The sequence below is a fragment of the Pecten maximus genome, chromosome 11, assembly GCF_902652985.1.
Source record: "Pecten maximus chromosome 11, xPecMax1.1, whole genome shotgun sequence".
Lineage (NCBI taxonomy): Eukaryota > Metazoa > Mollusca > Bivalvia > Pectinida > Pectinidae > Pecten > Pecten maximus.
The window spans coordinates 13,374,809-13,446,897 of record NC_047025.1 but is presented as its reverse complement, the minus strand read 5'-3'; positions in this window follow the sequence as shown (position 1 = coordinate 13,446,897).

Genomic DNA, 72,089 nt, shown 5'->3' with positions numbered 1-72,089 from the left:
GGGGATCATCTCAGGATCATTTCTGGTAAGTTTCAGCCCAACAGCACTGGTGGAACTTGAGAAGAAGTTTAAAATAAATTTTTGAAGGTGGCTGCTATGGCGGCCATCTTGGATTTCAGACCGACCCGAAAAATAACAACACTTGGTCGGGATCATATCAGGATCATTTCAGGCAAGTTTCAGCTCAATAGCACTGGTGGCGGCTATGGCGGCCATCTTGGATTTCGGACCGACCCAAAAAATAACAACACTTGGTCGGGATCATCTCCGGAACATTTCTGGTAAGTTTCAGCCCAACAGCACTGATGGAACTTGAGAAGAAGTTTAAAATGTGTTTTTCATGATGGTGGTTATGGCGGCAATCTTGGATTTCGGATCGGCCCGAAAAATAACAACACTTGGTCAGGATCATATCAGGATCATTTCTGGTAAGTTTCAGCCCAACAGCACTGGTGGAACTTGAGAAGAAGTTTAAAATGTGTTTTTCCAGATGGTGGCTATGGCGGCCATCTTGGATTTCGGATCGGCCCGAAAAATAACAACACTTGGTCAGGATCATATCAAGATCATTTCTGGCAAGTTTCAGCCCAACAGCACAGGCGACGACGGACGAAGCACGATGGCTATAGGTCATCCTGACCCTTCGGGTCAGATGACCTAAAAATACTGACTGGCTTTCAAGTAAAAAAGTGATTTTTTGGTAGGAATGAAGAATTTTTAGGACTTAGAACTTGGAGAACTTGTGTTAATTACCATGCGAGTTAAACTGTCGTATTTGATTTATGTAAACTAAAGATTCCAACATTTACTATTTGGCAAAAAATCATATTTTCCAATAAGTTTAATTTTGATGACCTAACCTTTGAATTTAAACTAATGAAGGAATGACCCTTTCAATGAAGTAAACCAAACCAAATTTATTACTATGTTTATGAACACATGTACAGTGTACATGGTTTAAATCTTATAAACAACTGCTGTTAATTCCTTAAGCCTGGAAGATTATAGAATTTCTATAATTATTTTGTAATTAATCATAATTACAAAAGGAAGGAGAGTAATTGTCTATGGTGTTGACTCATAGCAGGTTTAATTTTTAGTGGAGACATGACGAGAGAATGCATGTACTTACAATCAAAATTAATTAACTCGAACTAGGATAACTCAAAAACACTGATTATAAATTAAAGTATCTCACTGGTCCAAGTCAAAATCTTTATTTTTATAGTAATAAATATATATCGGATAATTCAAACTCTGACAACTCGAAAAACTCTGATATAAAGAACTAAATTTAAAGCACCACCCAGATATTACAGAATTGACAGAACATTATATACTAATGTAATCCCAAAGTTGATTCATATTTTATTTTGAAAGGCGCAAAATGTTAACTGTTATGTGAATTTCTTTTAAAGTTCTCTAAACAGATAATCAAATCATATGTTATAAGAACATGTCCTCGGTCCAATGCGGTTTTGCCCAAAAATGGGTTGAAGTTACTGAATAACAGTTCAAAATATTATATTCCATTCCCAATATATGGTAGAATCAAATATTACACATGGATAGAAGGATCTTCAATTCAAGTCCTTTAAAGTTGATATAATTTCATGCGCCTTGGGTCTGTATTTTTAAGGTGAGGGGACCCGGGTTATTAGTTTACTCTGCAGTAATTAGGGAAAATACAAAAACAAATTATATTGAATATTGCTATTGGAAGTATCAGAATGGGATATCTGTGCAATAGTATGCATACACATATATTGGCACTATGACTAATCCACAGTGGCCTGAGCAGTGGGACCAAAAAGCGTAAAATTGATGAAACTTCTAAACTTCCAGATATGTAGAAATCAAACATTCTTCATGGATGAAAGAGACTTAAGGTACTTTTCAAAATTTTTAGTGTTTTTTTTTTACCACAGGGTGTCCTGTTACCCCTATAGGGATGGATTAAAAATAATTATTTAATTCATATACAGAAATCACACTTTTTGGCCTTATTTAATTTGTTCAATTAATTTATTAAATAAAAGCGAGTTTACAACCATCACTATTTAATAGCAGCGGCATCAATATTTGTATAAAGTCCACTTTTGACAGTGTTATTGAGTTGCATGCTGTCTGATTGAATTGAAACTGGTGAGGGTACTGATACAATCATACTATTGTACATGCATCTATACTGTACATGCACCTATCCATCATTTAGAGAAAGTTTTTTCCAGGTTCACCTATATTTGGGTAAAATACTAACAGTGAATTTTGTGAAGTTATGTTAAGATTCACTTTAAGCTGTGTTATAAAAGCAATATCAATTTAATTGAAACTTTGTGACTGACTATTACACTGAACCTGCAACCATAATAAATGTTTTTACAGATTCACATATTTTGGCCTGAAAACTGAATTTTGAGAATTTTCATTAAAGTTCAATTTTCACTCTATCTCATTGAATTGAATCTTGGTAAGGTTACTGTTACTATCATGCTGAACACTGGGTTACCGATATTACTTAATTACTTGAACACTAATCCATAAATTGAAGGATGTTATTGACAAAGCGGGGAAAGATAAGACAGATAATTCTGCATAATTCTTGTTATATAAGGCCTTTTAATGACTTATCATGACCTTGTGATTTCAGGTTTCCCCCACGAGAGGGGGTTAATTTCTTAAATCATACTATAAAATATTAGCCTAGAGTATATATACTGCAGTAGACATAGAGGATATTTTTATGTATATCATGCCGCAACAGAAAAAAAATATGATATAATGGATTTATGTGGGTTTTAAAAGATAACTTTTAGCAAATTTCATAACTCTGCTAATATAATAAAAAAAGACATATATTACATAAACATATACGTCTGCAAGTGGCAATTAGATTAGCTGTGCTATATAAATGTCTCTGCATCTTTAAGGAGATACAGAGTTTTGTTTTCGTATTATTTAACGTCCTATCAACAGCTATTGCCATTTAAGGACGACTGCCCTGTGTGCGAGATACATGCTTACGGTGAGTGTGTGTGTGTGTATTGGATGCTTCGGTATGTTCGTGATCGTCTCCTTGCGATATCGCGAATCTGATGCCGATTTTATAGTGCTACAAACATTAACATACTACTGGAGACATCCAGCAGGCCATTCCATCCGGTCGCATTATGCTGAAAACCGACAACCGGTCGTCCAACTCCCAAATGTTGAGCGCTAAGTAGGAGTGGAAATAACTATTTTCACTCCGATATGGTTTGGTTTGGTTTGGTTTATTTTGTTTAACGTCCTATTAACAGCTAAGGTCATTTAAGGACGGCCTCCCGTGCGTGCGACATGCATGTGTGTGGTGGGTGCGTATGTGTGTTATGGGAGGCTGTGGTATGTTCGTGTTAAGTCTCCTTGTGATAGGCCGGAACTTTTGCCGATTTAAAGTGCTACCTCACTGAAGCATACTGCCGAAGACACCCAGCATCACACCCCACCCGGTCACATTATACTGACAACGGGCCAACCAGTCGTCCCACTCCAAATATGCTGAGCGCTAAGCAGGAGTAGCAACTACCATTTTTTAAGACTCTGGTTTGTCTCGGCCAGGGGACAGAACCAAAAGCCTTCCTCACAGGGGCGAACGCTCAACTAAAAGCCAAAAGTGAGGCAATGTCAAGGGAGACGTTAGGAAGAAGAAAGTTGTTAAGAAGAGAAAAGATAAGATCCCAAATTTAGTCGCCTCTTACGATCATGCAATGGGGGCAGCAGATACAATTCTTAAGGAGACTGGACCCAAGGCAAACAAAGCGAGTAACATTATTGAGAAGTACACTACAGTTTTTTTAACAAATATTTCATAGATGGACATAACTGCCAGTTGGTAATAAGGTACCTACCTGTGATTACGGCGTTAGGAATGCAAACAAAGGCAACCATCAATGCCTGAAACTAAAATGATATTTCTTATTAATATTAATTAACACTCATATTGATAATAACAAAATGATGGATTATTACAGTAAGCTACACAAATGAATTAAATGCATACGAAATGTATATATACTAATTGGGCGGCCCTTATAGGGCAACATAATGCATATACAAAAGGAGTTGACAGTCAAAGAGGAATCAATAAAGACCTTAAGTGTGGCAATTGGGGTAGCAATATGTTGGTCTCTTCAACGTTGGGAATGATTGAAATGGCGGCTAAACTCCAAATTGTGTTGTGGATTGGTATACCTTGGTTAAATCCCTCATAGCCTCTCCACCCGACAAAACACCTCACATTTAGACGTCTCTAAATCTTTCAAGAATATACTGAACGTCTTATTTATCGATTTATCATGCCCTAGAGTAAGTAGACATCTGCTAAAATAGCTTCATCCCCACAGAGGGGAGACAGGGGAACAGGGAGACTCTTTTTACGAAATTCAGTGACAGATAGTAGGCATTCCTGCTGCACGGGTTCCAAAGTGATGAATGGAAATAATGAAAAAAATCTTAATAATAATTTTAAAAAAAAATGAAATTGGGTGTCCATTTCTTCTCTGGTCGGTCTAAAACAATTAAACACTTTTTTTTTTTTAAATTTTCGCCTTGTTAAGGAAATTCCGAAATATTCGGAATATTAGGAGTGATCCAACACTGAACACAGGTATCAAAAACAAAGACCTCATAAATGTTTTTTATTATTGTTTTCATAGGAGAACGACATTTTTGCGTGGTTATATCGCAAAACTGACGTGTCTCTATTACAAAAATTACAATTAGGATTGTTAGATAATCCTACTTTATACGCATAGGAGTTGGTTGTTAGAATAAAGTGGTTAACCTTGAACTGTAGCCTTTGGAGTTTAGAATTTTGAGTTGTCTAAAAAGGACTACTGTATATTTTTCCCCGTTTCTCTTTATTATAGTCAAAAATATTCCCCCATTTTTGCAGACCAAACATGTTAATATTATTTCGAAAGAAAAAAGGGGAAAGTTCTGCGACCCCTATTTTCTTCAGGATTAACTCAAGGTTAAGAGGAATACTCGGGAAATCAGTTTTATACTTGTAGATACAAAAGGTCTCAAGTATTTCATAATACTTTGAATTACTCCATGATAATGTAAATAATTTGCCATTGTACCAAACACAGTACAAAATTGATTGAAATTATAAAAAGAAAATGTAGTACAAAATTCATTAAAATTGTAAAAAGAGAATGTTGTATTGTCTTTTATTAAATTAAACATTTAAAATACTAACTCCGGTATTATACCATTTTTGTTAAATATTGGTTGGTTATTTGCGACAATATTTTACCATTAATATTTCTAACAAGATCTTTAACTCGTAAGATGATATCAAGCCTGAAAAAAAAACAACATTTTCCTAGTAAGTATATTTACAATCATTTTAATCTATGTAAAGATAATCATTCCCGCTTTTAGAAAAGCTGAATATCTTCACTTTTTTTTTTTTTACCGAACTCCTAGTCCTTTACCTTGTGAGCTAAACATTCTCCTGTTCCATCCTATCTTCTTTATATCTCTTAACATGAACCATTTTGAAGGAGAGAGTTTTTTTTTGTTTTTTTTTGTTTTTTATAAAAAAAAAGATCGCCGGGATTCGGTAAAGCTATGAACAGATGATTGAACTGTGAGATAAGAAAGGATTTGATTGTGATAATTTTTCCAAAATGAGTAAGAGATATATGGCTCCAACACTTGAAAAAAGATTTGAGTTTAACAAGTTTTTTTTATCATAGTTCAGATTAGCTATTTTACGGTCTACATGGAATTCTAATCCTAAGTTTTAAGTTCGGTAAAAGTACATCCTAACTATTTTTCTTTCTTACTATCTATACAATCTGTTTTATTCAAGTTGATTTTAAGACCTGAAATTTGTTTACATGCTTTTAATTCTCCATTGCTTACATGAGAGAGCATTCATTCCGCCTTATCTAGAGTATGGGAAGTATCATCTGCATATCCTGAAAGAAGGATTGGTTAATTATCAACATTAATGCCTTTCATACTTCTGTTATTTCTTATTTAATGACTTAATCTTCTGCACAGAGTACAAATTAATATGGTGCGACTGGGTAACCTTGACGACAACCACGTTTAATCTAAAAAGAAAGTAGATAGATCCTCCCTGATTTATAGCAGAGCATGCTTATCTATGTAAAACTTTTCCCCATTTCCTCATATTATTTCCTGATTAAAAAACTAAGAACTTCAACAAATTTCCATGAAACAGAATCAAAAGCTTTTTCAAATTCTTATCATCAGTATTTTGCCAGGAATAATAATTTCTTATGTATTTTCACTTATTTAACGGGTTTTACGTCCACTAATGCCGCCTTGCGACCTTTCACCTATGTATCGTCCTGATATAAATCCTGTTGGTTCGGGGTATATTAATTTTCCCTGAAAATGTTTTATTCTATTAGCTTTACATGCTTACGCTAATTCTCAATAAAGTGTTAGACAAATATGTAATAATACCTTCCCTCTGAGTAACAGATAACTATTAATTCATAAATCCATAATTGATAGACCTAAAAACAAAATTCCCCAAATCTTTCCGAAAACATTTAAATTTTTTATAATGAACATATCGGACCCTATACTACTAATAGCTCTTCTAAATTTGTATCAATCACCTAATTACCTATATTATATTATTGTTCATAAAACGACTCTAATATTCTCTTAAATATCGTATTGTTCTCCTATCATGTCCCCGTTATTAAGCTGCCATTTTAAAATAATCATTGAAGTGTATTTTTTATTCTCCAAATTGAAAAATAGTTTTAAGATTTTTTCTCTTACAATTTCCCTTTATGTAGTCTTAAAAGAAAAAGAATGATCAGATCTATATCTAGGCTCCATGCTTGTTTCAGAAGTACTCGATATAAGGCTTCCCGAAACTTGTTAATCTTTTTATCTGTTTTATCATAATCCATCTCAGGCTTGAGTATCAAATTGTAATCCCAACATATTCTATACTTTCAGACTTAAACTCAACTTTATATTTCTTCTATGATATTTGAGAAAGCAGGGACGTCGTTATTTGGATCATAAATAGTTAAAACTTTAAATTTCCATATCTAATGCTAAAAGTTCCAAGACCTATCTTTTTTTCTCATTAACACCCTGACTTCAAACTGTTATTTAACAAAATGGCAACTCCCCGGCCTTTTGATCTGAAAAGAATTAAATAAACAAGAGTCACCCCATGTAAATTACACATTTCTCATTTCCCCCTATGAAATCGGTATCATGGGGACAATAAATGTTACAATTATTACTCCTTAAAAATCAAATACATCTTAACAACCATAGTTAGTCCGAGACGGAAACTGTGGATTGTGAATATATCGATTAATCAAAAGCGTAAAAGTATTAAACAAAATTATTAAGTTGTTTCTTTTTATTTTGTTAACAATAATGGAGTCTTTACGTAGATTCACTGAAACTGTATTATCTTAGCAACGACAGTTGCCGTAGTTACCAACGTCGCAACAAATCCCGACTTTTTCTTCGTATGGTTTTTTAATGATTTGTTTTGATGTAAATACAAGCATTGTTCAATCCCTGTATCATGGTTTTCATATACTGTTAAGTGTTGCTAAATATGAGGTAGTTAATAGGTCATAAATACTACAGTGAATGTGTCTGTGCGACTTTAGATCGAAAGCTCAAGATGGCAGATTTGTTTTATATAAAACTAGATGTGTCGGAGCAATTTCAACGTCTTGACAGTGCCGAAAATGAAGTTTCGAACTTTTTAGTCTAAATGGTGTGTATTGTTTGGTTTGGTTTAGTATTGTTTAATGTCCCTTCAACAGGTAAGGTATCTTTGCATGTCTCCTTGTGATGAGTTGTGACTTGTGACAAGTGCCGACTTTATAGCGTTTCCACACTAAAGTATACCGTCGAAGACACCCAGATATCTCATCCGGTCGCATGATACTGACAACGGACGAGTGTAAAACTAATTACATAGAATAACTGCTTTATAAGTGATATTGTTTCATTGTCATCTTGTTATTTGATTTATTTGACATTTGCCTGATTAATATTTCACATCGTAAAGGTCCCATCTCATTTGTGTTACCTACTGAGACTATTTTATTGCCAATTTCACATTCTAAATTTTATCATGTTTGCTATGTATACAATGAATAAACCATCTTTTCATATATTATATCCTTTGTGAAAAACTCAAAATACATATGGGTCGTGGAGTCTCAATGAAAGATGGGCCAACACCGAGTGTGCAGGTATCGTTAATGTATCATACGATACTATTGCGCTTGTACATGATGACGTTGGGAATGATTAAAATGGCGGCTAAACTCCAAATTTGTGTTGTGGATTGGAATACCTTGGTTAAATCCCTCATAGCCTCTCCACCCGACAAAACACCTCACATTTAGACGACTCTAAATCTTTCAAGAATACACTGAACGTCTTATTTATCGATTTATCATGCCCTAGAGTAAGTAGACATCTGCTAAAATAGCTTCATCCCCACAGAGGGGAGAGAGGGGAACAGGGCGACTCTTTTTACGAAATTCAGTGACAGATAGTAGGCATTCCTGCTGCATGGGTTCCAAAGTGATGAATGGAAATAATGAAAAAAAGCTTAATAATAATTTTAAAAAAAAATGAAATTGGGTGTCCATTTCTTCTCTGGTCGGTCTAAAACAATTAAACACTTTTTTTTTTTTTTATTTTCGCCTTGTTAAGGAAATTCCGAAATATTCGGAATATTAGGAGTGATCCAACACTGAACACAGGTATCAAAAACAAAGACCTCATAAATGTTTTTTATTATTGTTTTCATAGGAGAACGACATTTTTGCGTGGTTATATCGCAAAACTGACGTGTCTCTATTACAAAAATTACAATTAGGATTGTTAGATAATCCTACTTTATACGCATAGGAGTTGGTTGTTAGAATAAAGTGGTTAACCTTGAACTGTAGCCTTTGGAGTTTAGAATTTTGAGTTGTCTAAAAAGGTCTACTGTATATTTTTTCCGTTTCTCTTTATTATAGTCAAAAATATTCCCCCATTTTTGCAGACCAAACATGTTAATATTATTTCGAAAGAAAAAAGGGGAAAGTTCTGCGACCCCTATTTTCTTCAGGATTAACTCAAGGTTAAGAGGAATACTCTGGAATTCAGTTTTATACTTGTAGATGCAAAAGGTCTCAAGTATTTCGAAATACTTTGAATTACTCCATGATAATGTAAATAATTTGTCATTTTACCAAACACAGTACAAAATTGATTGAAATTATAAAAGAAAATGTAGTACGAAACTAATTAAAATTGTAAAAAGAGAATGTTGTATTGTCTTTTATTAAATTAAACATTCATAATACTAACTCCGGTATTATACCATTTTCGTTAAATATTGGTTGGTTATTTGCGACAATATTTTACAATTAATATTTCTAACAAGATCTTTAACTCGTTAGATGATATCAAGTCTGAAAAAAAACCATTTTCCTAGTAAGTATATTAACAATCATTTTAATCTATGTGAAGATAATCATTCCCCCTTTTAGAAAAGCTGGATATCTTCAAATTTTTTTACCGAACTCCTTGCCATTTACCTTATGAGCTAAAAATTCTCCTGTTCCATCCTATCTTCTATATATCTTTTAACATGAACCATTTTGAAGGAGAGAGTTTTTTTTGTTTTGTTTTTTTTTGCATCGGGATTCGGTAAAGCTATGAACAGATGATTGAACTGTGAGATAAGAAAGGATTTGATTGTGATAATTTTTCCAAAATGAGTAAGAGATATATGGCTCCAACACTTGATAAAAGATTTGAGTTTAACAAGTTTTTTTTATCATAGTTCAGATTAGCTATTTTACGGTCTACATGGAGTTCTTATCCTAAGTTTTAAGTTCGGTAAAAGTACATCCTAACTATTTTTTTTTCTTACTATCTATACAATATGTTTTATCCAAGTTGGTTTTAAGACCTGACATTTGTTTACATGCTTTTAATTTTCCATTGTTTACATGAGAGAGCATTCATTCTGCCTTATCTAGTGTATGGGAAGTATCATCTGCATATCCTGAAAGAAGGATTGGTTAATTATCAACATTAATGCCTTTCATACTTCTGTTATTTCTTATTTTAATGACTTAATCTTCTGCACAGAGTACAAATTAATATGGTGCGACTGGGTAACATTGACGACAACCACGTTTAATCTAAAAAGAAAGTAGATAGATCCTTCCTGATTTATAGCAGAGCATGCTTATCTATGTAAAACTTTTCCCTATTTCCTCATATTATTTCCTGATTAAAAAACTAAGAACTTCAATAAATTTCCATGAAAAAGAATCAGAAGCTTTTTCAAATTCTTATCAGTATTTTGCCAGGAATAATAATTTCTTATGTATTTTCACTTATTTAACGGGTTTTACGTCCACTATTGCCGCCTTGCGGCCTTTCACCTATGTATCGTCCTGATATAAATCCTGTTGGTTCGGGGTATATTAATTTTCCCTGAAAATGTTTTATTCTATTAGCTTTATATCCTGACGCAAATTCTTAATAAAGTGTTAGACAAATATGTAATAATACCTTCCCTCTGAGTAACAGATAACTATTAATTCATAAATCCATAATTGATAGACCTAAAAACAAAATTCCCCAAATCTTTCCGAAAACATTTAATTTTTTTATAATGAACATATCGGACCCTGGATTTTATTATTGTTCATACATTTCAGAGTGTCAGAGGCCTCGTTAAGTGTTTCATTCCCTTCTATACTACTAATAGCTCTTCTAAATTTGTATCAACCACCTAATTACCTATATTATATTATTGTTCATAAAACGACTCTAATATTCTCTTAAATATCGTATTGTTCTCCTATCTTGTCCTCATTATTAAGCTGCCATTTTAAAATAATCATTGAAGTGTATTTTTTATTCTCCAAATTGAAAAATAGTTTTAAGATTTTTTCTCTTTCTTCAATACAATTTCCCTTTATGTAGTCTTAAAAGAAAAAGAATGATCAGATCTATATCTAGGCTCCATGCTTGTTTCAGAAGTACTCGATATAAGGCTTCCCGAAACTAAGAAAAAGTCTAAACGAGCCTGTTTCACAGGGTTGCTCCGTTCACATGTATACCTTCTAGGGTAAAAATGCTGCTCTCTAAAGACATCAATCAAATAAAATAAAATTCCAAAATCTCTAGTATTTTTCCCTGGCCTTAGAATTGTTAATCTTTTTATCTGTTTTATCTTAATCCAACTCAGGCTTGAGTATCAAATTGTAATCCCAACATATTCTATACTTTTCAGACTTAAACTCAACTTAATATTTCTTCCATAATATTTGAGAAAGCAGGGACGTCGTTATTTGGATCATAAATAGTTAAAACTTTAATTTCCATATCTAATGCTAAAAGTTCCAAGACCTATTTTTTTTTCTCATTTAACACCCTGACTTCAAACTGTTATTTAACAAAATGGCAACTCCCCGGCCTTTTGATCTGAAAAGAATTAAATAAACAAGAGTCACCCCATGCAAATTACACATTTCTCATTTTCCCCTATGAAATGGGTATCATGGGGACAATAAATGTTACAATTATTACTCCTTAAAAATCAAATACATCTTAACAACCATAGTTAGTCCGAGACGGAAACTGTGGATTGTGAATTTATCGATTAATCAAAAGCGTAAAAGCATTAAACAAAATTATTAAGTTGTTTCTTTTTATTTTGTTAACAATAATGGAGTCTTTACGTAGATTCACTGAAACTGTATTATCTTAGCAACGACAGTTGCCGTAGTTACCAACGTCGCAACAAATCCCGACTTTTTCTTCGTATGGTTTTTTAATGATTTGTTATGATGTAAATACATGCATTGTTCAATCCCTGTATCATGGTTTTCATATACTGTTAAGTGTTGCTAAATATGAGGTAGTTAATAGGCCATAAATACTATAGTGAATGTGTCTGTGCGACTTTAGATCGAAAGCTCAAGACAGCAGATTTGTTTTATATAAAACTAGATGTGTCGGAGCAATTTCAACGTCTTGACAGTGCCGAAAATGAAGTTTCGAACTTTTTAGTCTAAATGGTGTGTATTGTTTGGTTTGGTTTAGTATTGTTTAATGTCCCTTCAACAGGTAAGGTATCTTTGTGTGTCTCCTTGTGATGAGTTATGACTTGTGACAAGTGCCGACTTTATAGCGTTTCCACACTAAAGTATACCGTCGAAGACACCCAGATATCTCATCCGGTCGCATGATACTGACAACGGACGAGTGTAAAACTAATTACATAGAATAACTGATTTATCAGTCATATTGTTTCATTGTCATCTCGTATTTGATTTATTTGACATTTGCCTGATTAATATTTCACATCGTAAAGGTCCCATCTCATTTGTGTTACCTACTGAGACTATTTTATTGCCAATTTCACATTCTAAATTTTATCATGTTTGCTATGTATACAATGAATAAGCCATCGATTCATATATTATATCCTTTGTGAAAAAAGCCATCCCTACCAAGGGTGTTGATATGCTAAACTAATTAAAATATCACCAAGGTGTGTATTGAGTTTATGTCTGTGAAGACGATGTATTACACACTCCTTGTTTCATCGGATGCGGGGGAGATGTCAGCTTATTTACATTTTACTTTTGCACAATATATACAATGTACATTGTATGTTAATACACATTTATGTGACTCGGAATAACAACGTAAAAAAATCCATCAACGAGATCACTAACGTGTCTTAAGATATATAGACAAGCATTTTCAATGAGCATTAAATGAACAATCTGAATACATGATTCATGTGCCGGCGGGTTCACAAGAAATGTATGTCACAACTTGAGAAATTTTCCAAAACAGGTACACTAGAAATTCCTGTTCAAATTAGAGGTATCTTACATCTAAAACCTTTTAAGTGATAGGGTTTATACACCTCCCTTTCTATATTTTAATATTAAGTGATAGAGTTTATACAATATTAAATGAGTTTATACACCTCCTTTTATATATTTTGATATTTGTTGAGACATATTTCTATTTTCCTAACTTCCCTTCTGATATAATGAGGAGACATCGATGGACCAAACAATGGCATGATGCAGGTTAATATTGAATAAACACATGCTTTTCGTATCGTTATACTTCTCCATTATCCCAGCGATAGGACTAGACTAGAAAACAATGAGTCTTAAATTCAGTGGAAATGTTCAAGTCCGCGACGAGACGCGAGAAAGTATCAAGGTTATATCAGAAGAAATATCTTTACTTAGAGAGAAAAGAAGAGATGAGATGGAGTTGTCTATTAAGAAAAAAGTCAAATCATTCAGGAAGGTCCGTTCAAGATATGATAAGGTTCTAAACAAAGATTACGTAAACTGAATTGATGAATCTACAAGTCAAGATGTATTTTTTTTGTAATGTACCAGGTGACTATGGATGTAGCGGAAAATTCATTGAAATATGTCATACAGGTATATATTAGCACATCTGTCACTTTATGGTAATGAGTTTGTTTTTATTGGTCTTATTTGATGATGATGACAGAGTACACCTCGTAGTTGTCATAGAAACTTTACACATACATAATTCATGTATATTGGTATACATGTATTAAAGGTCGCCCTCAAAGATATAATTATATGTGCATTATTTATGATTGTCCCTCTGAAGTTGTGATCACGCAGGCCGATGCCCCAACTAATTAATTAGATAATTAATTGATCAATCAGATAAGTACCAAGTGTATTGATAAGGCGTTAATAAGAGCATAATATCACAGAGAATAAATTAATACTTTCCATTGAGGACAGAGTAATAAATATTGTAGATCGAACTATAAAAAGACACACAAGATATTAACAACTTTTAATACAAATTGGGAGTTAGATACAGTAGAGCCAAACATTAATTAACTACATCATAAAGGTGTTTGTCGTTCAAGTTATCGTCAGAGGTACTACGGTCTTAAAATGATATTATCATTATATTAACGACCCATCAACACTAAATAGATTGTTAGAGCTAATAAATGGTGAGCAAAATGTTTTTAAACAACATGAAACAAACTATGTCAAATGTTGGTACACCACGTAAATACTAAAATAGGCCCAGACAGCCTGCATCACTCACCTAAATTTTTCAGTAATTATAGCATAATATTCTATGTTATACTTCAAATATTTCCCTACTTTTGAACTGCCTCTCCCAACAATTGTTCAAACTACAAATTTCATCAAAAATCATTCAAGCATTCACAAATATTAGGGAATTTAAAGGATTTACCTCAATTTCGCATATTTGACACCGACCTCCGGCCCCGCCGTTTAGACGTCGTTAGATTTCATTTGCTTAATAATGCCCCTGGTCAAATTTCATCAAAATTCGTTTAGTACTAGTATTGATTTAAAGGAGATGTTGATGGACAACGGACGCTGCGCCATGGCATAAGCTTACCAGCTGTTCGGGTGAGCTAATAAAAAGATAAATGTGGCTATTGTTAGTCAGATCTTGTGGTAAAGACCAACGGGTTTCAGATAGTTAAAATGTCTTTAGGAGGCTATGAAGAAGAAAGTATTCTCTAAGTAGCCTCAAAATATCCGAGCCTCTATTGAAATAAGTTTACATGTGGCATAGATGTCATTTTAGCACAGCTCTCTCAATATAATTATTTGATAAACTTAGAAATTTAGCAATAAACTGACCGAGAAACGCACTGATCGCGCCTGTCAATGTCATTGATCTATACATGTTGACGTATACTACTTCTTGTTTGAGTCAGAAATAAAAATGCCCCAAAAGAAATAGGTCGAGTGTCTCAACTAGATAATGATTCTTCCTTTAAACACGAAACATTACGGTGAATTGTGGCTTGTTTCATCCTTATCTCTGCCCTGCAGATAGGGCGTAAGAATGGTACCTGCTGCCCCCATTGCAAGATCGTAAGAGGCGACTAAATTTGGGATCTTATCTTTTCTCTTTCTGAACAACTTTCTTCTTCCTAATGTCTCCCTTGACAATGCCTCACTTTTGGCAATTAGTTGAGCGTTCGCCGCCGTGAGGAAGGCTTTGGGTTCTGTTCCGTAGCCGAGACATACCAGAGTCTTTAAAAATGGTATTTGCTGCTCCTACTTAGCGCTCAGCATATTAGGAGTGGGACGACTGGTTCGCCCGTTGTCAGTATAATGAAACCGGGTGGGATGTGCTTCTGGGTGTCTTCGGCAGTATGCTTCAGTGAGGTAGCACTATAAATCGGCAAAAGTTCCGGCCTATCACCGCAGCCTCCCAAAACACACGTACGCACTCGCCACACGCATGCATGTCGCACGCACGGGAGGCCGTCCTTAAATGACCTTAGCTGTTAATAGGACGTTAAACAAAATAAACCAAACCAAACCAATCATCATTATCTTGAAATAATCACGTTTTTTTTCCCTAAAAAACCCACGTTTTTTCCGAAAAGTCTAGCTATTGGGAAAATTAGCATGGATAAGCATAGTTTTTCTTATCTTTTTATTATTATTTTGTTCACAAATTAAAAGGTGGCACAAAGATTATTTTCAATATTCATGACAACCGGATCATTATTTCCTGGACGTGCTGTGATTTAACCGTTTATTATAATCATCTCCAGTAGGCTATGCAGTCTAATGAAACGTCTTCCACTATTCTAGATTATGGATATTGTACATTTAGGATTTGTGATGGAATATGCATATATTTGAGGGAAGCAAAACTAATCAAATAGAGGAAGGCAATTGATATTACATGTATATTCATTTTAACGGCCCACAGACATAGGAAAAGGTCATTAAGGGAACTAAATGTTCAGCTCAGTGTTCGAAATCTGAAATCTAACTTTCAAGTTTTCCAAGGGAGGTGGTTACTTTATATTCATTTGAAAAAGATCTTCAATACATCATCTAGAAAGAGGAAAAATCGTAAAAAGATTTTAATCGTTTTTCGAGGAAACGTTTCAAATTTTGCATGCATTTTTTTCAAGTTTTGATAATAAAAAAGAAATCCTGTAGTGATCAAACACCATTTAGTTTTGACTTTGACGAGTATGTTGGGTACACAAAGCAATATTTGTTTCTTTAATTTTCCATGTATGCATAATTCTTGATTTAATTTTTCCATATATGTTATGCAATACACAAATATCAGGTAAATCTACAGGTGAAGAGGACAGCTTTTACAAAACATTATATTATTGACTTCTGTAAAACAATAAATAATTAACTTCTGTTGAAAAATTTGTTGGGTGTTCAGAAAGCACCGCATAAATGGTTGATGAAGTAGATTAAAAAGAACATAAGAGTCAGCAAACACAAGTGGCAATTGTTAGCTAAATCTTGTTGAATTGCCAAACACTTTTCTGGTAATCTAAAGTTCTGTTTATGCTGACAGTCACAAGTAGTGATCTGAGAACGGTTATGTTTTGGTAAAAAAATATCGTGTTGGTTGCAGGTCAGTGCAGTCCAATAAACTGTGTTTGATCGGTATTGGTTTGTCGCATGCTAATTTCTAAGGCTGATGAGTCATCCCGCTTCAAATGATAAGGATTATAGAATAAACCACTCAGAGACAGGCGTGGACCACATTTCTGTAGCTTCTTCCCAATAACAAGAAACGCAAATAAAATATTTATATTGTCCTACATTTTTATCACCCAGAGACAGACAAACTACTGGGTTTTTTTTGCCCAGTAAATATGCATATGAATCATATTCAGCAAACTAGTATAGGTTGATGTTACATCATAAAATATTTACATTCTGTGTTGCATTTGTCTATATGTCGTTAGTAAACCTAATTGTATTCATGAGAGTGTATACTACAATTTACAGTGATTCGGTCAGTGGAGGAATATTACAGCTCCAGGTGTTGTAGGTTCAACAATGGCCGCCATGGCCAGTTACTTAGCGGCCTAGAGATCTTTCGAATGCTAGCATTTATTAACAGAAGCCACAACAAAAAATAAAGCAATATCACAAGTTATGAGAGTATAATTTTATAATACTAAAAATGTAGTCAACACGAAATTACTATAAGCGCCATTCTTGATCTATACGAAATTATCAAATTGTCAATGTCGTCACACTCACAGGGGCTCGTTTCCAAATTTTCAGAAATAAAAGACAAGACAACATTAAAAGTCAAGTATTTATATAAAAAAATCTTGTAAAAAAAATCGGGAGTATCGACAGTTTCCGGTTGTGTATGTATATGCCTACTGGATTTTAGTTTTGTGATTATTCACTGATAGCAAAGGCCTACCTTACAAAATCGAGCCCCTGTGAAGTTGAAAATCGTCTGCTAAGTTAGCGACATTGATGTGACCGGTTAGACTGGAATCTGTTTCGAACGAAATATCCTTGGAATCGTTTTCAACTACTATCAAGACAACTTTCATTAAGAATTAAGAGCCGTTATTCTTCTGAAAATAACGTAAATCCATTCAATACCAGAAACATAAGTGTTTCCGAGGAATCGAGTCTGTCCTGTGCAATGCCCGTTCAACGCCGCATCACTTCTAAATGTTAATCGTACATCATTGCGCATAAAAACGGTTTCGGTTTTAAACATTCAGAAATTATGTAATTATGAACAATTTGACGATACCTACACACGTATATGAAATATAAAATAAAGCCAAATTTGTGCAAAAACCACTTTGTGTTTGCTATTAATAACGTCATGACGTCCTAACGGGCGACATTCTATTTATCTGTCACCCAAATTGTATTCATATCGACTGTATACTACCATTTGGTAACAGTTCAATGCTTATATTTACATTCATAAAGATTTTTTATTTACTGTAGGTTATGACGCGTTTAAATTTGCCGCTTACCCTATCACTGACGTCATCAAGTTCAAATACCGGAACAGCGAAATTTCCATATAGTCCCTCTGATTCCAGTATTGGTCTTATATACTGCAAAATTGAGACCAGGACAAAATCCCCGATTCCTCAATGAAGCTGCAGTTGGATATTTTTTCTTTTCTTTTTTGTGTGATTGATTGATGAAGCTTAACGGCCAGTCGACAGCCTTGATTGTTTTAAGCCCAATAGTATTGATCCGGGGTATAGGGTTTGGGGTTAAAATTATATGATAAAAAGGACGTTAACATAGTGCAGATAAAATGTTAAGATAAAAACGGGAAATACATTGGAAGTTGTCAATAGATAGATATGGTTACATTTTCGTAAAAAGATCAATTGTATGACCTGTATGCCTGCCCCCTCCCCCAGGCCTCAAATGAAGGGGCCCAATGGGGGAAATATAGCAAATTCTTTATTCTTTAAAGCTCTTTTAAAAAAAAAAAAGAAACTCTTTTTCTTCTGTAGAAATGAAATGAAGGGGGACCAATTGTGTATACATGTTTGGCCTGGTCGCTATGACCTGCGGGATGCTCCCAATAGGGAAGATATATCAAATTCCTTGAAAATATCCATTCTTCTGTAGAAGTCTCGAGTATTTTGATCTGATCATTGCAATATCCTGGTGAGCGAAACTGGCCCTCTAGGTCTCTTGTCTATTCATTTCATTTTTTCCATTGGTTTCTCAAAAGTCCTCGTGTGACTAAAGCTGTTGAAGAAAGGTTAAGCACAATAAAACTAACTACGCATCAAACCTTAAAATTCCCATGCGGCGTGCCCTTGTTTCTAACATATTAATACATTTTTATGAAAGAAAAAACTCATTCCTAGTAAATTCACTGAGCAATTGATTATTAACAGAGTACACATACATAATGCATATTAAAACTGACGAATAGTTGATGTTTTGAGTTCACCAGGGCCAAACAAATATACAGTTTAGAGTCGTCCTAAGAATACATGGCGTCCACTTTGCTCGCGACAAGACACAGTGCAACAGTGAGATACGGTTCAGAGTCCTAAAAAACACAAGGTCAACGCTTCCCACTACCTCTTAAGTGTTACATCACTGCTGACGCTGAGCCGGAGCATAGTATGGTCCGGAACTGGTTCATTACTATCATTTGTTATTAAAAAGGGTTGACAAGTCGTTTTTATCTTTCTCGGTACAGATTTAAATATTTGTTATAGAATTGACAACGCTACTGGATGTTTGTTATTTCAGCGACCAAGAGGAATGCAACAATCCATATGTGCAACGAGTAAAACGGCTTACAACTGACATGAACTTTAGTGGTATATATCGATAACAAAAGGAAAATATATGTAAAGGTTATTATTTCTAGTTGATTTCTGTTTCTATGTCTCCATAGTCACGTGTAAGCTGATTACATTCAGTGTCTATATTGTCTAGATTTGATAGCAATGCATAATACATTTTCCCTATTTAAGTCTCCCTGCCGTCGCTAATAGTGCCATATCAGCGGCATTCTGGCTTCTATCTACAGAAAAAATAATTCTATGGATATATTCAGTAATTGCTTCATAACAATGCAAGCGAAGTTGATTGCTATTTTAGCCGCTTTCAATTCCATGAATTTAATTAAAATCTTTTTAAAAGATAGCAATGCATCACAGCATACAATACCTAAGGGTCGCTTTTCTACTTGACAATACCAGTCCGGTAGTGTACAGTTGACATGGTTCCCGAATCATCAAGGTATATCCGCTTAATTTATTCGGCGTGTCATTTTAAGAATAATGTAAAAGCGTTATACGTATTGTTCCTATTATGAAGGTCTTAAAGTCAATACACAAACAGTAGTGAGGGAAGAAGAAAAGATACCAAGTGTTGTAATGGGAGCATTAGATTTATTTTGGTCACTCCAATGTCATCTTTATAGAAGTCACGGAAAGAAGAAAATTTCCGATTCTTCAGGGAGCAATTTTAGTTGCATTCTAATATCAACACCATGGGAAATAGTGGGCCTTAATCGGATAAGGTTTGGTCTTTTCAGTATTCCGCATGGACGATATGAGCGAAAAACCGACCCTACAGGAGATGTTTTGTTACTTCGTTCTGAGCTTAACTTTCTTCTGTTACTTTCACCTGTTTTTATATACCCCTGCTTGAGCAGGCAAGCAAGCACAAAACGGCTCATTTTGATACCAATAATGGGATTCAGTTTGCCCCTTCCTCTTAAACCAATATTCCTCACGGTTTCGAGATCGGTCTGTTCAAGATATAAAGTACAAATAAAGCATACCTCAAAATGAACTGATGAAACTACGGGTGCCTTGTACAATGTGCAAGGTGACTCTGAATGTGGATGTGGGAAATTAAGTAAACTATGACATAAAGGTCAATATTAGCACATCTGTAACACTTATTGGTGTTAAGTTTAGTTTTATCGGTCACTTTGGTGAACATCATGACATAGTACATGTACGCCTCGTAGTTGTCATAGAAATATTACGCATACTTATACATGTATACCAATATATTACCGGTCGCCCTCAAAGACACATATGTTATTAATGACTGTCCTGAAATGACTCCTAAAGTTGTGACGGCATAGGCCGATTCCCCGACTAGTTAATTAGACAATTAATAATAACTAACAATATGCCCATGGGCCTTAATTATTGGTGATTGTGTACTTCATTGAATATCAAATAGAAAGAGGCCCTATGGGCCTAAATCGCTGATTGGCATGGAGGTTTTAGTTTGGAGTCCTGTAGTCTTAAAAGGAGGTCAAGGTTATTCACTTGAACATACTTGGTAGCCCTTCACCCCAGAATACTACATATCTAATATCAACTCCCTGGCACTCTTGGTTATCGAGAAGAATTTGTTTAAACATTTCAGTCTATTCAACCCCTGTGACATTGAATGTAGGTCAAGGTCATTTATTTTAACAAACTTTGTAGCCCTTTGCCCCAGCATGCTACAGGACCAATATTAAGTCCCTGGGCCGCTCATTTATTGAAAAGCTGTTGAAAGATTTTAGCCTATTTGACCCAAGTGACTTTCAAGGTACGTCAAGGCCATCCATTTAAACTAACTTGGTAGCCATTCACCAATGCATGCTACAGGCCTAATATCAAGTCCCTGGCACTCTTGGTTATTGAGAAGTCAATTAAACATTTCATCCTATTTGATCCCTTTGATCCTGAATGAAGGTCAAGGTCATTCATTCGAACAAACTTGGTAGCCCTTCACGCCAGCATGCTACAGGCCTGATATCAAGTCCCTTGCACTCTTGGTTATTGAGAAGTCAATTAAACATTTCAGACTATTTGACCTCTTTAGAGAAGAAGTCCTTTGAAGATTTTAGCCTATTTGACCCTGGTGACCTTGAACGTCGTTCAAGGTCAATCATTTGAACAAACTTGGTAGTCCTTCATCCCAGCAGGCTTCAGACTCAATATTAGGTCTCTAGGCCTCTTGGCAATTGAGAAGATGTTTTAAATATTTTAGCCTATTTGACCTGTGACCCTGAATGTTAGTTAAGGTTATTCATTACAACAAACTTTGTAGCCCTTTATCCCAGCATGCTACATGCCCAATATCAACTCCCTGGGCCTCTTGGTTATTGAGAAGTTATTTAAAAGATTTTAGCCTATTTGACCCATGTGACCTTGGTTATTCTTCGGGTCCGATGACCTAAAAAGCCTTTAATGATAAATTTACTTTATACCTAGCTCTTTGATAAGGGTTAATAAGAGCATAATATCACAGAGAATAAATTAATACCTTTTATTGAGGACAGAGTAATAAATATTGTATATCAAAATACAAAAGACACACAGGATATTTTAACACCTTTTAATATACAAATTGAGAGTTACTCGTAAGATACAGTAGAGCCAAAAAATGGATTAAACTGCATCCTGTAGGTGTTCCGTCGTTCAAGGTATCGTCAGTGATGCTATGGTCTTAAACTGTCATTGATTATTATATTCCTAACGGCCAATCAACGCTTAACAGGTTATCATGGCTAATTAATGGTAAGGGGAAACGTTTTAAACGAAACAACATGAAACAAAATAGGTAAAAAAAAAATGTTGGTACACACACGTAAATTCTATAAAAAGATAAACGTAGCTATTATTAGCCATATCTTATGGTAAAGACAAACAGTTTTCAGAGTTGGTTTGGTTGGTTTATTTTGTTTAACGTCCTATTAACAGCTAAGGTCATTTAAGGACGGCCTCCCGTGCGTGCGACATGCATGCGTGTGGTGAGTGCGTATGTGTGTGTTCGCGTTTCAAATAAAATTGCCACCAATAATAACATTCTTACTTGTAGATGTTAACATCTAACAACATCCCATATGGGGCCACGTTCTGATGTTCATATAACGTAATGAGAATGACCATCTTGATTTTAATTAGATTGGGACGTGGTAGGTCTGTACACCGAAAAAAATGACCCCGGTTCCATGTTCAACGTTGAACTTACTGACCCATTTCCATCTCATTTGCTGAAAATGACACCGGCTCCATATTCAACGTTGAAAATGGACCCCATAACATACTGACCCATTTTCATATTATATTTTTTAAAATGACCCTGGTTCCATATTCAACGTTGAAAATGGACCCTACAACATACTGACCCATTTCCATACCATTTGCCGAAATTGACGCCGGGTCCATATTCAACGTTGAAAATGGACCCTACAACATACTAACCCATTTTCATATTGTTAGTTAAGAATGTACCAGGTTCCATATTCAACGTTGAAAATGGACCCCACAACACTGACCCATTTCCATACTTTTTGTTTTTAAATGACCCCGGTTCCATATTCAACGTTGAAATGGACCCCACAACATACTGACCAATTTTCATATTGTTAGTTAAGAATGTACCAGGTTCCATATTCAACGTTGAAAATGGATCCCATTTCCATATTATTTGCCGAAAATGACCCCGGCTCCATATTCAACGTTGAAAATGGACCCCACAACATACTTACCCATTTCCATATTATTAGTTAAGAATGTCCCCGGTTCCATATTCAACGTTGAAAATGGACCCATTACAAACCGACTCATTTTCATATTATTTTTTTATTAAAAAATGACCCCGGTTCCATATTCAACGTTGAAAATGGACCCCACAACATAGTGACCAAATTCCATACTTTTTTTTTTTATAAATGACCCCGATTCAATATCCAACGTTGAAAATGGACCCCCACGACATACTGACCCATTTCCATTTTTATTTCTTAAAACCGACCCCGGTTACATATTCAACGTTGAAAATGGACCCCACAACATACTGACCCATTTTCATATTGTTAGATAAGAATGTACCAGGTTCCATATTCAACGTTGAAAATGGACCCATTACAAACCGACTCATTTTCATATTATTTTTTTATTAAAAAATGACCCCGGTTCCATATTCAACGTTGAAAATGGACCCCACAACATACTGACCCAATTCCATACTTTTTTTTATAAATGACCCCGATTCACTATCCAACGTTGAAAATGGACCCCCACGACATACTGACCCATTTCCATTTTTATTTCTTAAAACCGACCCCGGTTACATATTCAACGTTGAAAATGGACCCCACAACATACTGACCCATTTTCATATTGTTAGATAAGAATGTACCAGGTTCCATATTCAACGTTGAAAATGGACCCCACAACATACTGACCCATTTCCATACATTTTTTTGTAAATGACCCATTTCCATACATTTTTTTATAAATGACCCCGGTTCCATATTCAACGTTGAAAATGGACCCCACGACATACTGACCCATTCCCATGTCAGGGGCAAAGGTTAAATTGTTATCAATGTCTATCAATATCGTGTACACGTCATATGAATATCTTGTAACAGTCTTAAGTTATTTCAAAGGTTATTATATGGGTCACCAAGGGTCAAAGGTCAAATTATTAACCAATGTCCTTCAATATCGTTTATACATTGTATCATGTAAGCATCTCTTATCGCAATGTCTTTGACAATGTAAACTGGTACCGAGATCCAATACTTTTATGTGGTTCACTATTCAACGGGGTCCATTTTCAACGGGTATGTAAAGAACATGTGATATTTGGTTCCGTTTTCCACGGCATCCCGGTTCCATTTTCAACGTTGAAAATTGAACTGGGTTCCATTTTCCACGGGGGTCCATTTTCAACGTTACACCGGAACTTTTGTGGATTTATAGTGCTACCTCATTGACCCATACTGCACAGGCGAAGATAACCTTGTCTCGTGGTTCTTTCCAATAACAAGAAAAGCAAATACACTATATATACGGTTTGTGGGGAAGACATTCATGATATGGTATACCATGAAGGTCTTTGTGGCGGTTTTTATGTCAACCCAACTAAGGCTAGCATAGGTTCTTGTATGTTTTTATCTACATTTTGATATTGATTGTAATTGCCATTATTGTATGGGTGCAACTACTTTGCAATCATAAAAAATTATTTCATGTTAGAAGCCACTAGGTGGCTTTCTTAGTTATGAGTTATTCTTGATATATGTGGAGAGGCATAAATGCTAGCTAAGCAATTAGCTTATTTTATGCTCGTAACTCATATCAAGATCTTTTCTTTAATTCTTTTTCGTGTCTTTATTTTGTAAAATAATTTAATGGTACATGACTCTTTAATTATGCCAATATTTCTAGGTTATATTTATGGGAACATGTATCCTTAATACTGGTTGTTACTAATTTTTCATTGGCTGCTGATGACGGAATTCAATATCTGACTTCTGATTGGTTGAATTGGCCTGAGGGGACGCATCCCTTTTCTCCCTTCAGCAGCCATATTGGATTTATTAGATCGCGCATAAATACTGGCAAAGTTTTTTCAACCCACCCTCTTCCTCCCCTTGTTTGGGGTTACAATAAATAAGTGGTAATAGATTGTCATATTGATAATTGATATGATGAGAATGTTGTAGTTTTTTATGTGTTGATTATATTCGTGTAGTGGGTGCCATATTGGCGACATGTATTTTTCCTTTAATGTTGTTTAATGTTTTTGTACAAGTTAATATAAATTTTTCAAATGTACACCCTACTTTCAGTTCAGTCCACGGTTTTCCAGAGTTTTTATATATGGTCTTTTTATCTCTGGTTTTTAACCCAGGACTGGATCTTTATGTCATATTTTGTGGCGGTTTTCAACCCTACTAAGGCTAGCATGGCGGCGGTTTTTATGTCAACCCCACTAAGGCTAGCATAGGTTCTTGTATGTTTTTATCTACATTTTGATATTGATTGTAATTGCCATTATTGTATGGGTGCAACTACTTTGCAATCATAAAAAAATATTTCATGTTAGAAGCCACTAGGTGGCTTTCTTAGTAATAAATTTAAATGTCACCCTGGTGGGTGGCCATTTCAACTTCATATACTTGTCTGAGTTATTCTTGATATATTTGGAGGGGCATAAATACGGTTATACATTTTGTCACCCGTAGAACACAAACTACTGGCGTCTTTCCCAGTAATTATGCAGATGAGTAAAATACAGCAAACTAATATAGATTTATGTTACATCATAAAATAGACATCAAATCATGCCGAGGTCTTTAACAGCAGACAAAAATTATGTCTGTATGCTTTTGAATACTCTGAACAACTTACTATGAGAAACTGTTCAGGCATTAAAACATCAAATTTAAAGGGTTCGAAAGGTAAGTGCAAAAAACATTCTGTCAAAACTCAAAATCAGAATAGAGTTCTACTGATACATCTTAATATTGAAAATATATGAATGTAACATTTTGATGGAATTTCCAATGTAAAATTTCAGACAGAAATTACTATATTAGCAAAAATCATTGTCATACCTGAAAAGAAAGAAATACCGAGATGATGTTCCAATAACGGTGATGGGTCAATTTTGATTCCAGTATTGTTTCTCTATACAGTGTAATTGATACCAGGACAATATTCCCGATTTCCCAAGGATCCCGCATGCAATAGACTTTACAATAAAACAAAGCTACAGTTGAATGTTTCAGCCTTAATCTCCTGAGGTTTCCAATGTTCCCTTAACAGTAAATATTTACAGAAGCATCCCCCACCTCCACCCCCTCCCAATATCCTGCAGGGAGATGCACAATTGGCGTTTCTTACGACATGTATCTTCCCCCAGTTCTAGTAATCTTTTGTCATATAAAACCTCTGAGATTTTTTTATTGATTTTTTTTTCCGATTGATTGATCGATTTTGTTAAAAGTAAATCAAGTGCGATGTCGTGTAAAGACAACTTGCTCCCTGCGGGGTTTACTATTCGTGTCAGTAGACCATTGCTGCTGCAAGTGGATATTTAGCCCCAAGTTGCGATACTTTGGATCATTATGTTATCATGTCACCCCTGACTTTTCCAATTTTATCAGTGTTTTTATTTCCTTCCTTGGTGTGCTGTCATCCGCCCTCGTGTGACTCCAGCCGTTGCAAAAACGTGAAGCCCCATAAAAGTCAGCTTATTCCTAGTTGCATTGAAATCCACTAACCAATGAATTATTAACGATGTTCACCTACAGAATTCTGTTAAAAATCTTATACGCAGCTAAAAATATTCCTTGTTACAGACTATTATATTCCATATTTAATGGACTAAATCACCAGTGAATAGTTGATGTTTTGAGTTCACAAGGGTCCAACAAATATGTTAAGTTTGGTTTAGTTGGAGAAAGGACTTAAAGTCGTACAAGAATGACGTCCACTCTGCCTATGACCTCATTAACAAATCACAGTACAGCGATAAGAGATATGATTCAGAGTCAAAAGAATACACTAGGTCAGGGGCTGCAATGGTCGAGTGGTTAAGGCCGAAAGTTTAGCACTAGCCATCCACCTCTTGCTTGCAAGTTCGAAACCCACGTTGGTCAGTTGCATGTTACTGACTGTAGGCAGGTGCCTTTCTCCCGGTACCTCGGCTTTCATCGATCTCAAAAATCTGTCACGTCCTAAATGACCCTGACTGTTAATAGGTTTGGTTTGGTTTTGTTTATTTTGTTTAACGTCCTATTAACAGCTAAGGTCATTTAAAGACGGCCTCCCATGCATGCGTGTGGTGAGTGCGTATGTGTGTTTTGGGAGGCTGCGGTAAGTTCGTGTCCTTGTGATGGGCCGGAAGTTTTGCCGATTTATAGTGCTACCTCACAGAAGCATACTGCCGAAGGCACCCAGCCGGACACCCGGTCACATTATACTGACAACGGGCGAATCAGTCGTCCCACTCTTAATATGCTGAGCGCTAAGCAGGAGTAGCAACTACCATTTTAGCTCACCTGGACCGAAGGTCCGGTGAGCTTATGCCATGGCGCGGCGTCCGTCGTCCGTCTGTTGTCCGTCCGTCAACATTTGCTTTAAATCACTACTTGTCATAAAATACTCAGTGGATTTTAACCAAATTTGGTCAGAAAGATCCTTGAGGGAAGAGGAACAGATTTTGCATTAATGACGAATCTGACCCCCGTGGGGCCAGAGGGGCAGGGTCAAATAGGGGAAATAGAGGTAATTTCTTTTAATCGCTACAAGTCATAAAGTTATGAATAGATTTGAACCTAATTTGGTCAGAAACATCCTTGGGGGAAGGGGAACAGATTTTGCATAAATGGTGACTCTGACCCCCAAGGGGCCAAAGGGGCGGGGCCCAATAGGGGAAATACAGGTAATTCCTTTTAATCGCTACTAGTCATAAAGTTATGAATGGATTTGAACCTAATTTGGTCAGAAACATCCTTGGGGGAAGGGGAACAGATTTTGCTTAAATGGTGAATCTGAACCCCGAGGGGCCAAAGGGGCGGGGCCCAATAGGGGAAATAGAGGTAATTCCTTTAAATCGCTACTAGTCATAAGTTATGAATGGATTTGAACCCAATGTGGTCAGAAACATCCTTGGGGGAAGGGGAACAGATTTTGCATAAATGGTGACTCTGACCCCCGAGGGGCCAAAGGGGCAGGGCCCAATGGGAAATAAAGGTTATTCCTTTAAATCGCTACTTGTCATCAAGTTATTAATGGATTTGAACCTAATTTGGTCAGAAACATCCTTTGGGGAAGGGGAACAGATTTTGCATAAATGGTGACTCTGGCCCCCGAGGGGCTAAAGGGGCGGGGCCCAATAGTGGAAATAGAGGTAATTCCTTTAAATCGCTACTAGTCATAAAGTTATGAATGGATTTGAACCCAATGTGGTCAGAAACATCCTTGGGGGAAGGGGAACAGATTTTGCATAAATGGTGACTCTGGCCCCCGAAGGGCCAAAGGGGCGGGGCCCAATAGGGGAAATAGAGGTAATGCCTTTAAATCACTACTAGTCATAAAGTTATGAATGGATTAAAACCCAATTTGGTCAGAAACATCCTTGGGGGAAGGGGAACAGATTTTGCATAAATGGTGACTCTGGCCCCCAAGGGACCAAAGGGGCGGGGCCCAATAGGGGAAATAGAGGTAATGCCTTTAAATCACTACTAGTCATAAAGTTATGAATGGATTAAAACCCAATTTGGTCAGAAACATCCTTGGGGGAAGAGGAACAGATTTTGCATAAATGGTGACTCTGACCCCCAAGGGACCAAAGGGGCGGGGCCCAAAAGGGGAAATAAATGTAGTTCATTTAAATCGCTACTAGTCATAAAGTGATGAATGCATGTTCTAAAAACAATTCTTGAGGTCTTTCAGACCTTAAATAATCTGGACTTCATTAATCTTTAAAGCAGTTGGGATCCCCCTTTCTATAACCATATATAGCATTGTTTGAGATTTACAAATAAAACGAATTGAACATGAACATTACTTTGACATTTGTTCTAATCCAACCAGGTGAGCGATACAGGCCCCATGGGCCTCTTGTTAATGACTCTGGTATGTCTCGGCCAGTGGACAAGCCCAAAGCCTTCCTCACAGGGGCGAACGCTCAACTGAAGACAATTGTCTAGGGAGACATTAGGAAGAAGAAAGTTGTTCAGAAAGAAGAGAAGATACCAAATTTAGTCGCATCTTACGATCATGCAATGGGGGCAGCAGGTACAATTCTTAGCCCTACCTGCAGGGCAGATAAAGTAGACAAAATATTTGATCAAGGTGTCTCCAAAAGTAGATAAAACCAATTATCATAACATGCTTCTTTGAATCAGTAAGTTAACACCATATTGAAAGTGCTATGAAAAACCATATTGACCCGAATTATGTCTTAACGTTTACTTATAACACATGAGCAAATAAATAATCCTAAGACTCTCAAACTTGTATTCTTTTCGTTGAAAAGTTTTGAAAACATTGCCTATTTCTATACTTCAATAGTTAGGTGTCGGCCGATTACATCCAGTGCCTATATTGTCCAGATTTTATAACAATGCAGCATACATTTTCCGTATTTTACGTCTCCCTTCTGTCGTTAATAGTACCAAAACAGCGTCATTGTTGATTCGTTTAACAGAAAAATAATTCTATTGATATATCCAATAATTGCTTCCTATCAATGAAGGCGAAAATAATTGCTTTGCCATTTATGCTGTTTTCGCTTCAATGGATTTAATAAAGATCTTTGTTATAAGAGAGCCATACATCATAGCATACAATACCTAGGAGGCTGTTTTACTCCTTTACAGTACCAGTTTGGTGGTGTATAGTTGATATGGTTCCCACATTACAAAAGTGTATCCGCTGATTTTAAGACAAGAGATCCCAGAGGGATCTTGGCGCCCACCATTGAATGATCTTCATAGGTTCCATGTCGGATTGATCTTTTCTCTACTTTTCCCTTCATTTTACTAATCTGTGCGAATTGAGACATCCCTCCAGTACTTTTCAAACAAGGGAATCCAAGCTATATAAGAAATTTGAGATTTAACGATAATGGCTGTTTGTTTGCCAGGTTGTTTTCAGGACAGACTGGTCCAAAAATGCAATACAAGGGACCAAGGGGAACCTACTTATGAAATTTGAGAAAGATCCCTTCAGTACTTTCTCAGAAATAGTGATAACAAACTTAAATTGTCAAAATCCAAGATGGCTGCCTGTCAGCCATGTTGTTTTCTGATTGGTCTCAAAACGCAATATGCATAACTAGGCACCAAGGGGAACCTACATATGAAATTTGAGAAAGATCCCGTTAGTACTTTCTCAGAAATAGCGATAACAAACTTCAATGGTCAAAATCCAAGATGGCTGCCTGTCGGCCATGTTGTTTTCCAATCGGTCCCAAAATGCTAGGCACCAAGGGGAACCTACATATGAAATTTGAGAAAGATCTCTTCAGTATTTTCTGAGAAATAGCGATAACAAACTTCAATTGTCAATATCCAAGATGGCTACCTGTCAGCCATGTTGTTTTCTGATTGGTCTCAAAATGCAGTATGCATAACAAGGCACTGAGGGGAACGTATGTATGAAATTTGAGAAAGATCCCTTCGTTATTTTCTGAGAAATAGCGATAACAAACTTCAATTGTCAAAATCCAAGATGGCTGCCTGTCGGCCAGGTTGTTTTCCGATTGGTCTCAAAATGCAATATGCATAACTAGGCACCTGGGGGAACCTACATATGAAATTTCAGGAAGATCCCTTCATTAGTTTCTTAGTAATAGTGATAACCAGTTTCAATTTTCGAAATCCAAGATGGCTGCCTGTCGGCCATGTTGTTTTCTGATTGGTCTCAAAATGCAATATGCATAACTAGGCACCAAGGGGAACCTACATATGTAATTGGAGAAAGATCCCTTCAGTACTTTCTCAGAAATGGCAATAACAAACTTTAATGGTCAAAATCCAAGACGGCTGCCTGTCGGCCATGTTGTTTTCCGATTGGTCTCAAAATGCTATATGCATAACTAAGCACCAAGGGAAACCTACATAACAAATATGAAAAAGATCCCTTTAGTACTTTCACAGAAATAGCGATAACAAACTTCAATTGTCAAAATCCAAGATGGCTGCCTGTCGGCCATGTTGTTTTCAGATCGGTCTCAAAATGCAATATGCATAACTAGGCACTTAGGCACTAAGGGGAACCTACATATGAAATTTGAGAAAGATCCCTTCAGTACTTTCTTACAAATAGCGATAACAAACTTCAATGGTCAAAATCCAAGATGGCTGCCCGTCGGCCATGTTGTTTTCCGATCGGTCCCAAAATGCAATATGCATAACTAGGCACCAAGGGAAACCTACATATAAAATTTGAGAAAGATCCCTTCAGTACTTTCTCAGAAATAGCGATAACAAACTTCAATGGTCAAAATCCAAGATGGCTGCCCGTCGGCCATGTTGTTTTCCGATCGGTCCCAAAATGCAATATGCATAACTAGGCACCAAGGGAAACCAACATATGAAATTTGAGAAAGATCCCTTCAGCTCTTTCTCAGAAATAGCGATAACAAACTTCAATGGTCAAAATCCAAGATGGCTGCCTGTCGGCCATGTTGTTTTCCGATCGGTCCCAAAATGCAATATGCATAACTAGGCACCAAGGGGAACCTACATATGAAATTTGAGAAAGATCCCTTCAGTACTTCGTGAGGATTAGCGATAACAAGAATTGTTTACGGACGGACGGACGGAGGGACGGACGGAGGGACGGACGGACGACGGACCACGGACGCAGGGCGATTTGAATAGCCCACCATCTGATGATGGTGGGCTAAAAATATTAAAATATTAGCCCCACTCGTGAAATATATTTGGTATTACTGAAGACACTGTTAGATATCCTCTATGTATTTAAAACAAGAGATCCCAGAGGGATCTTGGCGCCCTGTGACCATTGAATGATCTTTATAGGTTCCATGTCAGATTGATCTTTTCCCTACTTTTCCCTTCCTCTAAGTCTTACTTATCTGTGTAAATTCAGAAACAGCCCTCTAGTACTTTTCAAACAAGGGGAACCTATATACAGAATTTAAGATTTAGCTATAATGGCTGTCTGTCGGCCATGTTGTTTTCGTATTGGTCCCAATATGCAAAACTAGGCACTGAGGGGAACCTACATATGAAATTTGAAAAAGATCCCTTCAGTACTTTCACAGAAATAGCGATAACAAACTTCAATTGTCAAAATCCGAAATGGCTGCCTGTCGGCCATGTTGTTTTCTGATTAGTCTCAAAATGCAATATGCATAACTAGGCACTGAGGGGAACCTACATATGAAATTTGAAAAAGATCCCTTCATCACTTTCTGAGAAATAGCGATAACAAACTTCAATTGTCAAAATCCAAGATGGCTGCCTGTCGGCCATGTTGTTTTCTGATTAGTCTCAAAATGCAATATGCATAACTAGGCACCGACGGGAACATGCATATGAAATTTTAGAAAGATCCATTCATCACTTTCTGAGAAATAGCGATAACAAACTTCAATTGTCAAAATCCAAGATGTCTGCCTGTCAGCCATGTTGTTTTCTGATTGGTCTCAAAATGCAATATGCATAACTAGGCACTGAGGGGAACCTGCATATGAAATTTCAGAAAGATCCCTTCATTACTCTCTGAGAAATAGCAATAACAAATTTTAATTGTCAAAATCCAAGATGGCTGCCTGTCAGCAATGTTGTTTTCCTATTGGTCTCAAAATGCAATATGCATAAGTAGGCATCAAGGGGAACCTACATATGAAATTTGAGAAAGATCCCTTCTGTTCTTTCACAGAAAAAGCGATAACAAATTTCAATTGTCAAAATCCAAGATGGCTGCCTGTTGGCCATGTTGTTTTCCGATTGGTCTCAAAATGCAATATGCATAACTAGGCACTGAGGGGAACCTGCATATGCAATTTCAGAAAGATCCCTTCATTACTTTCACAGAAATAGCGATAACAAACTTTAATTGTCAGAATCCAAGATGGCTGCCTGTCAGCCATGTTGTTTTCTGATTAGTCTCAAAATGCAATATGCATAACCAGGCACAAAGAGGAACCTGCATATGAAATTTGAGAAAGATCCCTTCAGTACTTTCACAGAAATAGCGATAACAAACTTCAATTGTCAAAATCCAAGATGGCTGCCTGTCGGCCATTTTGTTTTCCGATTGGTCCCAAAATGCAATATGAATAACTAGGCACCAAAGGGAACCTACATATAAAATTTGAGAAAGATCCCTTCAGTACTTCCTCAGAAATAGAGATAACAAACTCCAATTGTCAAAATCCAAGATGGCTACCTGTCGGCCATGTTGTTTTCTGATCGGTCCCAAAATGCAATATGCATATCTAGGCACCAAGAGGAACCTACATATGAAATTTGAGAAAGATCCCTTCAATACTTTCTCAGAAATAGAGATAACAAACTTCAATTGTCAAAATCCAAGATGGCTGCCTGTCGGCCATGTTGTTTTCTGATCGGTCCCAAAATGCAATATGCATAACAAGGCACCAAGGGGAACCTACATATGAAATTTGAGAAAGATCCCTTCAATACTTTCTCAGAAATAGAGATAACAAACTTCAATTGACAAAATCAAAGATGGCTGCCTGTTGGCCATGTTGTTTTCCGATTGGTCTCAAAATGCAATATGCACAACTAGGCACCAAGGGGAACCTACATATGAAATTTGAGAAAGATCCCTTCAATACTTTCTGAGAAATAGAGATAACAAACTTCAATTGTCAAAATCCAAGATGGCTGCCTGTCGGCCATGTTGTTTTCCGATCGGTCCCAAAATGCAATATGCACAACTAGGCACCAAGGGGAACCTACATATGAAATTTGAGAAAGATCCCATCAGCACTTTCTCAGAAATAGCGATAACAAGAATTGTTTACGGACGGAGGGACGGACGGACGGACGGACGGACGGACCACGGACCACGGACGCAGGGCGATTTGAATAGCCCACCATCTGATGATGGTGGGCTAAAAATGTAAAAGCGTTATAATTAATATTTCTATTGTGAAGCTGTGTATGCTAATTAACAAAAGCATGGCAATCGCCGAGATTACCAACGTAAAAATAAAAACTTTGGTCTAACACTCAATCGATAAAATGGGGCAAGATATATATTTGTATGGAGACATTTGAAAAGGCACAAGGGGAAACAGAAAAGGGGGTTCCGGAAGGGTAAGCACCTTCTGCTTCATTGACGACATCCGTCACGCAAATCAACTTTCTCAAATGTTAATGAGAACCAATGTAAGAAATGGCTTTATTTTCATATCTATGCTAATTCACAAATGTACCTATACGTATACATTCAATAACAATAGATATAAATGCTTACACTTTCAGCAGAGGTGGATAGACATCCCAACATCTCCATGGATCCCAATAATATATAATATACGTAAACCTTATTCCATATTCTATTCATATCATAAATATTGTGAAAAGGAAATTCCTTAAATTATAATATGTCATGATAATTATGATATAATGATGATTACAGAGACATGTTGCGTTCTGATATTATTAATTGTTTCATTTTACCTAATTTGATATGACCGAACGGAGGTCAGACGCAGACCGAACGTTGGACACTTTTAAACGCTGTTCTATCTGTACCGTATAACCGGCTATTTTCACTTTTTCGCGGGACATTTACGTGATCGCGAGACAGAATTCTAAACAAAGAATCGAGTATTAAATGGTCAAACATCAGGAGCAGGAGCATTATTCGCGAAAATGGATATCCTCTTTGAGCCAGATCGCGAAATTTTAATTCATTTTTTTATCTGAAAATTTCGATGTTTTAAACCGCGAAAATTTTTGGATGTGCGCTATGTAAACAGTTCCGAAAAAAAGTTTTATAATTGTTATGCTGTTGCAAAAAATATTTATTGTAGGTAGTCGTTATAAAACTATAAGAAAATTCGACTTTTTCTATTCGTTAGTTTTTGGATTGGACATAACAGAAACCTTAGTCTTGTCGTTTAGCGCTTAACACTGATGTAAATCACGATGCATCGCTAAGCAAGGGTGGCGAAAAATATAGGATTGTCAGGTCGCAGTAGGTAGGAAATAAAGATATTAAGCGAAGCAATATGATATTTATAGAAAAGGTAACAAATTGACGATGCTTGGATAGGGGTCTTACATTTTATCATCCTATCAATATACTCAATATATATTGATAATTTAAGGGCGGTGTTTGATTAAACTTTCGGGTCATTTGTAGTCAGACGGGTATTAAAATAACGTTTTCAAGCAAACGCAAACTATCATACAAAAGACACATACTTGATTGCCATCCAGTAAGTACATTTTATAAGTTGAAGACATATTGTCATAAATGCATAATGTTTTCCGTTATCTTTTTAAATTTTGTTTTCGTTTGTTTGCCTTGTTTAAACGCCAATTCAACAACCAGGGTCATATAAAGTCAGATGTCAAGGAGACACCTATAGAGGAAAACAAAGCACAGAAAGACACAGCAGAGTGAAAAGAAAGGAAAGATTTAAGATCCCCAAAGACACGGAGGGAAATTCCCCATTCTTCAGTTTGCCCACTTATAGTCTCATTCTACGATCATCAAGCAAGGCAATACACGAATAGTATTTCCCCGCTCCTACACGGGTTTTCTAAAAGCGACAGTGATTGTATAATACATCATAAACACTAAAATTGGATTATAAATATTCATTATCAGGTTTTTGGTTCAACTCATCTACTAACATGCAGGTAAACGTACATGTATAATACATTTGCAATTAAATAAATATGCAAAATTGCAATACAAATCGACCAAGACATCTTTTCAACTTTTGGCTCAAATTGATACGTTTAAATAACTATTTATCAGAGTCTTGAACTATTAACACGCAATCGATGTCAAGTTAATTCACCATATTATATCGGGAAATTTCGATTGTAGCCAGATACAATCACATTGCTAATATCACCAACATACAGAATGTTGTGTTGCGGATAATGCAAATATGAAATTAAAAATACAAGCCAAGTGCGAGTTCCCCAGAGTAGGAAATTAACTGTTGAAATCGTGTATTGACTATATGGTTATTGATTCTTTATCACATATAGCCATAGTCATATAAATTATAAATACCTTACTTAGAGGGAGTTATAGAATTCGTGCTAACATTTGCCGTGTCAACTTCCTGCTGATCAATCTGAATTAATCAATATGTATTGATTTGATAATTCCACTGCCTCGGCATCTTGCACTCGGGGGAGATTGTCATTAAATTATCACAGCTGTTGATAGGAATTTAAACAATACAAACCATAGCCTGATACCACAGCGTGTATCATTATTCTAATGATTAAAACTTACCATTTTACTTCTCTATGTAGCACTCAAAATCGTTTCATTTACGTATTAATGGTTTGGTTTGGTTTATTTTGTTTAACGTCCTATTAACAGCTACGGTCATTTAAGGACGGCCTCCAATGCGTGCGACATGCATGCGTGTGGTGAGTGCGTATGTGTGTTTTGGGAGGCTGCGGAATGTTCGTGTTAAGTCTCCTTGTGATAGGCCGGAACTTTTGCCGATTTATAGTGCTGCCTCACAGAAGCATACTGCCAAAGACACCCAGCAGGACACCCCACCCGGTCACATTATACTGACAACGGGCCAACCAGTCGTACCATTCCAAATATGCTGAGCGCTAAGCAGGAGTAGCAACTACCGTTTTTAAAGACTCTGGTATGTCTCGGCTAGGGGACAGAACCCAAAGCCTTCCTCACAGGGGCGAACGCTCAACTAAAGGGCAAAAGTGAGGCAGTGTCAAGGGAGACATTAGGAAGAAGAAAGTTGTAAAGAAAGAGAAAAGATAAGATCCCAAATTTAGTCGCCTCTTGCGATCATGCAATGAGGGGCAGCAGGTACAATTCTTACACTATTTGGTTTGGTCTGGTCTGGCTTGTATTGTTTAACGTCCTGTCAACAGCTTAGGTCATTTTACGGACGGCCTACCATTTGTGCAAGATGCATGCGTATAGTGTATGCGTTTGTTGTGAGTGGCTGCGGCACGTTCGTGTTTGTCTTCTTGCCGCTTTATAGTGCTATCTCGCAGAAGCATACTGCCAACAAGGGGCTAACCAGTTTTTCCACTCCCAAACATGCTGTGCGCCAAGTAGGAATGGCAACAAGCATTTTTAAAGACTCGCAAGGTATAGAACAAAAACAGTTTCCTTCACAGGGGCGAACGCTCAACTAAAGGCCAAGATAGGAGGTGTGAGACATCAGGCAAAATAAATTTGTCAGAAAGAGGAAAGATAAGTTCCCAATTCAATCGCCTCTTACGATCAATGCAATTCGGGGAGCAGGTGCATTTCCTGCACCCTACCTACACGGCAGGTATTGAGCTGTCATCGGATGCTAGAATCAGTCGATATGTATATAAATACGTGACAGATAAATATAAGGTCGCACCATTTACCTGCCATTAAAATTATATTCACATCGACTGTATATTAGCATCTGGTATCAGATAAATGGTTTGGTTTTATTTGTTTAACGTCCTATCAACAGGTTTGGTTTGGTTTATTAGCTCACCTGGCCCGAAGGGCCGGTGAGCTTATGCCATGGTGCAGCGTCCGTCGTCCGTCAACTTTTTCTTTAAAATGCTACTAGTCCTAAAGTATTGAATGGATTTTCACAAAATTTGGTCAGGAACATCCTTGGGGGAAGGGGAACAGAGTTTGTATACATTTTTACTCTGAACCCCCAGGGGCCTGAGGGGCGGGGCCAAATAGGGGAAATAGGGTTACTCCTTTAAATCGCTACTAGTCATAAAGTTATGAATGAATTTGAACTAGATTTAGTCAGGAATATTCTTGGCAGAAGGGGAACAGAGTTTGTATACATTTTTACTCTGAACCCCCAGGGGCCTGAGGGGCGGGGCCAAATAGGGGAAATAGAGTTATTCCTTTAAATCGCTACTAGTCATAAAGTTATGAATGAATTTGAACCAAATTTGGTCAGTAACATCCTTGGCAGAAAGGAAACAGAGTTTGTATAAATTTTTACTTTGAACCCCCAGGGGCCTGAGGGGCAGGGCCAAATAGGGGAAATAGGGTTAATCCTTTAAATCGTTACTAGTCATAAAGTTATGAATGAATTTGAACCAAATTTGGTCAGTAACATCCTTGGCAGAAAGGAAACAGAGTTTGTATACATTTTTACTTTGAACCCCCAGGGGCCTGAGGGGCAGGGCCAAATAGGGGAAATAGGGTTAATCCTTTAAATCATTACTAGTCATAAAGTTATTAATGAATTTGAACCAGATTTGGTCAGGAACATCCTTGGAGGAAGAGGAACAGAGTTTGTTTAAATCTTTATTCTCAACCCCCAGGGGCCTGAGGGGCGGGGGGAAATAGGGTCACTCCTTTAAATCGCTACTACTCCTGAAGTATTGAATAGCTTTTCACCAAATTTGGTCAGGAACATCCTTGAGGGGAGGGGGAACAGAGTTTATATGAATTTTTACTCTGTACCCCTAGGGGCCTAAGGGGCGGGGCCAAGTAGGGGAAATAGAGATTAGTCTTTTTATTGCTACTAGTCATAAAGTTTTAAATGGACTTAAACCAAATATGGTCAGGAATATTCATTGGAGAAGGGGAACCGAGTTGGTATAATGTTTTACTCTGAATCTCCAGGGGACTGAGGAGTGGGGTCTGATAGGGAAAATAGGGGTTAATCCTTTAAATCGCTATTAATTATTAAGTTACGAATGGATTTTAACTAAATTTGGTCAGGAACATCCAGAGAGGAAGGGGGGGGGGGGGAAAGAGTTTGTATAAATATTGAGGGGCCTGAGGGGCTGGGCCAAATAGGGAAATAGGGGTTACTCCTTTAAATCGTTATTTTCATAAAGTTATGAATGGATTTGAACCAAATTTGGTCTGGAATATCCTTAGGGGAAGGGGGAAATGGAGTTTATATAAATATTGACTCTGACCCCCAAGGGGCCTGAAGGGAGGGGCCAAATAGGGGAAATAGAGATTTGAGTTTTAAATGGATTTGAACCCAATTTGGTCAGAAACATCCCTGGTGATGGGGGAACAGATTTTGCATCAATGGTTACTGTGACCCTCAATCCCATAACTATGTATAGTATCGCTGGGCATTAAGGGATAAACACAATTTTTATGTAAAAATAGGCCAAAGGGTTTTCCCCACCCTAAGGGACTTAGTTTCTTTAAACACCATTATTGTGTAAAAATAATCCATATGGTCTTTCAGAGAGTACATTTTAGTATATGTATTGACAAATTGAACATGTACATTATTTTGACATTTGGTCAAATCCAACCAGGTGAGCGATACAGGCCCCATGGGCCTCTTGTTTTGTTTAACGTCCTATCAACAGGTTTGGTTTGGTTTATTTTGTTTAACGTCCTATTAACAGCTAAGATCATTTAAGAACGGCCTCCTGTGTTTGCGACATGCATGCGTGCGGTGAGTGCGTATGTGTGTTTTCAGATACATGTAAATGCTTTGGGGGATTACCTTCCAATTTTGGTTGATCAAGGGGGCATTTAAGAGAGCAAAACAGATCTTCTGCCCCATTGTAACACTTGGAATCGGAAATATTTTCTTTCCTCCCTACTATTGCCTTCCTGTGCTTTGTTTTCTTACTCCAGATGTCTTCTTGACACCCGCCCTCATATGATCCCTAGCTGTTGCGAGGACGTTAAACCGCTAAAATATTGAAACATACTTAAACAAAAAAACGTAGTGTGAATGACCATCTAGATTTTAATTAGATTGAAGTGTTGTATGTGTGTGGTGAGTTTCTACGCGGTTGGGAATTTGTTTGGTTAGTTTTTGTATCATTTAACGGCTTTTCGATATGAAATTGGGATTTCGTTTTGATAGTACATTTCAGTACTTCTTGGGACCCGAAGTGTGGAAATCTAAAAAGAAGATTGATGTAACAAGTGGACTAATCCGCCAGTATCGCTCACCTGCTTTCGGTGCGATATTGAAGTTGTTCTGTCATTTATTAATATACTAAGGTTTAATACCACTTTATTCAAATGTCAGAGGAGGAGTAGTTGGGGTGGCACAATGGTAACATATTTGGCTTTCAGCTAGGCGGCTGCTGGCAATTCTCTGATCAGACGTGAGACCACGCAAGTTTTCTCGGGGTACACCTGTATCGTCCGACACTACAAATCCTCGCGCGCCTCCATTTGGGCTAACAAGAGTGATTGATTTAATTGTTTCGCAGATGAATAATATTAAAACCACAGCAGGCTAACTATTTTGATTAAAAAGAATGTTGTAACCCATCATTCGAGCATACTATTGGCCGGATATCAGGTTTATATGTCTCTTGGTAATCGAGAAATTGTTATTCTTACTGATTTTAGTATGTTTGAACTATTACCTTGGATGTAGGTCATTTAATTTGCTACATGCTACATGCTTAATATCATGCATCTTAATATATTTGTTTTTAAGAAGAAATAATTCAAATCATTTTAGCCTCTTTGAACCTTGTGACCTTTAATGTAGCACTAGGCCAAGGCCATTTGTATGAACTTCAACTTTAGTAGCTGTTAATAGGACGTTAAACAAATAAAACCAAACAGGCTTAACATCAGGTATCTAGATTCCTTGGTTATTGAGAAGAAGTCTTTTAAATGGTTAAAGCCTATTTGAACGTTGTGACCTTGGATGCAAGTCATTACTTCAGTATGCTACAGACATGATTTGAAGTCTCTGGGCTTCCTGGTTATTGACAAGATGTCGTTTAAACAGTTTTCGCTTATTTGACCAATGTAGCATTGAATGTAAGTCAAGGTCATTTATTTGAACAAATTTAGAAGCACTTTACCGCAGCTTAGTACTGGCTAAATATCAGGACCATTGGCATCTTGGTTTAGCAAACTAGGTACCCCTTCGTCCCTGGCCTTATTAGTTCTGGGGCTTTTGGATATTGAGGAGTTCTTTGAATGAAAAAGCTGACGCCGGACGAACGGAAGGCGCGCCACAGCATCAGCTCATTGCCATTCGGGCTTTGGTTTGGTTTTATATCGTTCAACGCCCTATGACAACCAAGGTCATTGGACAGGTTAGATAAAAATCCTATTCGCCATTGTTAGGGTTTAGGGGTCATCGGTCAAGGTTATATGATGAAAGGCGCCTTTGATACACGACGAGAACAGAATTTCGGTCCTATATATTCAATGGAAAATCGGCCAAAGATACCAAAACACAAACCAATACTATATGTATTTAATATAAAGCAACAAAAGCTACTATAGATATGTAAACAAAAAGGTAATTCGAGCTCGGGATCAATATCAATGATACAAAAATATTTACCGAGTTAACATTGCAATAATGACTTATTTAATGCAGTTATCGGATTGTATTGTCCTGAAATTTTCTATGACTCATTGAAAGAATGTTCGTAGCATGTAAGCAATGACAAATAGGCTGAGCCAAAGTATTGGTAATTGTGATTCGAATGATTTTTTCATCGAACCATATACAAAATCGGACTTTGGGAATGTTTTATGAAGCAAGGTGTGGACAACACCTTATTATACTTCAGAAATATCACCATCACTCATTTTAAAGGCACGTATTCTCATACTTTCACAAAATATGAAGTTTAATCAAACCCCATTTAAAAATGGAATCGCTTGGTCTTTGACAAATTTGTTCTACAGTAGTTGTGGCTATGAACTTGTTATCCTAAACACACTATCTTGTTTCAGATCATACCTGAGAATATATAACAAAAACTGACCTCATAAAAAAACTAACTCTTTGATTAACTCAAAATGAACAGAGATTCCTGATCTTACAACGAAACCATAACTCTTAACTCGAAATCAACAGCGAATACCGAGTTACAACGAAACCGCTACTGTCGACTAAAAATTAATAGAATACTGACCTTATAGTTAAAACCGTAACTCTTCACTCAGAATAAACAGAGAATACTGACCTTATAGACACCGTGAATATTAACTCTAATATGAAAACAAAACGGGAGCAAAGGAGCAAAAAGGTATTAAACGAAACAAACGTAAATACTATGAAAAGATAAATGTTGATTTAGTTAATCATGTCTTCTGGTAACGGCCAACTACGTTCAGAAATTTTATAATTTTGTATATGGTAACAGGTTTTTTTTTTAAATTTATTGTTCCATACATAAAAAGGTACCGAAGACTCGATTCTTCATAGACCCCACATTTAGTCGTAGTCTACGAAGTTGGATACAGCGGGCCTTAATCTAGGGTTCACAAATGTCCCCGGAACAGAAGACAAACATTAACAGTTACCGATAGATCATATTGTACTTGGAGAAAACCAAGAGGGCATTTTATACCATGCACTAGTTCCATAGAATGATATTGATGTTTTCACAACACCGAGATAATTAAATAATAGTATGTCCCCGAGGATAAAATTACCCAACAAGAAAATAACACTTTATATCCAATTATATATAAGGCGTTACTGCACATATAAAGCAATCCGAGCATTACCATTGTTATTAAAATCTTATTTGCGTTTTACATTTGAAATCAATACTGAGTACTCCACATGGGTATCGGGTGCTGTCGTTTAACTGCAGATACGCGGGAGGGGATATGCGTGCTGTATCTCACTGCATGTCGTAAGTGGCGACTAATTGCCCCCTCCCTTCTGCTGGGTTGGTTTGGTTTGATTTGTGTAACGTCCTATCAACAGCTAAGGCAATTTAAGGACGGCCTCCCGTGCGTGCAATATGCATGCGTGTGGTGGTTGCGTATATGTGTTTTTGGAGGCTGCGGTATATTTGTGTGAAGTCTCCTTCCTTGTGATAGGCCGGAAGTTTTTATAGTACTACCTCACTCACGCATAATGCCGAAGACACAAAGCAGGATACTCCATCCGGCAACATTATACTGACAACGAGCGAACCCTATAGGTGGGGAAGACCCCAGGGCCTATATCTACATGATATTTTTGATCTCCTTATGCCCAACAATACTTTATGTTGTTATAGGTTGGTGATCTAAATCGTTTCTTAGAATATCAAAGAAACTAAGTACGTAGGGGTGGGGAAAGACCCCAGGGTATATTTTGGGGTTGGTCAGAGTTACTATTTATGACAAAAATATGTGTTTCCCTTCCCCAAGGATGTTTTTGACCAAAATTAGTTAAAATATATTGAGTACGTTATAACTAAGTAGCGATTAAAAGGACTTACCGCTATTTCCCCTATAGGGCCCCATCCCCCTAGGGTCAGAGTCTCCGTTTATGCAAAATCTGTTTCCCTTACCCCAAGGATTTTTTCTGGCCAAATTGGCTCAAATTCATCAATAACTTTATTACTAGTAGCGATTTAAAGGCATTACCTCTATTTCCCCTATTGGGCCCCGCCCCTTTGACCCCTTTGGCCCCTTGGGGGTCAGATTCACCATTGATGCTAAATCAGTTCCCGTCCCCCCAATGATGTTTCTGAGTAAATTGCGTTAAAATCCATCAATAACTTATGACTAGTAGAGATTTAAAGAAATTACCTCTATTTCCCCTATTTGACCCCACCCCTCTGACCCAATGGGAGTCAAAATCGTCAATAATGTAAAATCTGTTCCCCCTTCCCCAAAGGATGTTTCTGACAAAATTCGGTTAAAATCCACAACATATTTTATGATTGTAGCGATTAAAAGCAAATGTTGATGGACGACGGAGGGACGGACGCCGCGCCATGGCATAAGCTCATCTGACCTACGGTCCAGGAAGAAATAAAAGTTGTGAGGTGTTGCGACGTTGGTAACTACGGCAGCTGTGGTTGAAAATATAGATAATAAAGATAATATAGTTCCATTGAATCTACGTAAAGACACCAGTACTGTGAACAAATTAAATAAAATAACTCAACATTTTTGTTTTATTGTCTTTCACGTTTTCATTATTAACAATTTCCGTCTCGGATGAACTATGGTTGTCAAGCACAGCGTATATTGACACAGAAGTAGTAGTGACGTGGTCGAAAGTTCTATAGGAGCTATTTCCGCAATATTTAGTTTAGTTTTTGACAAAATACTCACTTTACGTTAGCTTTTTGTATGGAGATCATCGGGTAACAGGAGAAAACGCTAAAATTCTTTTAATCAGCCTTTTTTTAATTGTGCCGTCTAGTTGACATTTCGTAACGTCAAAAAGGGACGACGTCACGATAATGTTACCGATCTCCGTGCTTATAAATCCGCTGAGCCTTTTTTCACTGCGTTTACGCTAATTCATTCGCAGTCAGTTTCCTTAGCTGAAGGGAGATATGTAAATATAGCGTTATTGGGTGGAAAGGGTTTCAAAGATATAGCCAAGAATCTAAAGTCCAGAAAAAATACTGTTTCCCTTATCTGGTTCCGCCCCTCAGGCCCCTAGGGGCTAGACGTGACATTTATACAAAATATTTATTCCTTCATACAAGGATTTTTTTCAGAATAAATTTGGAACGAATCCCTTAAAATCTATATTTCCACATTTCAACTCCTTTTAACATTTTTAATCCCAACCACCATGGATGCTTCGAATCAAATTAAGAAAAAATCCAATCATTGGTTTATGAGCCGTTTGAAGGTTTTGTTGACGTATGGGGGGACGACAGAAGATGGCACATATGACATAAGGTCAGCTGAACTAATAATTGTTTTCTATTAATCCAAGGTCTATACCAAAAACTTCACAAGGAAAAGAACATCAGCGACAAAAAATGGCGGAAAGAGAACTATCATTTAATGCCAACATGACACAATCGAGTTATGTAAAAAAAAAATAACACACATAATCATAGATTAAAATAACAAAAGTGGTACCTGTATCTTCTTAAAAAAGGCTAACAGGTTGATAAAAAAAATCACATACCATTTCCACGTTTCAAATCGAAAAATGAGACTAAATGTCACTCAAAGGCTATGGAATTGCCGTATTGTTTTTCTATATCTTTTCTTTTCTTAAAAAATAGATGAATATAATTATACATTATACACGTACTTACCATTATCGGTGTTGTGATATATACAAGAGCCAAAGAACGATTTTCAACAGTAGATTGCAGTTGTCCTTTAGAACTTGTAAGTAGCCAAGTTTGATACGATAATCCCGAGAGTTTAAACACACCTGATCACCAATTTGAATGATAGCTCAAATAGTTACTGTACCTTTAACTGTAAATTCAGATCAATGTCATTAGAACGCCCTCCGACCACAGCAACAACCATCGACGGTACAGATAGTCTCTTCTGTTTACTTAATAACTCATTTTTCGTCGCCTATAATAGGTTGATCACGACGGCACTATCAATATACATATCAATGTAATCCATAATGTATGACTCTGGGCGACATTATAAGCAGCGAGAAGATAGAAACAACAGCTAAGTAAAAACACTAAAAGAGAAGCTGGATATCAAATGCCAATAAATATGTATCATTAAGTACCCTGTTCCTGTTGCTTCCTTTTGTTCCTGACAATAAGCGTCCTGTTGACTACAGAATAAACACATGAAGCGTGAACATTGTAATCGTCCGATCACTAAGCATTTCATTGGGATCAATAAACACTGAAATAATAATACACTCTGTAGCGAAAGCGACCTAACGTTCAAATCACCTGTTTCATTGTTTGTTTACTGTTCCAGCGCTTAATACAATACCTGGTATGCCAGAAAAAAGTATATTTTTGACTGAAAAGGACATCTTACAGGAACAATTGAAATTTTGCCCGCAAACCAATTTGACCAAAACCAGGTGTTATTTGTAGCAGCCTTAGACACAACCCATGATGTATGTGTTTAAAGAATTTAAAGGTACCATTTGGGAATTGCCAACCAGAGGTGCACGATTGTTGTACGGCAGGACGCACATTAAACTATCAAGAAAATGGGTTTCTTCCCTAGCTTAATTATTGATTTTTGGCAAAATAACAGCTTGTCTAAAAAAGGAGGTAATCTACGTCGATCTGATCTGATGATCGTTGGCTAAGAACAAAAGAAAAATAGTGCTTTGTTTTTGGTTTCGACACTTTTGAGTTTTCAAAGGAATATAATAGAACGGCATTTTCTGCTCCTGCTTAGCGTTTAGCCCGTTATCAGTATAATCTGACCGGGTGAGTTGTCCTGGTGCCTTTGACAGTATGCTTCGGTGAATAAGTATAAAGGTGGCATCAGTTCCGGGCTATCACCAGGAGGCAAAAAAGAACAAACCGAAGCCTCCAAAAACACACACATTCACCACATGCATGCCTCTCGCACACAGGGGGAGACCGTCCTTGAATGACCCTTGCTGTTAAAAGGACGTTAAACAATTCTAAAACAAAAGCTGTTCGTAAGGACATAGGGAGGCGTAGCAAGTGGTGCTCAAGCAGCAAGATTTTCAAGATTGCGTCAGTTTTGATTAAAAACAGTTAAATGTATATGCGACATTTTTGAGAAATGACAATAATTTAACGTTGGTGAAGTTTCCGCTGAAAAGGCCCTGCAGATGTTCGGAACATCCAGTAAACCTTTATCAACAAGACCCAGTAGAACCCACCATTGGTGGCAGAAGGTCTGATTTGGTCTCGCCGGTGCCCCCTAAATAGAATACATGGAAGAAAATCCTCGATTTTTCATGGGATCCACTTTTAGTCACCTTCTAGCACGTTGTGTGAATTGAAGACATTTTGTCCATGAAGTTATAAGGTATTTTTAATTTGAATAGTTTTAGAGTCAGTAGTTCAACATAATATGTATCAATTGTAAATTTTGTGATTTTGTGAAGAATCAGGAATGTCTACGACGGAAGTCTTGATTCCAGTATTAGTTTTACTGGTAATCAAATTGAACTTTTGGGGAAAAAAGTGGTTAACAAACTCGCACGTGAAGTAAACGATACGCAGAAACAATTAGATTAAAAAAACAAAAAAACTACTTGTTAAACCAGGTTTTCATATTATTGTTAATTAGGATTCTTCGTTAGATACATTGGTGATAGGTTTAGAATTGAACAGATTTCAAATATTCTTAATAACATGGATAATTTATGATGAGTATTAGTTCCTTTCCCTTCCCAGGAAACTGAAACTAAAAAAACGTTTGCTCATGTTCATTAAAATTCCATCTTCTATGCTCACCCAATAAGGTACCTGGTTCTTTAAAAATGGTAGTTGCTACTCCTGCTTAGCACTCAGCATATTATGAGTGGGACGACTGGTTCACCCGTTGTCAGTATAATGTGACCGGGTGGGGTGTGCTGCTGGGTGTCTTCGGCAGTATGCTCCAGTGAGGTAGCACTATAAATCGGCAAAAGTCCCGGCCTACCACGAGGAGACTTCACACAAACGTACCGCAGCCTCCCAAAACACATACGCACTCACCACACGCATACATGTCGCACACACGGGAGGCCGTCCTTAAATGACCTTAGCTGTTAATAGGACGTAAATAAACAAAATAAACCAAACCCCCTCCCCAGGGGCAAACGCGAGACCCCAGGGTCATGAAATTAACAATTTTGGTAAAGCACCTTAAGACCCTTCCATGTATGAAGAATGTTTGATTCGACCATATCTGAGAGTAGAGAAGAACATTTTTGAAGTTTAAGTCAATTTGACCCTTTTAGCTCCGCCCCTTAGGCCCCTGGGGGTAGGAGACCACACCATTCACAATTTTGGTTGAAATTTAGCCATAGAAGCTTCCTACCAAATCTCATTGAATTTGGTTTAGTGGTTTTGGAGAAGTCAAAATTTTTAATTGTTTACGGACGCTTTGTCGCAGGTGACCTAGCAAGAGATCCCAGAGGTATCTTCGCGCCCACCATTGAATGATCTTGATAGGTTCCATGTCAGATTGATTTTTTCTTTTTTTTTAACCCTTCCTCTTACTAATCTGTGTAAATTGAGAAACATCCCTCCAGTGCTTTTTAAACAAGGGAAACCTATACAAAATAACTGTATATGAAATTTGAGATTTAGCGATAATGGATGTCTGTCGACAATGTTTTTGAGATTGGTCCAAAAATGCATCACGACGGACCAAGGGGAACTTACATATGAAATTTGAGAAAGATCCTTTCAGTACATTCTGTAAAATAGCAATAACAAACTTCAGTTGTCAAAATCCAAGATGACTGTCTGTTAGCCATGTTATCAGACTAGTCCCAAAATGAAATATGCACAACTAGGGACCAAGGGCAACAGATATATCACATTTTAGAAAGATCCCCTCAGTACTTTCTCAGAAATAGCGATAACAAACTTCAATTGTCAAAATCCAAGATGGCTGCCTGTCGGCCATGTTGTTTTCTGATCGGTCTCAAAATGTAATATGCATAACTAGGCACCAAGGGCAACCTACATATGAAATTTGAGAAAGATCCCTTCAGTACTTACTCAGAAATAGCGATAACAAACTTCAATTGTCAAAATCCAAGATGGCTGCCTGTCGGCCATGTTGTTTTCCGATCAGTCCCAAAATACTATATGCATAACTAGGGACCAAGGGGAACCTACTATGAAATTTGATAAAGATCCCTTTCGCACTTTCTCAGAAATAGTGATAACAAACTTTAATTGTCAAAATCAAAGATGGCTGTCTGTCGGCCATGTCGTTTTCTGATCCGTCCAATATGCATAACTAAGGACCAAGGGCAACCTACATATGAAATTTGAGAAAGATTCCTTCAGTACTTTCTCAACAATAGCGATAACAAACTTCAATTGTCAAAATCCAAGATGGCTGCCTGTCGGCCATGTTGTTTTCCGATCGGTCCCAAAATGGAATATGCATAACTACGGACCAAGGGGAACCTACATATGAAATTTGAGAAAGATCCCCTCAGTACTTTCTCAGAAATAGCGATAACAAACTTCAATTGTCAAAATCCAAGATGGCTGCCAGTCAGCCATGTTGTTTTCCGATCGGTCTCAAAATGAATATGCATAACTAGGCACCAAGGGGAACCTACATATGAAATTTGAGAAAGATCCCCTCAGTACTTTCTCAGAAATAGCGATAACAAACTTCAATTGTCAAAATCCAAGATGGCTGCCAGTCGGCCATGTTGTTTTCTGATCGGTCTCAAAATGAATATGCATAACTAGGCACCAAGGGGAACATACATATGAAATTTGAGAACGATCCCCTCAGTAGTTACTCAGAAATAGCGATAACAAACTTCAATTGTCAAAATCCAAGATGGCTGCCTGTCGGCCATGTTGTTTTTCGATTAGTTTCAAAATCCAATATGCATAACCAGGGACCAAGGGAAACCTACATATGAAATTTGAGAAAGATCCCTTCAGTACTTTCCCAGAAATAGCGATAACAAGAATTGTTTACGGACGGACGGACGGACCACGGAATACGGACGTAAGGCGATTTGAATAGCCCATCATCTGATGATGGTGGGCTAATAAAATGTACATCTATCAATGATCATTTGAGAACAATCTCTAGACGTTGATTGATTTTTTACGTTGCTACGAAAACAAACTGCCATCAGCTATACATGTACACCTAATGGTGAATTACAATGAGGTCAATATTCATATGTAAAGCAAAGATAAGCGTTTTACTTTGACCGATACCACAGGATTACACACATCGTCGTTCGTTTATTTGCATTGCAAACATAATAAATGACATGACACATTAGCACTGTTCAGAAGCTTCTTGCAAACAAACGCAAATCGAAATCCAATTTTATCCAATTATACGACATAATGCAGTTATAGATTTGTACATAGTTACATTATCTACATAAACAAGAGATCCAAGAGGGATCTTGGCGCCCACCATTGAATGATCTTTATAGGTTCTATGTCAGATTGATCTTCTCTCTACTTTTCCCTTCATTTTACTAATCTGTGCAAATTGAGACATCCCTCCAGTACTTTTCAAACAAGGGAATCCCAGCTATATAAGAAATTTGAGATTTAGCGATAATGGCTGTTTGTTTGCCAGGTTGTTTTCAGGACAGACTGGTCCCAAAATGCAATACGGGGGACCAAGGGGAACCTACTTATGAAATTTGAGAAAGATCCCTTCAGTACTTTCTTAGAAATAGCGATAACAAACTTCAATTGTCAAAATCCAAGATGGCTGTCTGTCGGCCATGTTATTTCCAGATTGGTCTCAAAATGCAATATGCATAACTAGGCACCAAGGGGAACCTTCAAATGAAATTTGTCAAAGATCCCTTCAGTACTTTCTGAGAAAAAGTGCTAACAAACTTCAATTGTCAAAATCCAAGATGGCTGCCTGTCGGCCATGTTGTTTTCCGATTGGTCTCAAAACGCAATATGCATAACTAGGCACCAAGGGGAACAAACATATGAATTTTGAGAAAGATCCCTTCAGTACTTTCTCAGAGATAGCGATAACAAGAATTGTTTACGGACGGAAGGACGGACGGACGGACCACGGACGCAGGGCGATTTGAATAGCCCACCATCTGTTGATGGTGGGCTAAAAAGGCAAAAGGCCGAAAATTAGATTACTCAATCTTTTCAATGGGAAAAATTACAAGTTAACATTACACTGATATTCTCATGTCATCACACACGTCCAGGAAGGACAAAACAGCTGCATGGTGTAATTTCTATTCATGAATTGACATCTACTGTACCTATTATTTGATTATAAAATATCGGTGTTATTCAACTATTGTTTTGTATAATCCTATCTGAACCAGTAACTGCGCATTAGCTGACATTCATGGAATGCGATAATGAACAAAACATTTGTTATAGAAGAGACAAATAATGAGCCAAAGTTCAACAACGATCGATACGATAAGTTAAAGCTAACAAATTCGGAAAGTTCGGTATGTTGATACTGACAATCTACCTAGGACAGTTGGCTAACTGAATCACTGCAAATTGTAGTACTAGTATATGGTCTCATATACTATAGCTTAGTTTCAATATCGTTATATAGGCAGATGCTTAAAACAAGCATATTTGGAGTGGGACGACTGGTTCGCCCGTTGTCAGTATAATGTGACCGGGTGGGGTGTGCTGCTGGGTGTCTTCGGCAGTATGCTTCCGTGAGATAGCACTTTAAATCGACAAAAGTTCCGGCCTATCACAAGGAGACTTAACACGAACATACCGCAGCCTCCCAAAACACATATACACACTCATACATGTCGCACGCACGGGAGGCCGTCCTTAAATGACCTTTGCGGTTAATAGGACGTTAAACAAAATCAACCAAACCAAAACAATGTAAATACACTATTATATAATTTTATACGATTGTCTTGGTTTGGTTAACGTCCTATTACCAGCTAAGGTCATTTAGGGTGGCCTCCCGTGCGTGTGGTGAGTGCGTATGTGTGTTTGGCAGGCTGTGGTATGTTTGTGTTAAGTCTCCTTGTGATAGGCCGGAACTTTTGCCGACTTATAGTGCTACCTCACTGAAACATACTGCCGAAGACACCCAGAAGGACACCCCACCCGGTCACACTATACTGATCACGGGCGAACCAGTCGTCTAGCTCCAAATATGCTGAGCGCTAAGCAGGAGTAGCGGGTTTGAGTTTGGGTTATCTTGTTTAACGTCCTATTAACAGCTAAGGTCATTTAAGGACGGCCTCCCGTGCGGGCGACAAGCATGAGTGTGGTGGTTGCGTATGTGTGTTTTGGGAGGCTGCGGTATGTTCGTGCTAAGTCTCCTTGTGATAGGTCGGAATTTTTGCCGATTTATAGTGCTACCTCACTGAAGCATACTGCCGATGACACCCAGCAGCGCACCCTACCCGGTCACATTATACCGACAACGGGCGGACCAGTCCCACTCCAAATATGCTGAGCGCTAAGCAGGAGTACCAACTACCATTTTTAAAGACTCTGGTATGTTTCGGAAAGGGGACAGAACTCAAAGCCTTCCTCACAGGGGCGAACGCTCAACCAAAGGCCCGAAGTGAGGCACTGTCAGGGGGGCATTAGGAAGAAAGTTTTTCAGAAAGAAGAGAAAAGATAAGATCCGATCATGCAATGGGGGCAGCAGGTACAATTCTTATGCCCTACTTGCATGATTGTCAAAGGTGGGGTCAACTCCTATGGAGATTTAAGCATCGCCTGCCCCAATCCCTTTGATTTTTTCACAATATGCAGTTGAGTCGAGTGATTGATGGGGGTACCCTTACAAAATGATTTTCACGGGCGAATATAGATTTTAAAATCTATTATATTAGTTTATAGTGTATAAATTTACGGTTATTGTAATACCAAAAATGTCATATAGACCCTTTCAATAATTTATGCAGACATGCGCACAAACGCCACTGAGTGGGTAATCTCGGTTTCCGCTTCCGCATTCCATCGCCAACATTAGCAACGTTGAATTAGTATGGCTTACCGGGACGGTTTAAACAAGCTCGGCGTTGGTACTTTACGATTATTGGCCGCCGAGAAAAGAAAAAGAAGAGTGAACTGTTATCACAATTGTTAGATACGCAGGCTCCAATATCCGCACTGCCACCAGTTTAACGCCAGACATTCAGCATTCTTGCGGTTTCGCCGAACGTTAAAGAAAATCTGCCCTCCTTTAACCGGGTAACGTACGGATTCGACCTTACAAATCTACCAAAAATCAAATTCAATGACATATATGATTTCATCATTTTGCGCCCAACTGATTCCATTGGTTCCGTTAACAACTTTTAGAGGCTTAGATAGAGCATCCAAACACCATGATGCTGGCGATATTCAAGGCATTTCCGTAGCTCAGGTACGTTATGAAATCACATACTAAATACAGTACACAATACACATCACGAAAATTTAGTTTTTCTTCTTCTAAAACTGAAGCTTAAACCAGTCTATCTATGTCATCAATCCATTCAATTTATTTCAAAATTAGTAAAATGTTGATTTCCACAGTTTTACTTTAAAGGTTTAATACAGTACAGTATGTGTTGTACAAGATTATAGTTTTTCTTTTTCTTCAGATTGACAAATCTATTGTTCATGCCAAGCTTCTATGAAAAAGCATCGTTACCAAATGTATGTATGTGCATCCCTTTCCCCTGAAACGGACAGATTGGAATATGCCTACTGCCAGTGTCCAATTGGGTAGTTATTGTCTTTCTCAATACATACATGGTACTGTTACATATATGGTTGCTAATATAACCCGATTTAACGCTACTATGCATGCATATTTCAATGAAACAGAAGTCTATATTGTAGTAAGACCTTTTCCCAAGCAAGCACTTTTGGTAAGGAAGCATTGTATGAAGTTTGAGTTTGATTGGCCAAAGGGAACTCAAGTTATTGCATGGGAACCAATTTTCTATTAATAGTTTGGTTTGTTTTATTTTGTTTAACGTCCCATCAACAGCTAAGGTCATTTAAGGACGGCCTCCCATGCGTGTGGTTGGGAGGCTGCGGTATGTTCTTGTTAAGTCTCCTTGTGATAGGCCGGAACTTTTGCCGATTTATAGTGCTACCTCAGTGAAGCATACTGCCGATGACACCCAGCAGCACACCCCACCCGGTCACATTATACTGACAACGGGCGAACCAGTCGTTCCACTCCAAATATGCTGAGCGCTAAGCAGGAGTAGCAACTACCATCTTTAAAGACCCCGGTATGTCTCGGCCAGGGGACAGAACCCAAAGCCTTCCTCACAGGGGGGAACGCTCAACTAAAGGCCAAAAGTGAGGCATTGTCAAGGGAGACATTAGGAAGAAAGCTGTTTAGAAAGAATATTCAATGGGGACAGCAGGTACAATTCTTACGCCCTACCTGCAGGGCAGGAAACTGTTGAGATCCCCATCCCATAACCATGTATAGCATAGCTGGACGTTAGGGGATAAACACAATCCTGATGTAAATGTAGGCCTAAGGGTCTTTTACCACCCCAAGGGACTTAGTTTGAAGGGTCTTTCCCCTACTCAAGGGACTTAATTTCCTTTAACACGATCATGTTGTAAAAATAATCCGTGGGGTCTTTTCACACATTAAAGAGTCGACTTCATTTCTGGGTTAGTTGAGATCCCCACACCATAACCATATATAGAATTGTTCGATAGACAAATAAAGCTATTAACGATGAGCGATACATGCCCATGGGCCTCATGTTAATAATATGCAGCAGTAATAACGCACAAATATGCATCCTGCAAAATAATCTATTCTCTCGAGAACTACTGAAGATGTTCATATACACGTACCTGTACATGTATATACATGTATATATAGACAATAAAGTAATCAATATAATACAACTAATAAATGTGATATTCATTATGTATTTTGTTATTGATCAGAAAAAAAACATGGAAGATATCTTACGTAAGTAGATTTATATAACAAAGTCGAAACATTTAAGTATACCAAGAAATGACAGCCTTGTCTGAAACCCAAGGAAAGTCTTAAATGAATGTCTTAAAATGTGCGCCAAGGTAATGTCTGATGCCATAAGTCCTCCACTTATAAACTTGGAACAGGGGGAAATTGTGCATTGGAAATGTTTTACATTCTAAAAAAGTTATTCACCGGTTTTTGTGAATTTTTAAATTTTTTTATTCCAATAAATGTACCACAACTTTCACTTCATGTTATCAAAGTAACAGTTAATTTTACACTGTTAACTGTTACAATTGAATTAGCATGTGAAAATGATTTACCATTTTGTTAGGGTAACCCCTTCACTCAACTTTGTGTTATGCAAGGAGATCCACTACGACTTTCGGTGGTTATAATCACTAATCATTTATGTGGATATGGTTTATTTTCACACCTCTACAAATTATGAAAAAATAAAGAAATTGAAGTGGGGGGATATACATTGACCCCACCCACTTTTGACTTATGGTATGGCGTTGTCCGTCCGCCCGTCGTTAACTCTAGTTTGTTCGGCAACCTACATTTTTCGACCGATCTCTTTCAAACCATGTAAAAAATATAAAAACATAATGCTCATGATGTGAAAACTATGTCTATGAATTTTGTTTCGGCGATTTTTACAAAAGTTATTGCCCTTTTTTTATTTTCCTGATCTTTGTCCGGCAATCCCATACATTTTTCAATAGATCTCTTTGAAAAATGGAAGACATGATCCTGATATGAAGCTTTGTCTCATGCAAACAATTCTAATTAATGTGCTTTTGCAAAAGTTCTTGCATATTGTTCATTACAGTATTCGTGTTTTTTTTAGTCTGGAGTTATTTCGGTTAATGTTCTGAGTTGAGTAATTATTTTGCTAAGTGTCTGAAAATCAAATATTTACTTTGTCGTAAAAAGTATATAAGAATATATGGCATTCGATGGGCGTCTAGTGTTCCGCCATGCGGTGCTCTTGTTAATAATAACCTTTAAGATTGATCAATGGTGTCATTATCGGAAACAGTGGGAGGTAGTTTGGTCTAAATTACAATAACTTGTACATACATCACTCTTGCATATCTGAAATGCATTGAACAACTCTCATTTTGTTTGGGTGTGTGTGCGTAATTATGTGTTCTTCTGTGTGCTGCATTAAGTAATTTCAGTTATTATATATCACATGAAAGATCCTTTTGCAGCTATGCATGTGACCATATCTTTAAAACACATATTTGTCATTAGACATATACTGAGTACAGACGTACTTATAATTGAACATATTTTTAGATATTGATATTGTAAATCAATAATACGTAAGCGGTTGCTAAATATAGTGGTTTGGTTTGGTTTGGTTTATTTTGTTTAACGTCCTATTAACAGCTAAATAACGTGGTTTTTAAACTGACGATGGTAAAGCATTAGGTCTGAATATTAGAATTACACAATCATGTGTTATTTCACAGTGATGTGATTGCTACAAAATATATTTCAGCGTAATGTCGTCCTTTTAGATACACAAGTATGATTCCACCTGTAAGTAAACAATGACTAACAATGTGATCGGTAATGGGCATTTTTTTTATTTGGTTTTAAGCCATGAAGATGCAGGGAAATAATACCCCTGCTGAATCCAATTGCATGTTGACCATAGAAGGCTACTAAAAGTGCGCCACCTGAAAAACCGGGAGTTTTATTCATTGCCATGCAGTTAAGTCTTCTGCTTCTTTGCCCTGCAGGTAGGGCGTTAGAACTGTACCTGCTGTAATTTGGTCAAAATCCAAAACGAACTTTTTGACTAGTAGCGATTTGAAGCAAATGTTGACGGACGACGGACGCCGCGCCATGACATAAGCTCAACGGACCTTTGGCGCAGGTGAGCTAAAAACGAAATAACTGCTGTGACACGTCCTCGTTATAGCTGATGTATTACATACTAGTGTCATTAAATTCTATACCAGAATATATATGATGCATGTACAATTTGCCTATAATGACATTAATAATCATCTCGTGTGTGGGCTGCGTTTATAAATTAAGGTTAGTTACAATATATTAAATAGAAGAATCATTAGCAGTTTTACAAGCGGCAATCCTTAAACACATCTTTGTTATTAATTATATTAGAGTACGTACGTGCTTGTATATTTCCTTTCTTACAAACTTTCTTCTTCCTAATGTCTCCCTTGGCAATGCCTCACTTTTGGCCTTTAGTTGAGCGTTCGCCCCTGTGAGGAAGGCTTTGGGTTTTGCCCCCTGGCAGAGACATGCCAAAGTCTTTAAAATTGGTAGTTGCTACTCCTGCTTAGCGCTCAGCATATTTGGAATGGGACGACTGGTTCGCCCGTTGTCAGTATAATGTGACCGGGTGGGGTGTCCTGCTGGGTGTCTTCGGCATTATACATCAGTGAGGTAGCACTATAAATCGGCAAAAGTTCCGGCCTATCACAAGGAGACTTAACACGAACATACTGCAGCCTCCCAAAACACACATACGCACTCACCACACACATGCATGTTGCACGCGCGGGAGGCCGTCCTTAAATGACCTTAGCTGTTAATAGGACGTTAAGCAAAAAAAAAAAAAAACCAAACCGCCTTAAATGACCTCAGCTGTTAATAGGACGTTAAGCAAAATAAACCAAACCAAACCTTTAAAACTCACAAGTATGTTTCCACATATAAGTAAACGTGAACTGACAATATGCTCGATACTATCACCAATAGACATATTTGTTTTGATTTTCAATAATGTTGAATTGTCGCAAACGTCACATGTTAGTATAATGAAAACAACATCGTTGCAAGTTGCTTTGGGTTTACTAGATTCTATGAAGTTGATATTGGCTGCCTCCTGATTAACAATAAGCTTTACACTAGCGGTAATGACTGGTTAGTCCATTCTCGGAAACGTGTCTGGGTTTGGTGTCAGTATAGCGAGGCGGTATGGCAGTTCAGTTAGGTGACTGTGGTCTTCCCGTATGGAACGCTATAGAGTACTAGTATATGCTTTTATAAATACTTAGGTAGCACACCACAGTAAGACAGCCTGGCCATGGGCATTTTTTTGTTAAGCAAATAACTCCTGTATTATGATATGCATAAAAAATGAAAAAATAAATGTACACTATAATTGGTATATTCAGTATGAAGTAGTACATACAGGCTTCACATTTATTAAAACAAAAATCAATAAATTGGTTCCGGATTTTAAATATCCGGATTTTCCGAACGTGTGTTTACACAGGAAATTTAGTTTTGCCTACAGCGCAAAATGGAAGCCCACAGAAAAGGTAAGATAGCGGAAAAACTTAATTTACAACATATGTCCAAACAAGATTATTTCTGTCTTTGGGATAGAGATATTTAATTTTAAATAGGTTTCAGAAAAAAATTGTGTAGAGAATTGTGCCATTTTGGGTCAAATATCATAATATTTTGCAATTTTTGAGAATTTTTTAAGCTGTTACCATGGTATTCACAGCTCTAAAATTCACAGAAAATATCAGTTCACTTATCCTTCAGAGCTCTATTAAAATTGCAAATGTTGTACAGATTTAAAATATATATACTTTATTAGAGGTTATATGTAAGGTAAACTGGCAATGTTTACATATCTAAAACATGTGCCATATTTTTCAGAATTTGGCATTTTTACTGTACACTGCTACCTTATCATTGCCCTGCAGGTAGGGCGTAAGAATTGTACTTGCTGCCCTCATTCGAGATCGTAAGAGGTGACTAAATTTGGGATCTGATCTTTTCTCTCTTTTTTTTCTTAAAAACTTTCTTTCCGTCTCCATTGACAATGCCTCATGTTTGGCTTCGACCCTGTGTGAAATGCTTTGGTTTCTGTCCTCTGACGAGATATACCAGTGTCTTTAAAAATGGTAGTCTAGTTGCTACAACTGTAAGGAAAATTGGTTTTCTGTTGGAGTTATCTCCCTTTTACATACAATTGTTAAGCGCTGTTTTATCTCATTGATTATCGGATGATTACTAATTAATGGTTGGATTGTATAGATTGAAAATGATTCCTAAATATACCTTGATTGATAAGTAAGATAATATACCATGTAAATGTGTTTGCATATATAGATGATACAAGGTTTTAGAGCGAAATGTGCAATATGCAAATGAATGGTACCACTGGCTCGCCGAATAGCCTGGCACATAAATAGCCAGCTACAAACTGTGATTGGGGGAGAATATGCCGCTGAAAAATGGGCGTGATTCTAATTGAAACTGTTTCAAACACCGGTTGCTACAAAGGCTGAGTAAGTCTTTGGGGGGAGAATATGCCGCTGAAAAGTGGGCGTGATTCTAATTGAAACTGACAGGTTTCAAACCCCGGTAGCTACGAAGGCTGAGTAAGTCTTTGTGGAGAGACTGGGAAGTCTCTCATGTAGCGATTGGTGGTCGCTGAATAAGTGCCCATTAGTCGTGAGGTAGTGTGTTGTTGCGCTGTACGAGGCAGATGCACAAGGTTACAGTGCCGGGAGCACTTGTATTGCTGTAGGAAGCTGGTGCGCAAGTTTAACCACTACCAGGTTCCAGTGTCGGGAGCAATTGTATGGTTGGTGCGCTGAAGGAAGCTGGTGCGTAAGGAAGCCACTGCGAGGTTCCAGTGCCGGGAGCAAGTGCATTGCTGCTGCGCAGGGCTGGATAAGCCAGTGCGCAAGGTAGACACTGGGAGCACTTGCATTACTACTGCGCTTCATAAGCCGGTGCGCTGAGCAAGTGCCGGGAGCACTTGTAATAGGCGTGCTTGATCTGGCATTGCCGGTTCCCGAGGTAGCCGGCGTGCTTGATTAGTCATTGCCGGCGCGCACGACAGCCACGGCTGGTACCAGTGCATGGCGAGAGCACATGCGTTAGGCATTTGTGGGCGTCAGTGCCTACTATAGTTATTTTTGTATGGTAGATTTAGAGGTCCGTGGCAAGCAGCACGACCGTTTTATCTGTTCTTATATGTCACCTATAGATTAATCATTTGTAAATATTGCCGATTATATTCCGATTGTGAGTAGATTGGTCAAGTGCGCTAAAAGCACAGCTTATCCCAGGAGACACTTGGGACGGACCAGGTGCACGTTACACAACTGCTTAGCTCTCAGCACACTAGGAGTTATACGACAGATTCGCCTTTTGTCAGTATAATGTGACCGGTTGTGGTGTCCCGCTGGGTGTCTTCGGCAGTATGCATCAAATATAAATCGGCAATAGTTCCAGCCTAACACAGAAGACTTAACACGAACATACCGCAGCCTCCCAAAACGCCCATACAGTCACCACACGCATGCACATCGCAAACATGGAGCGGCGTGCTTAAATTACCTAATCTGTTGATAGTACGTTAACCAAATAAAAGCAAAGCAAACCAAAGCAAACGGGACTATCACAAGGAAAATTCACAGGAACATGCCGCAGCCCCCCAACACAACTTCACACGAACATGCCGCAGCCTCCCAACACACACATCGCACGTACGGAGGCCGTCCATAACTGTTGATAGGACGTTAAAAAAAATAGAATCGAACAAAACGAAACCACCACGTCATGTTCTCAACCATATATCATCGCGTCACCATATCATGTCACCATATTATGTCATCATGTCGTTATATTATATTATCACGGTATATAAATAGAGGTTACACAACGAGTGGTTGTTGGATATGGAATTTATTTCACACGAGTAAGTTATTTTTTAAAAGTTGCAAAAAACACTCGCTTTCGAGCTTTAGCGAGTGTTTTTTGCAACTTTTAAAAAATAACTTACTCGTGTGAAATAAATTCCATATCCAACAATTTCGAGTCGTGTGACCTGTTTCTACCACAATAATATCGACTTGAATCAAAGTGAAACGTGGCCAAGTATAATTTCGCGTATGCAAATAAAGTGTACCGGTGACGTCCGGGACCCGGTGATATGACGTCATTAGATTATTGATGACGTCAATAACAATTGCAGCTTGGGTCAAAGTTCACCGTGTTAGCCAATCGAAATGCGTGCAGAGTTTATACCACGTGTGGTATAAACAGATTGTTAATCAACAGCTGTGATGATTAACTGATGATCTGAGAGTTGAATAACACGGCGTATTGTGGTAGAATCACTTTTATATAATGTCACCACTTATATCACCATGTTGCCGAGTTTTTTATTTTACATTACAGACAAGCGCAAACATCATCCGATCATCAACTGCTAAAGATGAGCATATGCATCGTTAATACGAAATCCACTTCGAGTACACGTGGTGCCTTGCAGGTAGGGCGTAAGAATTGTACCTGCTGCCTCCATTGCATGATTGTAAGATGCGACTAAATTTGGGATCTTATCTTTTCTCTTCTTTCTTAACAACTTCTTCCTAATGTCTCCCTTGACAATGCCTCACTTTTGGCCTTTAGTTGAGCGTTCGCCGCTCTGAGGAAGGCTTTGGGTTCTGTCCCCTGGCCGAGACATACCAGAGTCTTTAAAAATGGTAGTTGCTACTGCTGCTTAGCGCTCAGCATATTTGAAGTTTGACGACTGGTTCTACCCATATCAGTATAATGTGACCGGGTGGGGTGTTGTGATGGGTGTCTTCGGCAGTATGCTTCAGTGAGGTAGCACTATAAATCGGCAAAAGTTCCGGCCTATCACAAGGAGACTTAACACAAACATACCGCAGCCTCCGAAAACACACATTCGCACTCGCCATACGCATGCATGTCGCACGCACGGGAGGCCGTCCTTGAATGACCTTAGCTGTTAATAGGGCGTTAAACAAAATAAACCAAACCAAACCAAAGAGTACAAGTGTGGGCCACTTGATTTATTAGATATTAAGTTGTAACTTGGTGCGTATCTGTAGAGTGAAGGGCTTCATAGTGTTTGTGTCGCCTTTTCAGGAAACAAAGTATAGGGATCGCAGTTTTCTGTATCATTACTAAAGGGAAGTGCGATTGCTTTTTCTGTCTGAAGGTTTGGTTGTATTTGTCTGACGTCCTATTAATAGCTAAGGTCATTGAAGGACGGCCCCCTGTGCGTGCGATATCGAAGATCAAGGTCATTGTTACTTTAATTAAAACTGACGTCCAAATAAAGGTTTCCGTGGGATACCTTGATTTCCCTTGGGCCTAATTGTAATGTCCCGAACAAGATAATATTGGAAAAACAGAAGAACCAGTACTAATAAAGTTAATACAAGTTCCTTCAAGACCCCCTGCACCCCTGATTGTGTTCAGAAATAACAACTCTAAAGGAAATATATGAAGAAAGTATATATGCCAAACCACAACCCGCCCTGCAGGTAGGGCGTAAGAATTGTACCTGCTGCCCCCATCGCATGATCGTAAGAGGCGACTAAATTTGGGATCTTATTTTTTCTCTTCTTTCTTTACAACTTTCTTCTTCCTAATGTCTCCCTTGACCATGCCTCACTTTTGGCCTGTAGTTGAGCGTTCGCCGCTGTGAGGAAGGCTTTGGGTTCTGTCCCCTGGCCGAGACATACCAGAGTCTTTAAAAATGGTAGTTGCTGCTCCTGCTTAGCGCTCAGCATATTAGGAGTTGGACGACTGGTTTGCCCGTTGTCAGTATAATGTGACCGGTTGGGGTGTGCTGCTGGGTGTCTTCGGCAGTGTGCTTCAGTGAGGTAGCACTATAAATCGGCAAAAGTTCCGGCCTATCACAAGGAGACTTAACACGAACATACCGCAGCCTTCCAAAACACACATACGCACTCAGCACACGCATGCATGTCGCACGCACGGAAGGCCGTCCTTTAATGACCTTAGCTGTTAATAGGACGTTAAACAAAATAAACCAAACCAAACCTCACATTTCAACTATCCACTCAATGTACATATCTTTATGAATATTACATTAACAGTTACTATCATCCGTTTCCTAAGGCGAGTGCATTACAAACTGCATTGGGGTAGAGTAACAAATCACTGGAGAACATGCCATAGCTAATTGTAGCAAAAAGTATACGTTATTCCACAGGTGGAGAGTTTGTTTACAGAATTGAATATACTGTATATTTTTTCTACAATCTGATGCCAGAAAATGAATTTCAAACTTTAGTTATTTATGTTATTTGTTCACATCATTATGCAATTCAACATATAAATGTTTACTGACTATAGGATTTGTTTGAATGAAATAATCATTAGTAATTAAAGTCTCGATAGCAGAGGGTCAAATTTACCACAAAAGATTGACAAGACATACTTGTTCGATGTTTTAAACTACATTGTTTTATATTGTATGTGCAAAGGAGAACAAAAAAGTAAAAAATGGTATAACAAATGATTTTGATTGGTCTAGCTTATTTATGCTTACAAATTTTCCATTGCAAAAGAACATCCATAAAGTGTTTGAAAATGTAGTCATATAAATCAAATAATTTAGCATCTTCAGGGAGCTGCATATGAACTCTTGGTTAGGACATCAGCAGGAGATGAAGGATTTATCAATATCATAAAAGACATTGGAGGGATGTAGTTCAAGAAGAAGGAATGGGCTCTATCTCCCCCTAATGCTGTTGTAATTTGTAGGACTTTTCCCACAATGACAGCCACTATACATCTATGTTATAAACACCAGGCATATTTAGTATTGAAAACAATCCATATCCTCACCAGAAAAGACAGGACAATCATGTTTTCTTTTAGCTGAAGATCACGGTGACATTATTATGCCATGCAATCGCTTGATCCCATAAACGTCGTTAGCTGTTAATAGGTTTGGTTTGGTTTATTTTGTTTAACGTCCTATTAACACCTAAGGTCATTTAAGGACGGCCTTCCGTGCGTGCGACATGCATGCGTGTGGTGAGTGTGTATGTGTGTTTTGGGAGGCTGCGGTATGTTTGTGTTAAGTCTCCTTGTGATAGGCCGGAATTTTTGCCGATTTATAGTGCTACCTCACTGAAGCATACTGCCGAAGACACAATAGGACGTAAAACATAATAAACACATATCCTATCAGTTATCCTGCTATAAGCCCAGTGAGCCAGTGTATAAAATTGAATGAAATGTATGTGGTGGGCTTACTTAATACATGCATGAGGTAGGCTTACTTATTACATGGCATAGACTTATTGCCGGATAAAAATGCTAAATTCTAACCCGAGTGTAATAAAGTTTAGTTGTTTATTGGTAATTAAGTACAGTAGAATATACCTACTTTTCCATTTACTTGCTGTTGCTTCTATCGTCCGAAAATTGAGACTTTTGCATTCCAATTGTAGTGGAACTCGGTTGAAACAAATATTGAAATGCTAGAACTTTTTTGCAAAGCGATAGAAATATTGCACACACAAAACCGTTTGAGTATTTGATATGCCAAATGAGGGCAACATCACTGAAACTCTGAAATGTATGACGACAGATGAAGGCCCATGTGGCTTAATGGTCATCTTAATGGTCATCTAATTGCTTCATTGTTAATTTAGAGTCTTTGTGATTTAATAGATAAAGGGTCATTAACAGGTATGGAAAAGGCAAACATGTCAATCATTTGGAATATGTCCTTAGTTACATATAAAAGCGAAGGAGGCATTTAAACATATTTATCTGCGATGTTTATTTAGTCCAATCAATATTATCACAATACTGAAGTGATACATGAACCATTTAAAACATCCTTTTCTTTCTACTCTGTCGGTTCTTTATTTTCAAAGTCACGATGAGACTTAACAGGAACTTAAATGACCTTAGCTGTTAATAGGACGTTAAACAAAATAAACCAAACTATTTTCAAAGTGGTCATCCAGCCAATAAAGTGTTTTATTGACGTCAAACATTATTTGGAATAAATTTACAATATGTCCCGCAGAATTAAGTAATGAACAATATTTACCTTAATTTTAAGTATGAAATAATCAAACTGGCACATTTACCATGCGGTAGAGTTTGTTCTATTGGTTTGGCAGTTTTGGAGAAGTGGAAAATGTAGCTTATTTACAGTTGGAAGACGGACAAGGACAGACAAAAGGCGATTAGAATACATGTAGGTCATTGGAGACTTTGTCTCAGGTGACCTAAAAGTAAAGTGTGGTATACCTCATTACCTCATAAAGGCAAGGACAAGATATTTTGAAGTTGAAAGCCATACTATATAGGTATACTTTTTCAAAACCTTATACTGTTTCTGGGAATTCTGGGAAAAGGATGGAGAAACAGAGTATATATGCATGGTCAGAAATCCACTGAAAAGTTGTTAAAAAAGGGGGATATCTCTTATACAACAGGGGTAGAATTTAACTTTTTTAGTAACTCGCAAGTTGTTGCGAGTGGATAAAATTTTAACTCGCAAAATTACAAACTTACTCGCAATTTTGGAATTATGTGTTAACATTAAATATAACAGATGTTTTATGATAAATAATCTTTACTTTTCAGAACCACAAACAAAAGAACAGTTGCTTCAAATGAAGTTTTTATTTGAGCCAAAATACAATTAATTTTTGTTTTGTTTTTTGTTTTATTTAACTCACTGTTCATATAAGCCAGGGTATACTCCCTTCAAATATCATCAACTTCAAGATCAATGAATATTGAAGGATTTTGATCCTATATATTACTTACATCTTATAATTTATTTTCAAGAGAACAAAAAATCAAAAAAATCAGTCATTTCATTTGATTTAATCACGTATGATTTCTCATAATATCTTTGACTAATAATGAAATAAGTATTAATTCTATCTAATTAAAATGCTATTCCCTGTCCATCATGATTTTACAACATATTCGTGATTTGGAAAAAAACCCCGAATTTTTTCGTTTAAAAATTTCATTTTGTTTTTGTCATATCTGAAGTTGACTTGTTAAATTAGAAAATGGACAATAGGCCTACAGTAAGTGCTGATAGAATTTCAAGTAAGAACAAAACATTTACTGATGATGACTTGTCGGGACTATATTCTTTGCAAGTTTTGCAATAAATTTCAATAACGTGCACATGATCATCGTCAAGGTTTTTTCCAGGTCAATATGCAGTTCCCATTTCTCGACAGTTTGTTTTGTTGGCCTTGGGATGCATGTCACTTTTTTCTTAGGAGTTGGGCTACTTTCTCTACATGTGTCCTTGCTCTCATTATTTTCGCCGATCTTTTCATTTGATGTTCCGGCAGCGGCTGACTTAAAAAAAATGATTATATCAGCCATGCTAGCGAGACGTCACGCTTTGTTTCTCGGAAACTCTCGTTTCTTTTCCATTACAATATATTCATGTATATCGTAGTCTTTGAGACGCTTAAAACTAACGAGTGCTGTGTACAAGCGTCACCAAGATAATGCATTGTCTGTGTGTCGGTTTTTGCTTAAAGTTTTCGTCGATGTTTTACTATGTGTGTCTGTTTTACCAGGATTTATATGCACTCGCAGAAAAATGCGAGTACCACAAATTTCTACTAGCAAAATGAAAAATCAGCTCGCATTTAGCGAGTGTGCGAGCGTTAAATTCGAACGCTGTACAATTGTCACAAAGGTGACTTGTGTCTTTAATACCCCAGTAGGCCTAATTTGTCAACATTATAAAGTCTGTAGAAGAAATCCGCCTTACATTTCAATTTAGTTAAGTTACAGTCATTAGGAACAAAAATCTACAGCAACTCTCATAATGACACTTTTGATTTCAGCTTTGTGTTCTTTCATTTTCTTCTATGCTAAGTATTACTATTTTTTGTTAGTATCTGACAACTTCAATATTTTTGGTGACCATATCAAAATGTGTCAAAGTGAAAATTGTTGAAGTGTTCAACATTGAATCAATGAAAGAAGAGTTCATTTATTTGATTCAAAATTATTACAAAAAAGAACCGTAAGTGCATTTTCTCTAATTAAATAAGTGATTGCTATATTGATATAAACGACTTCTTCGCTGAAACCGAGCAAAGGATATTGCTCCTATTTGCCTGGAAGCAATCACTATGGGGTGGGGATTCAAAATTGTACAAATGGTGGTGCTGACCCCTAGGGGCCTGAGAGGCGGGGCAAAAATGGGTCAATATAGCTATTTTGATAATACCGACTTATCTGAAACCGAGCAAAGGATATTGCTCATATTTGCCTGGTAGCAACACTATGGGGTGAGGATTCAAAATTGTACAAATGGTGTGGCTGACCCCCGGGGGGCCAAGAGTGGTCAATTTGGCTAAATTGATAGGAACAACTTCTCTGAAACTAAGCAATATATATTACTCAATTTTGACTGAGAATCCATTTGGAGCTTTCTTCTTCCTAATGTCTCCTTTGACAATGCCTCACTTTTGGCCTTTAGTTGAGCGTTCGCCCCTGTGAGGAAGGCTTTGGGTTCTGTCCTCTGGCCGAGACATACCAGAGTCTTTAAAAATGGTAGTTTCTACTCCTGCTTAGCGCTCAGCATATTTGGAGTGGGACGACTGGTTCGCCCGTTGTCAGTATAATGTGACCGGGTGGGGTGTGCTGCTGGATGTCTTCGGCAGTATGCTTCAGTGAGGTAGCACTATAAATCGGCAAAAGTTCCGGCCTATCACAAGGAGACTTGACACGAACATACCGCAGCCTCCCACAACACACATACGCATTCACCACACGCATGCATGTCGCACGCACGAGAGGCCGTCCTTAAATGACCTTAGATGTTAATAGGACGTTAAACAAAATCAACCAAACCAAACCAAATTTGGGGTAGGGATTCAAAATTGTACAAATGGTGGGGTCTACCTCCCTGGGGGCAGAGGGGCGGGACCAAAAGGGGTCAATTCGGCTAAATTGATATAAACAACTTCTCTGAAACTAAGCAATGGATATCACTCATATTTGCCAGGTAGCAACCCCCTAGGGTAGGGATTCAAAATTGTACAAATGACAGGGCTGACCCCCTAGGGGCGGGGCCAAAATGGGTCAATATAGCTATATTGATAATACCGACTTCTTCTCTGAAACCGAGCAATGGATATCGCTCATATTTGCCTGGTAGCATTACTTTGGGGTGGGGATTCAAAACGGTACAAATGGTCCCTGGGGCCTGAAGGGCGGGGCCAAATGTGGTCAATTGGGCTATATTGATATAAACAACTTCTTCTCTGAAACCGAGCAAATGATATTGCTCATTTTTGCCTGGTAGCAACACTATGGGGTGGGGATTCAAAATTGTACAAATGGTGTGGCTGACCCCCGGGGGGCCTAAGGGGCGGGGCCAAGAGGGGTCAATTTGGCTAAATTGATAGGAACAACTTCTCCTCTGAAACTAAGCAATATATATTGCTCAATTTTGACAGTGAGAATCCCTTTGGGGTAGGGATTCAAAATTGTACAAATGGTGGGGTCTACCTCCCTGGGGGCTGAGGGGCGGGACCAAAAGGGGTGAATTCAGCTAAATTGATATAAACAACTTCTCTGAAACTAAGCAATGGATAGCAAACCCCTAAGGGTAGGGATTCAAAATTGTACAAATGACAGGGCTGACCCCAGGGGACCTAAGAGGCTGGGCCAAAAGGGGTTATTTTGGCAGAATTGATATAAACAACTTGTTCTCTGAAACTAAGCAATGGACATCTTTAATATGTGACTGGTAGCATTCCCTTGGGTTAAATTGTACAAATGATGGGGCCGACCCCCTGGAGGCTGAGGGGCTGGGAACAAAAGGGGTCAATTTGGCTAAATTGATATGAACAACTTCTCTGAAACAGCTCATATTTGACTATTAGCGTCCTATTGGGGTAGGGATTCAAAATTGTATAAAGGAAGGAGCTGACCCCCAGGGGGCAGAGGGCAGGTTCAAAAGGGGCCAATTGGTCTAAACAAGATCTTCTCTGAAACTAAGCAATGGATATCACTCACATTTGTGTGGTAGCATCCCTATGGGGTCGCGCCAAAAATCAATTTCATTTCATGGATTAATGCACCTTTTGGCATTTTTAGTATTCAAATAAAACCAATGTACATGTAACCATATCAAATGCTTATGATATATATTGACATAGCAATACCAGCGACAAATATACTTAAGCATCATTCTTGTTTCATATCTCATGAAACCAGGTGAGCGATACAGGCCCTCTGGGCCTCTTGTTAAATTTTGGCAGTAAATACTTTAATCTCACTGTTATTTAGGATTCAGAGATAATCTAAATTCTAAAAAATTGATGTAGTCGATGCGTTATTTGAGCCCGTAACTAAGGAAGTCATATTGCTTGGATACGGAACCACAGAGATAATTGAAATTCCATTTTTGTTATTCATATCCAACAATTATAACATAATTTAACATTTAAGGTCACTTTTTCTAAAATCTATTTTTTTCACTTTCCACCTGATGCTCGATGCTTGCGGACATCCACTCCTAAATAGGTGTTGTTAAGAAGAACCATGATTGCGCAATCATTTTACAAAATGGCTGCCGTGGCTGCAATGTCAAAGTTTTTACGAAGCCGAAAAATAATAAAACTTTATTGGCTCTCCTTCCGTAACATCCTCACCAATTTCCAGCTCAATCGTACCAGTGGAACTGGAGAAGACGTTTTAAATGTGTTTTTCAAGATGGTTGCCATGGCGGCCATCTTGGATTTCTGACAGACTTGAAAAATAACAACACTTGGTCAGGACCATCTCAGGGTCATTTCTGGTAGGTTACACCTGAATCCCACTGGTGGAATTTGAGAAGTTTGAAATATGTGTTGTTCAGGAAAACCATGATTGCGCAATCATTTTACAAAATGGCCACCATGGCTGCCATGTCAAAGTTTTTATGAGGCCGAAAAATAACAACACTTTGTTGCCTCTCCTTCCGTAACATCCTCACCAATTTCCAGGTCAATGGCACCGGTAGAACTGGAGAAGAAGTTTAAAATGTGTTTTTCAAGATGGTTGACATGGTTAAAGTTTCAGCTCAATCTCACCTGTGGAACTTGAGAAGAAGTTTCAAAAGGGTTTTCAAAATGGCGGCCATCTTGGATTTCAGACTGACCCGAAAAATAACAACACTTAGTCAGGACCATCCCAGCATCATTTCAGGCAAATTTCAGCTCAATCCCACTGGTGGAACTTGAGAAGTTTGAAATGTGAATAGTTTACGCACGGCGGACGGCGGGTCAGATGACCTAATCAACCAAACCAAACGCTCAGCGTAATAGGAGTGGGACGACTGGTTCGCCCGTTGTTAGTATAATGTGACTGGGTGGGGTGTGCTGCTGGGTGTCTTCGGCAGTATGCTTCAGTGAGGTAGCCATATAAATCGGCAAAAGATCCGGCCTATCACAAGGAGACTTAACAGGAACATACCGCAGCCTTCCAAAACACACATACGCACTCGCCACACGCATGCATGTCGCACGTCCTTAAATGACCTTAGCTGTTAATAGGACGTTAAACAAAGTAAACCAAACCAAACCAAACATTATCAAGCTCTTATTTTGCACGGGTTTTGAATGAATCGTGTCATTATGTTGCTACTCAAAATAGAAAGCATCCATCATGATGCAAATTACCCGGCCATTCGTCATAAATATACATATGTATAATCCATTGATATTCATTTATGCATAACACGAGTCTACTTCGAGATACTTTAAAAAAAATTCCCCTCAGGGAATATTCACCGTTGAGATTTTCCGGCAATAATTACGTAGAAGTAAATCATGTTGCTTCAATAAGAAACGTAATATTACCATAAGATAACAATCTTTACCAGTTTATGGTAAATTTATGTTAAGATGAAACATGAATATTGCATACACCAGTTGTCCCCGTGCAAATGTTAATTGTTTTCATAGTTTATTAATTCTACGTGTTAGGTTGTACTTTCCGACAGAATTAGAGTTGGAATTTTCTTAATTCTGCCGGAGCAATGGAAGCGTAAGAAAAAAAGTGGCCATAGAGATCCAGCTGTATATTGTAAAAAAAAAAAAGAGAGAAGTCATGTGCGCTTTACACAATTTTGTCAGTTTTGCCGATGTAGGCGGCGAAGAAGCACACAAAAACAAAGGAATACATGATACAACACGACATGCATATTCTGGTGTCAGTACAGTGTTTCTGCGGAAAGACATTTCAATGAAATGACACTATCAGAAGATGGCCCCATAGTGCCGTATTTCGAATCAGACTGAAGTTTTCCTTTTTATGTTCAAGGCCAGGGTCTTATCAGGACGGGGGTCAAGGATTTGCTTTGGTATTATTAACAATAGCTATGGCCATGTAACGACTGTCCACCATGTGTACGAGCTGTATGTTTGCGTGTTTCGGAGGCTGCAGTATGTTCGCGTTTGTCTCCTTGTGATAGCGCGAAGCAGATGTCGGCGTTATTATACTGGCAATGGCCGAGCCAGTCGTTCTTCTCCCCAAAATACTGAGCTGAGCACTACCATATTTATCGAACCTGGTATGTTTCGGCCAGGAGACACGCCCAAAAGCGTTCTACTGGGGCTAACGCTCAAATAAAGGCCATATGAATGATTGTTTTGTTTAGTATTCATTTTCAACAAGTTTTAACAAGAACATATTTTGTATATGATTTGTACAAGCCAACACAAGATTTCGAGATACAGGTCGATTTAGCCTTGTTTGATGGTCGAAATCATGATATCGCAAGGAAATATTCCCTTATACGATATCAAGTCATCCGTAGATATCTGATACTTGTTGATATGCCAAGTGGTTTCATCGTTACCACCCTTGCTCTTATTGGAGATTGCGACTTGACTCGAATTTGACCTAGATATCTATGGCCGGTGTCGTAGATGAAGCAGAATACGGTCATTCTTCCGGAACACCTAGTTTTATGTTCATTTTACTTTTCTCCATGGGTCTCCATGCAAATCAATGATTTTGTTTATAATTTGCCCTCGGTTTTTCTATTTTGAGCTTGAATGGTGGTTTCGTTATTATAATGTCGGATTTCTTTGGGAATTTTTTAGCCCACCATCCAAATCATCAAATGGTGGGCTGTCCAAATCGCCCTGCGTCCGTGGTCCGTTTATCCGTCCCTCCGTCCCTCCGTAAACAATTCTTTTTATCGCTATTTCTCAGAAAGTACCGAAGGGAGCTTTCTCACATTTCATATGTAGGTTCTCCTTGGTCCCTATGTATACATATTGCATTTTTGGGTTTGGTTTGGTTTATTTTGTTTAACGTCCTATTAACAGCTAAGGTCATTTAAGGACGGCCTCCCGTGCGTGCGAAATGTATGCGTGTGATGAGTGCGTATGTGCGTTTCGGGAGGCTGTGGTCTCCTTGTGATAGGCCGGATCTTTTGCCGATTTAGAGTGCTACCTCACTGAAGCATACTGCCGAAGTTTGGTTTGGTTTGGTTTATTTGGTTTAACGTCCTATTAACAGCTAAGGTCATTTAAGGACGGCCTCCCGTGCGTGCGAAATGTATGCGTGTGATGAGTGCGTATGTGCGTTTCGGGAGGCTGTGGTCTCCTTGTGATAGGCCGGATCTTTTGCCGATTTAGAGTGCTACCTCACTGAAGCATACTGCCGAAGTTTGGTTTGGTTTGGTTTATTTGGTTTAACGTCCTATTAACAGCTAAGGTCATTTAAGGACGGCCTCCCGTGTGTGCGAAATGTATGCGTGTGATGAGTGCGTATGTGTGTTTTGGGAGGCTGTGGTATGTTTGTGTTAAGTCTCCTTGTGATAGGCCGGATCTTTTGCCGATTTAGAGTGCTACCTCACTGAAGCATACTGCCGAAGACACCCAGCAGCACACCCCACCCGGTCACATTATACTGACAACGGGCGAACCAGTCGTCCCACTCCTAATTTGCTGAGCGCTAAGCAGGAGCAGCAACTACCATTTTAAGGTCATCTGACCCAAAGGGTCAGGATGACCTATAGTCATCGTGCTTCGTCCGTCGTCGTCCGCCGTGCGCCGTCCGTAAACTTTTTCTTTCAAAACGCTACTCCTCCTTAACACTTGGGTGGATTACTTCCAAATTTGGTTTGAAGCATCAT